Source organism: Populus alba, chromosome 15, assembly GCF_005239225.2.
Source record: "Populus alba chromosome 15, ASM523922v2, whole genome shotgun sequence".
In the NCBI taxonomy this organism is placed as follows: domain Eukaryota; kingdom Viridiplantae; phylum Streptophyta; class Magnoliopsida; order Malpighiales; family Salicaceae; genus Populus; species Populus alba.
In genome coordinates this window covers 12,058,470-12,122,298 of record NC_133298.1, presented here as the reverse complement: position 1 = coordinate 12,122,298, position 63,829 = coordinate 12,058,470, and the positions used below count along the sequence as shown (strand labels likewise).

The 63,829-nt window shown below is 31.8% G+C and overlaps 6 protein-coding genes across 11 annotated transcripts in view; 3 read left to right on the top strand and 3 right to left on the bottom strand.

The window, feature by feature from the left end:
• The window catches only part of LOC118033416 (replication protein A 70 kDa DNA-binding subunit B), a 3,511-nt gene extending 3,222 nt beyond the window's left edge, over positions 1-289 (bottom strand). The window contains exon 1 of the mRNA XM_035038401.2: positions 40-289. Within this exon, the coding sequence (XP_034894292.1) occupies positions 40-179 (140 nt within the window). The 5' untranslated portion in view covers positions 180-289. The remainder of the gene's footprint in view (positions 1-39) is intronic.
• A 3,775-nt stretch (positions 290-4,064) lies between these two features.
• LOC118033346 (uncharacterized) lies at positions 4,065-5,698 on the bottom strand. The gene is made up of 2 exons (XM_073404772.1): positions 4,642-5,698; positions 4,065-4,402 (listed from the first exon to the last, which is right to left on the bottom strand). The coding sequence occupies exons 1-2, from the start codon at positions 5,463-5,465 to the stop codon at positions 4,186-4,188; spliced, it is 1,041 nt and encodes a 346-aa protein (XP_073260873.1). The 5' UTR covers positions 5,466-5,698; the 3' UTR covers positions 4,065-4,185.
• Positions 5,699-9,644: 3,946 nt separating this feature from the next.
• LOC118033348 (mediator of RNA polymerase II transcription subunit 17) lies at positions 9,645-15,058 on the bottom strand. Of its 3 annotated transcripts, XR_004684845.2 has the most exons (10): positions 14,895-15,058; positions 14,499-14,742; positions 13,968-14,187; positions 13,233-13,346; positions 12,902-12,987; positions 12,323-12,707; positions 11,781-12,245; positions 11,374-11,694; positions 10,039-10,614; positions 9,645-9,892 (listed from the first exon to the last, which is right to left on the bottom strand). XR_004684845.2 is itself a non-coding variant. In XM_035038295.2 (9 exons), exons 2-9 carry the CDS (start codon positions 14,585-14,587, stop codon positions 10,291-10,293), a joined length of 2,004 nt encoding a protein of 667 aa, XP_034894186.1. In that variant the 5' UTR covers positions 14,588-14,742; positions 14,891-15,058; the 3' UTR covers positions 9,940-10,290. The 3 variants fall into 3 exon arrangements, 2 of the variants coding, with proteins under 2 accessions (XP_034894186.1, XP_034894185.1); XM_035038295.2 differs by lacking the exon at positions 9,645-9,892 and having other exon boundaries at positions 9,940-10,614; positions 14,891-15,058; XM_035038294.2 differs by lacking the exon at positions 9,645-9,892 and having other exon boundaries at positions 9,940-10,614.
• A 3,159-nt stretch (positions 15,059-18,217) lies between these two features.
• Positions 18,218-22,264, top strand: LOC118033387 (chaperone protein ClpB1). Of its 2 annotated transcripts, none has more exons than XM_035038346.2 (7): positions 18,218-18,415; positions 18,654-19,868; positions 20,035-20,216; positions 20,314-20,939; positions 21,027-21,306; positions 21,424-21,621; positions 21,706-22,264. In XM_035038346.2, the coding sequence occupies exons 2-7, from the start codon at positions 18,716-18,718 to the stop codon at positions 22,009-22,011; spliced, it is 2,745 nt and encodes a 914-aa protein (XP_034894237.1). In that variant the 5' UTR covers positions 18,218-18,415; positions 18,654-18,715; the 3' UTR covers positions 22,012-22,264. The 2 variants fall into 2 exon arrangements, with proteins under 2 accessions (XP_034894237.1, XP_034894236.1); XM_035038345.2 differs by having other exon boundaries at positions 18,219-18,415; positions 18,648-19,868.
• A 14,471-nt stretch (positions 22,265-36,735) lies between these two features.
• On the top strand, positions 36,736-40,765 carry LOC118033386 (chaperone protein ClpB1-like). Of its 3 annotated transcripts, none has more exons than XM_073404866.1 (7): positions 36,736-36,967; positions 37,235-38,408; positions 38,575-38,756; positions 38,852-39,477; positions 39,565-39,844; positions 39,962-40,159; positions 40,244-40,765. In XM_073404866.1, exons 2-7 carry the CDS (start codon positions 37,256-37,258, stop codon positions 40,547-40,549), a joined length of 2,745 nt encoding a protein of 914 aa, XP_073260967.1. In that variant the 5' UTR covers positions 36,736-36,967; positions 37,235-37,255; the 3' UTR covers positions 40,550-40,765. The 3 variants fall into 3 exon arrangements, with proteins under 3 accessions (XP_073260967.1, XP_073260968.1, XP_034894233.1); XM_073404867.1 differs by having other exon boundaries at positions 37,231-38,408; XM_035038342.2 differs by having other exon boundaries at positions 36,737-36,967; positions 37,194-38,408.
• A 16,428-nt stretch (positions 40,766-57,193) lies between these two features.
• LOC118033388 (RING-H2 finger protein ATL43) lies at positions 57,194-59,094 on the top strand. The gene has a single exon (XM_035038347.2). The coding sequence runs from the start codon at positions 57,683-57,685 to the stop codon at positions 58,985-58,987; it is 1,305 nt and encodes a 434-aa protein (XP_034894238.1). The 5' UTR covers positions 57,194-57,682; the 3' UTR covers positions 58,988-59,094.
• The last annotated feature ends 4,735 nt before the right edge of the window (positions 59,095-63,829 follow it).

Sequence of the window (63,829 nt, the reverse complement as noted above, 5' to 3'; positions counted from 1 at the left end):
AAGAAGAGGAAAGGAAATACAAAAAAAATAGATAGATACCCATAAGATTTGCCTTTAGGCTCAAGATTTGTGACTTGAAGGATGATTTCAGGAAGATGAGTAAATGAATCTGGTTTAGGAATTGAAAGCAGTTTTGATATTCCATCTGGGCTCACTGATTTTCCTATCGCTGCATTCATCTCTCTCTGTCTTGAAATAAAATAAAAGATTTTTTGTTTTGGGAGAATAGGGTAGGTGGAGATGGGGTTGGAGCTCTTGCTTTGTATTTTGTGAGCAAGACAAGGAGGGAGATTTTATTTTGTAAGCAAGAGAGGGAGGGAGATATTGGCGCCAGTTCAAAACTTGAAGGGTTTTTTAGCGCCTTGAAACTTATGAGCTCTTTTTTAGTTTTTACTTGGAAGGCGGGAGTTCATTTTTACGTTTTAACATCTGGATCGCGCCAAGAAGAGAGAAACCTCGATTTAGTTCTATATTTATATATTCAATCTCGTTTAAGTTTTCAATATTAATTCCATCTCAGATTTTAAAAAAAAATAAAAAGAGTTTCAACAAGTTTTTTTTTTATAATTTAACTTTTTAATAAAAAAAATTTAATTTTATTATTTAATTAATTAAATAAATAATTTTTTTATATCAATTAATATACTAATCTCATCAGTTTAATTTTTTATTTCTTGATTTCAACCTTTGACATATAATAAGTTAAAAATAAGGTTTTATAATTTTTTTTAATTTATTTTTTATAGATTTATTATGATTTCATGATCCAAGTGGTTTTAACATGTGAATACATATTGAATTAATTTTATTTTTTTAATATTTTTTTAATTTCATTTTTAATATTGTGTTGGTTGAAAATTAAGCTTCATGATGTTTTTTCAATTTGCTTATATGAGTTTATCCTTGGTCTCATGACTTGGATCCTAGACTTGCAAATTGATTCTATTCATTTTTTTAGTCCTTTTTAAATTAATATTTTTTAAACTGGGCTTTGTAATTTTATTTGTTTGTTTTTTATGAGTTTATCTTTATATTATAACTTGACTCGCAGGTTTAGTAGGTTAACTCAAGTTGACTCGGTTAATTTTTATATCATTTCTTTAATTGAATATATTTTTCAATCTTGCCCATCAACAACCCAGTCAATTTTTTTTTTTAGTTTTTTTTTTAATCTCATCCTTTGATACTAGAATGTTTGGGGATTATGCTTCACAATTTTTTCAATTTACTTTATGTGAAGTTATCCTAGTCCCATGAATGTACTTTTTTTTTTTCAATTTCAACATTTAACATTGAATTTGTTGAAAATGGAGCTTGGTATTTTTTTTTTTTTATGAAGTTATTCTGGTCTTTAGATCTAAGTTGATGATTTAACAAGTTTACAAGGGCTTACTTGTTTTTTTTTTTTTAATTGATTTTGTATCCCATCCCTCAATGTTAAGTTGGTTAGAAATTGAAATTTATATTTTTTTTTTATTTTACTTTTTATATGATTATCTTAATCTAATGATCTGGATTGTAGGTTTAATAGGTTAACCTGGGTATTTTTTTTTTCTAATTTGATATATATTTTTTTAATTTTATCATTTAATATTGATTTGATTAGGAATTAGGACTTCATAATTTATTTTTATTTATTTTCTATAAGATTATCAAGATCTCATGACTCAAGTCGCAAACTTGATAAGTTAACCTAAATCGATCCAATATGTTGTTATTTCAATATTTAAAAACATTATCATATAATACATTTTCATATCAATATTTTTTTAAAAAAAAATCATCTAATATCATCATATCTTGAGTTCATGATTATATATTTTTATTAGAGAATAAGTTAACACTGCATGAACATTCTTCATGTTAAAAAATTGACTTGACTCAACATGGGTCGATAATCTAGTTACAAAAAATCTAATTGAGGCGGTGAAATCATTATTTATTACCTTACAAAACATTGTATTTTTTCATTCCTTGAAGCTTTTTTTTTTTAATCTAGTCACCAAGCCTTTCATATCAATTTCATTACTACACATTTTGTTATTTCCGATTTTGGTCTAAGAATTTATTTTGATTTGTTTGCTGTGAGATTCCTGAGATGTAAGGAAAAAAAATTTCTTGATATTTAGTTGATGTTTAATTTTACAAAAACAAATTCGGTTGTATAGGGGCACAATTTAACATTGTGGCTAAAACAAAGGCCTTTTTTTTTTTTTTACTATTTAAAGACACATTTTCAATTTTTTTTACTTTCAAAAATCTTTTCCGGTCCTTTTGGTTTGAAAATTATACTTTTTGGTTCAAATCTTTATTTTGTTCATATATCAATCCCTGGGTTTGAGAAAGAACATATAAGTATTTAGAAAATGATAAAAAGTATTTAGAAAATGATAAAGAATGAGAAATTGTTCATTGACAAGATTCTATTAACAGAAAAGAGCTAACTTTTATGTCAAAGTGTTCCTCTTGATTAAAGGATTAATTTTTTTTTTAAGTATGATAAATCAAAGGGGTTAACATCTGATTTACTTTTATATTATTTTTAGAGATTGAATTTCATTTGGAATTTCATTTGAAATTTAATTATTGACACTCAAAATGGGTTCAAACATGAGATTCTATTAAAACCTCTAAATTGAATTCAATTAAGAGTGTTCTAAACATGTCATCAATTTATGTGTTTTTTTTAATCTTAAAGGTTACCTTTTCCTTTTGATAACAAATAATTTTGATTTTTATAAACACATCATTAAAATAAAGTTTATTTATATAAAACATAAAAGAGAAAAACTATAGATAAATTAGAATAATTTCTTTGAAATATTAAACATCTAAAAAAAATTTAAAAAATAATATTTTAAAAACATGAATAAAAAATTAAAAAAGTTAGAGAGAGTTTTAATTTAACTATGGAGATAAAAAAAATGCAAAAAAAAATCATGTAAAAAAGAAGGGTATCAATTAAAGATAAAAAAATAAAATTTAAAAAAAGTTAGGTACAATTAGTTCTCAATTGTTTTTTTTTTTTTTAAATAAAGACTAACTATTAGAGAGGTGGTCCGAAAACCAGGTGGAGTATTTTTTTAACTCAAAAATGCATTTTCAACCAATTTTCACACCAAACACCTAAAAAATAATGCAAATAAACTAAAAAACCAATGAAAAAACCCTAAAATGTTTTTTTTAAAAAAACACAAATCCAAACCAAAATTAGAGTACTTTCTCAAGCTTGATCTCTCTCTCTTTTTTTGGCAATATCAAGGGAAAAAAACACCTGAATGGAGCCCTTATCAAAAGAAATCCATTAACATTAATAGCAACCTTTTTTGTGGTAAAAATTAATGTCAATTGAAGATTTTATCTCTACCACCTAAATGAGTATCTTTATTTCTCAAACTAGAGATTGAAAAATAAAAAAATAAAATTTTATACCAAAACTAAAATTTAGAAAACCCAATGGACCAAAAATATATCAACCGGAAATTAAGTAAAAGGATCAAGAGAACTTTTTGCATCAATTTTGAAACCATGACCCATCTTTTCCATCCTTTTCACTTTGGTTTTCTATAATAATGGTATACTTCTTCTTGCAATTCTATTTTATCTCGAATCCAAAGCAAAAGTAAATGCCTACTCCTATTAGACAAGAATTCAAGCCTTCGTGTTTGGTCGGGCTCAATTTCCCTGGAAAGGAAAAAAAGAGGCACTCTTTGATCAACACAGAAGCCACATGTGAAGTGAACCTCAGGCATAATAGTGTGTGTGTTGTGTTGTGTAATAAATACAAAAGCTTTGGCTGTAGAGTTATTAGCGACGTGTTTGATTTTGCATCCAATGTATCTATCTCTTGATTAACATGAGATTTGTTAGAACAGTCTCTTGCCGGCCGGTCTTACTTGGAACCAATCTCCCAGCACTTCCTGCTGTATTTTATGATTAATATGGCAGTTAAAAACAACAAGAGGAGCAAGCAAATTGAAGGCCTTTTCATCGGAATCCCAACATAAGATTCTTAAGGTAACATCTCCAACCAAAGAAAAACTGAAACTGCAAAGGTAAAAACAAGAATAATTAAGAATTCTTCCGATGCATCCTGTAATGATTGACGCCAACAGCTAGCTAAACAGGATCTACCATTCTGCAACATCATTTCTCAAACCTAAGGCAACTGAAAACCACTGCCCATCAAGAACAGAATGAGCAACACGGAATACAGGAGAACCATCTACCCCGAACCTCGCTTGTATTCGCTTTCGGCACCGTCACTGGCTCTGACAGCGGTTGCGACTCTAGCCGTGCCCGAGGCGATTGAGCTGATCTAGGAGTCGGCGGCTGCGACCGGTGCCGTGATGATGGATAGTGCTTCTGAGATAGTGAATAACTCTTATCATCTCCTGTCAATCTTCACATAAACACAACAATCCCGTCATTTCTTATATATTCTACCCTGTTCATAATTCTGATGTACCCTTCTAATTAACTCCCTACATATTCATGAATGCTAATATTTTGGCTACAATCTCCTCAAGGACAAGACTTGAAGCTTCAAAACGATTTCTTAAGATGAGCAAAACATTCATGCATAATGCGCAGATTTCTTGGTGATTGTTTTATTCTAAAACTCATAATAATAGGGCTTACATTGGAAATGCAAAAGATTGGATGCTTTCTCCACTTGCATCTGAACGATGAGAAAGCCTAGCTGAATGAAGTGATCCTTTGGCAAGAGACCGCTCTTTATTGTCATCTCCTCCATCCTCTTTTACCACCCCCCTCATTGTTTCAGGAGCTTTTGATTCAGTTACACCAAGGTACTCGTCGACATTTGCATTCTTTGGTCCAACGTCCGTTGATTTATTGATTGGATGCTGATTACTTGAGAGATCAATCAACGGGTTAGGCAAGGTAGAATCACCGGGAAACCCTATCTCTCCAGATTTACCCACCGAGTTTTGGTCGTCTGTTATGAAGCTCATATTCCCTGTATAAATACTGAACAATGACCCATTGGAAGTAACACTCCATTCCATTTGAGCATTCGATTGAGTTCTAGCAAATACAGAAGATGGAATCCTATAAGAAGCAGAGGAGTTTGATTCAGCAGGTCGCTCCATCACCTGCGTTGGAGGAAACTGTGCTGTGGAACCATTGTCTGAGCTCAATGTAGGAGCATGATTGGGTTGTTGTTCTTGCCAGGGCATGGAGCTTATCGGAATGCCGCCGTCATGGTCATATCGAGTGTTTTTGCTATACTCAGGAACCCCAACATCACCTGTATAGGACTTGCTGATTTCATCTGTATCCAACTCAAAACGGTCTCCAGATGAAGAAGAACACGAGGAGGACGGGGAGTTTAACATTCTGCTATTGGTAAAATGATCATCTTCTCCGAGAGTAGTTGCAGGGCACGTCCTCAAACCATTACTAGTTTCACTCCCATGTTCCGATTTGTTATCTGGAAACATCTGTCTTGCTTCAGGTTCTGACGGTCCCGTCACAGGAGAATGGAGAGGATGAGTATTTCCACCTAATAGATTTATTGGGTGGTGGCAGATTAGAGAGAGCAAAAAAAAGGTGCTAAACAATCACGAGAATTCACAAAGCACTTACACAGGAAAGAAAGCAAATGCACAGCCAAAAGGTGCTAGAGAGGCTGGCAACCCAAAGAAAAGAAAAGAAACCCCAGGAAGCAAAATGAGCAGAGAGACCCACAGAGCAAAAAACAACAGAGAGAGAGAGAGAAGCGAGTGGACGGAAGGAGAGCAAAGACCGAGAGAGACAAAAAGAGGTGAAAGGATTTTTTGGTGCTGCATGGTTTTAGGCGCTTCTATCTCTTTCTTCTTCTTCTTTTTTTGAACAAAGAAACCGACTCTTTTTATGCGCTATATATATATATATATTCCAAGACTTATAATCATCCATCTTTTTTTTCGTAAGGTGCTCTGACATGAGAATTGGCTACTAATAATCCAAAAAAACCATTCTTTTTTTCTTTTATTTTATTATTAGTTTTTTTTTAGCAATGAGAATTGTGTCTGTTTGTGAAAACGCAAAAAAATAGATTTTCATAAATTCTATTCTAGAGCAAGACATGTGTTGGGTATGACCACACATAACGTGGGGCGACGTGGCTTGAACTTGAACTACAATACTTTGAACAAATATATTTATAGTAGACTATAGATGATTCTAGATTTTTAAATAATCACATCATTAATGTCCTCCATACATATACCTAGAATAAGACTCTTTAAATATAGACTTTGAAATTAATCTTAACACTTTCTTTTAGTTTTGAAAATCTCACACCTTTTAAAATTTAAATTGGGTTAAAGGATATTTTTTAATAACTGATGCACTTTTTTCATTTTTGTTGATGACAAAAAATAAAAATAAAAATAAAAACTTAATGTCTTCTTTTATTTTTTTATACAACCACCTTGTTGTTATTATTTTTTTGGATCTTCCATCTTCATTTTAAGAAGATTTTTCTTGCAACTGTCTTAGTCATTCTTTTAGCCAAACATCTCTGTTCAAGATTTTAGCTTTTTAAGTGACCATTATATTTTGAATTACTTTTTATTATGATGTCTTTTTCTTATCGTGGCTCATTTGCTATTTTTCATCTTTTTTTTAAGAAGAGTTATCGTTTTTTTTTTCACACGTGATTTTCTTTGTATCACACCTCATCTTATGCGAGGTCTTGTTAGCTTTTAGTTGCTTGTTTTTTTTTTTTTTTTATCACTCTTTTGATGCAAAATTATAATTCCCTTGTTGGGCTCTATTATCTCATATCTCTATTTTTTTTATTCTATGGATGCTACTTGGTCGTCCATTTAATCTTGAAACTTCTTCTTTACTAAACATACATGCTCAAATACCTTAAACACTCCACTAAATCAAACCCATGTTAGAAAACAATTAAAGGGAAAAAGGTGTGTAGAGAACATATCACATTCATTTCATATTACTCTCATAAGAAATAAAAGTCCCATTAACTTGGACTTGGATTACAACACTATCATGACTTGTACATTTATAATAGTTAATAGATAATTCTAGATATTTAGATAATCACGTCATTTAATATCATATGTACATGTAACTAGAATGAATAAATAAAATGATATTTTGAATGTAAAATTCAAAATTAATTTTAAAACTCTATTAAGAGCTAAGGTTGGAACTCGAACAACATGGCTCTCACAATCAATTTTTAAGGTTTTTCACTTAGCTAGGACTAAAGTTCTAAGAAAGTGATGAGGGAGCATCTATCAAGGACTATATTGGTCTTACCTCCAATAGAATCGAGTTGTCCTCCAAGTTGGCGAGTGAGCTTACCATTAAACTTTTATAGGAGCTTCCCTTTCTTTTTAGGGAGTGACATGGTATTTGTTGGTGATGAGTTTGTATTGGGTTTGAAATTGAGATTTGGTTTTGGTATATTTTAACATGTTACATATGTTTTTACAAGGATACAAATTTTCCACTTTTCTTAATGTATATTTTGTTTGCACTAAAAATAAATATTCATGTGTCAACAAGATAAGAATAATAATTGTTCATATTTAAATAGGAAAAGGAAAGACTGAAATTGACTATAAACAATAATTAATCAAGTTTGAAGAGTCTTAATTTACAAAGAAAGCTAGAAAATAGTCATAATTTTAATTCAATATAGAACAATAACTTTTGATAAAATGTTAGTTCGATCCAATAATCAAATCAAGATTTATATTTGTTAGAATATAATTATATACTAGAAGAAATAAGCCTTTAATTACCGAAACTAATTATCTGATAGATCAAGCCCCTCTTGTGTATGATTAAATTAATTAATTTTTTATCATCACTTGTTGAAGATGTTGCCTCTTAGAAATTTATCTTGTTCTAAATACTCTGAATAAGCCTATTAAATGCATTTTGATCTTCTTTGCCTTTGATCTTGTAATGAGTCCAATTAGGACTTGCAATTGATATTTTGATGTAGCCTTAATTGCAACATTCCCTCTCTTCTAAAAAAGATTCATCTATTACTCATCATTTACATCAAATAAAGAGATATCATAAACATTGAAAGTAACACTAACATCATACTCACATAGTAGATCCATTTTATATGAATTATCATTAAGTATTTTAAGGATTTAGAATGTTCCATCTCCTCTTAACATCAACTTAGATCTTATTTGTTGAGGAAATCTCTTTTTTCATATATATACTCAAACCCAATCATCTTATTAAAAAACAACCCTCTTTCACCTTTTATTAGCTTTGAATGCATATATATATATATATATATATATATATATATATAGCTTAATTTAAAGTCTTGCTCTAATACAAACTAATGCGAACCACGTGGATATAAAAATTCAGAAACCCATAGTCAAACCAACTATTCCCAGAAAAGCTAAGATCAAGTTTAGAATTAAGTTTGAAATAATAATAATTTATACTGGCACACTAAAACTATAAGTAACAGAACCTCCACCAAACAATTATAGAGAATCACGAATAAAAAGTCTAAAATACTCCATAAAACTTGTTAATTCTTGATGGGCTAAGCCATCTTTACGATTCTTGTGATTACTAGCAAATGAAAAGTTTAGATTATATTAGGACTTAATATGCCTCCTTATCTGATAAAGGTTTCCTTATATGATTAGAATTATATGTTTTGATGAAATTCAAACATTGTACCGATATAAATAGACAAGTCTCGAGTCACGGATTTAATGGGTTAACTTGGGTCAATCTAATTTTTTTATTTTATAAAAAAATAAAAATGACATCATTTTGAAAAGAAAAAAAAAGTCAAAACTAGGTTTTTTCCGGATATACTAGCTCACGGGTCAATCTAGATTTTTGACTAAGCCACATCGGGTCAATTCTTCTTATATTTTGTTGAAACCTGGCCCGACATAAGCCTCGAGTCATAGGTCAACCCATCATGTTGGGTTAGGTTATAAGAGTGCATCTAGTAGTTGGAAAAAAATAGTTAGCTGCACATATGCAATTTTATTTCATTTATTCAATTCAATTTATCTTTTCCTAGTAATTTATAGCTTTTATTTACTTGCTTTTTTGCTTTATGTACTTTCTTGTTTTCAGTTTCTTCTTCTTCTTTTTTATTTATTTATTCTTCTTTCTAGCATGGTGCTGCTTGGAATAAATACATATTTAAAGTTTGAAATATATACTTTGCTTGATTATCAGTATATATCTAATTGATGAATAAAGAGCCCTAAACTTTATAAAGAAACACGGGGGAACAATTATTTGGTTGTCTTCTTTTCAATAAAACCTTATCTAGACGTTAAATAAAACAATAACTTTCCTACAAAAAAACAAAAATGTCATGTTGAATTTCTCTACTCCTTTTCCGCCTTTCAAAATTCATTCCCTCCACTTCCAAAGCATTGTTGGCAGCTGAGTTTAAAGCGTGTTTGGAATGAAGTTTGATTATAGTTAATTTTTAAATTGTTTTTCAATAAAAAAATATATCAAAATAATATATTTTTAATTATTTTTAACATTAATATATTAAAATAATTTGAAAATACAAAAATATATATTAATTAAAAAAAATTTAATTTTTTTTAAAAACACTATTAAAACAAACAAGACATAATCTCACACAATGTGTTATCCAACCATGTGCCATTTCTCTTTCGGCCAAAAGAATAAAAAATACTGCAAGATTCAACAGATGCTGATTAGCCATTGAATTCGCTGCATGGAACTCTTATCAAGAGATTGCCAGAATTCAGCATCAATGCTCAGAGACCATTGGTGTCAATATGTCTCCTATTTCCCGCTCTCCACATGGATCTTCTTCTCCGTTGCAGTAATATTTGTGGGATTTCTCACTTGGGTAGCATGCTTGTTACTTTTGTCATTTGGAAAAATAGATAAATAAATACACAACACAAGAAAGAAATAGTAAGCAAAAATCTTTCCAGAAACTTGTAAGCTCAAATTATACAGGGACAAAGACACCTCTATAAGATAATTCTACGAAATCTAGCAACATACATGAATTGGACTTCGTGGCTGCTTGCAGGGAATCATGGAAGGTTATATTTTCACTCCGTCAGACCATGGAGATGACCATCTCTACCATTCAGATTTATCTATGTCACCAAAAACATGACCACCATGAAGCATGAACTTCGAAATGACCAGTTCATGGTTACGCGTCCAAAATTAGATTCCGCAGCGAAATTATGCACAATAGTGTGGTCTCTAAAGTCTCTTCAGTTAATCAGTCAAGAAAGACGTGCTTTCTCAATGGCTCCCACCACCGCACAAACTAACTAAATCCATCAGTGTTGAGTATAGCACATCCAACGGTAAATATCCCAAGAACTTCCTATATTCGGATGCACTGTCCGCAATGTTCATATGAAGTTTCTTCTCCTCTGCAAAACCGTCTTCCATTGTCAACCACCAGGAGATGCATCCTTGAGTATCTTCTGGGTCCACGTGTGCCACGAGGTTAAGAATCTCACCCTGCTCCAACTCAAAGGACAAACACAAAAAGTCACGGTTTGCTTTTATTCCCACTGCAAGCGCTTCCTCATGAAGCCAGCGAATAACCTGGCTTGCAACCTATCACAAACCCAGGACAAGAAATTAACAATTTGAGAATCAGTAAATCTGTGTATGTGTAACAATCAGTAAATCTGTGTATGTGTATCCTCATTGCCAGTCATTCTTCAGGAACAGAAAAATACATAAAGAGTGAAGGGCAACAGTACATGATGTATGAATTGCAAACAGAATCCGTTGTCAAAACAATGCTACATCTTCTAATGTCCATTTGCCTAGGGTTCTTCTATACAAATGCTTCTTCAAGTAACTGAGATGTATGAATTGCACCACATTTATTTTGATACAAGACAAGAAACAGGAAACCACAGAAATTAAAAATAAAAATAAAAATAAAAATAAGAACAAAAAAATGCCAAACATGATCTGACAGCAAAAATCATACAAAGATGACCTGATGTGTTCTTTTATAGGGAGAATTAATTGGGACCCGGACTCCTCTATGGTAATTTTTTATTCCAAGGTTGGAAATATGGCATTACAAGCTTAATAACCACCTTTTAAGACATGGACTAAAGTTATCAATAAAGTCTACTAATTGCCACCAGTGTTTCATTCCAGCTTCATAGTATCAGAAAAGCTGTAAAGAACTTCCACATCAACTGCCTTTTCTTATTATTCTAAAGTCTGAATCTTCTTTTACCTGGGGAAGCTCAGATCAATATAAATGCAGGGCAGAGTCTAGTTTGACTCCTACATTTATTCCTAACATCATAAAAGCAGGAGACACAATCAGAAATATTGGATGTGGCAACAAACCTGCTGCAGGATTATCACAGGAAGATCATCCAAGTTGCAGTCATATTTGTTGGTAGAACATATATCATCAGAACTGTCTTTAAATAGTCCGACAACATTAGGAGCTCCTTCTGCTTCAATGTTAATGCAATCATCATGTACCACAACCTTAGTCCAAAACTCTGATTTAACAACATTCTTCATGTTTTGGATGTCCGGCGTCCGGGTTTGAGAGCTTGCATGGAGAATGGATGGAGGAATCTTCATAAAGATTGTCCATGCAGATGACCGAGAATGCCAAGTGGGGTGAGATATCAAATGAAGATATGGCACTCTGCAAACCTATAGAAACCAAGGAGAAGTTCAACAATGCATCACTGCCAAAAAACTTTGGATTAATCCATGTCTAACAAGTAATCTGGACATACCACGTTTTCCAACTCCATAAGAACTTTGTTCGAAATTATTCTATGAGAGAGAGACAAACAGAAATGACTGAGAAGACCAGATCCATCGTTTGCTGGTTGACCAGGCATGCGAGTACCAGTGAAAGAAGGTCTACCCTTTGCTTCTACAAATACATACTCATGAAATATCTGTTTGAGATATATTTCATAAGTAATGCAGTTAGGAAATCTAGGCTTTTTAGTAAGACTGTTGTGCTTTTCTTCAGCTAACTTCACTCCGTCAAACGAGTCTAAAGGTACAACTGCAGATTCTAAGTTCTCCGGGCCTTCACTATCAATTGCTTGATCACCCTGATCAGATGGCACAACAGATATAAATATAGAAATGCCAGGACCTATGCACAATTGTAGATAATTTTCTTGTATTCCAGTAACATTGAGTCCAGATGATTGGTTAACTGCACCACGGTTCACCATATCAAACACCTAGAACCATAAGAACTGAAGGTTTATAAAACTGAAATGGATAAGCAACATCAGAAAGATTAAAAGAGAGAAGCTACCTGTTCATCAAAAATGGTTCGATGAACCTTACGAAGCAGTAAGTGTGTATCCTTCACACATTCGTTATCACTTAAAGATTCTTTCTCAGGTTTTTTAGATGGATTCTTGAGTGAGCCATGGGTTTTAATCTTATTGGATTTCTTTGGAACAATAGAATGCCCACTGAGAAAACCAAAAACAAGAGAATGACAGGATTTTGAAGGTAAATTTATGGCTAGCATGCCGTCTGAGTCATGATCAATGCGAATTGTGGACAGAGAAGATGGCTGGAATACTGCAACTGAATCATATAATGAATTATCAAAAAGATCAATCATGAAGCCTTCATTTCCAGGAGCAATTGCTGCCACACGCTGCCGTTTGACTTTCCAGTTCTGCTGTAATCTATCCAATATCAGAAGAAAGAGACAGAAAGAGATAATAAGCTCACATGGTACTACTCAAACACAGCCTCAGAATATAGTGTTTGCATGGAGAGAAGCAAAAGGAACTTCTTATACATCCACCAATTCTTTACAGTACAATAATTATAACCAAGTGATGAATTCAACATTTAGAGATTAACAAAGCAAACGCACCTGATTAAAGCACCATAAAATCTTGCTTCCCTGGCAACTTGCTGTTCCAAAGCTTTGGCGGACTGCTTAAAATATTTACCAAGATTCTTTCAAAGAAATAAATGGAACAAGTCAACAACTAAAAGATGTAATCAGAATGTCAGGGAATAAAAGACAGCTTTAAAGAAATCATTCAAAACAAAAAGTCATCATTGTTAGCAGCTCTAGAGACAAAACACTAGGCCTGATTTGTAAATCACATGGAATTGGAAGGAGAAGGTGCAATAAAGCTACTGCATACCATCTTCCTTCCATATTGCCCCAAAAGGGAAAGAAAAGAGGAAAAACATACCCGGTAGCACTGTAGCTTGGTTGCTGTTGATACAGCAAGGTCAGCCAGAATCTCATTGGGTAATGGCTTTGGCCTGGTCATCCCAGCTACTGTCACAGCATCATTAGCTTCAACCTATACATTATTCAAAAAAAAAAAAAAAAACACAGAGCAAACTAATTCATACACACATGTAAGGCATCAGCATGCTTTTCCAAAAAGCTTGAGAAGAGAGTATGTCAAACAAAAACAAACCAATACCAAGCAATGAAGATAGTCAAAACTCTTTATGCTTTTATAAGTAAAGTGCAAAATATTCAAAAAATTTCATGCTACGTTACAGGTTGATAACAAGCAGCACATTTTCAACTCTTCTGAAAAATAGCATCCACACGTACTCCAAATAAGAGTTTCAGTAGAGTTGTTAACATTTTTTATCCTAACTCCTAATAAGAAAAAAGTTCAATTTGTGTCCAATCAATTTCTTAGCTTTCCCAGACTTCCTGAACAACCCAAATTCTACTAGCACAAAATGCCAATCCAAAAGGCTCATATTTAGTCACAGAAATATACAAATCACGTTACACTGAGTTGATGGTTCATAATGCGGTCAGAAATATCTTCCTTGAAGTGCATATTCATCAAAAGAGAATGGCTAATAAACAGCAATTCAGGAACTTCTTACAAAAATCACAAAGTAAATAGAAAGAGGATACAGGAACAATGAGTTGCAGATGAAATGATGATGACTCTCACCGTATTGATAAGATCAATAATGACAGAGAGTTCTTGATGAGCTAAGCGCAAGTTCTCCACCATGTTTTGCCAAGGCCATGGTGTTGTTGTAGATGAGCTCTCTCTGGAGCTCTTCTTCTGCCTTTTCTTCTGTTTCTTCTCTTTGTCTTCTTTCTCCACCGCCCAAGCAAAATCTATTCGTCGAATTAGCGACACTTGCTTCTCATCATATCCAATATCACTGTAACCCCGGAAACAAACAATCGAAGAAACATTAATCATCGCTAAACCATAAAATCTATTTCTCACTAGTTCCCTATATCTTCCTGGAACCTAATTGACTACGGAGTAAATGAAGAGAACAACAGAGTTAACCTTTTCATAGAGGATTTCGAACTCCATGTTTGTTAATTGACGCTCAAGTTTAACAGCTCTTACTATGGTCAATGGAGTTAATCGGACCTAACTACTTTTCATTTACATACACAATCACAATACAGATAGCTAAGAAAACACAACTGGTAGGTATGAAGGCGATAAGAAATAGCATACGTAGGAAAACGTTCGAAGCCATTTTCTTCGATGGATTCCAAGCGCTTGACAGGTAGCTTATCGAGGGACATTTCCAACTTTCCATCCATTTTTCTCTCATGCAAGATTTTTCAGCAAAAAAATTACTATTTCCGGGAACACTAACAAGTGGCGCAACAGTAAAGGTGGTTGGAAATGAGTCTGCGTAAGAATATTTCTATCACACCTTCACAGAGACCAACCTTCCTTCCACTGGTGGAGGGAGCTACACAAGAGAGAGAGAGAGAGAGTTTAAGTGAATACGAGTAGCCATAGACATTTTGGCTGGGAAGAGAAGAAAACGTATAATATGTATTATTATAACGGAAATCATAAAAAGAAATTGAAAAAATGGAAGGGATGAACGAACATACCAACCTCTATCAATCTTTATTAGATTTCCAAGAAACAGTCGAGATCAATCTCAATTCGGACACACAGTTTCCAATTCACTTTGGAGCCATCTCCATCTTTTCTCTTCTTCTTCTGATTATTTAGGGCTTTGAATCGAAACAGAGAGAGAGATGTTAGAAAGTTTTGGAGCCCGAAGCCGCCGTGGCTTTTGTACTTCAAAACGAAAGCGTTTTTACTTTGGTTGACAACATGATGTCTGTGAATAATATGACAACATCTGATATCCTGTTTGTTTTCGTATTTCAAAAGTTTTTAAAAAAAATTAAAATTTTTTATTTTTTATTAAATTTAAATTAATATATTTTTAATATTTTTAAATTATTTTGATGTACTAATGTCAAAAATAATTTAAAAAAAATAAAAAAATAAATCATTAACATGTATTTTAACATAAAAAATTATTTTAAAAACAACCACAACCATACTAAACAAGTTTCACAACTATTGTATTATTTATGTGCAACTATGGTGTAATTAGAAGTTTGGTTGTGATTGTTTTTAAAAGTATTTTTTATTTTAAAAGGTATTAAAATAATATTTTTTTATTTTTTAAAATTATTTTTGATATCAACTCATTAAAATAATCAGAAAATACTAGAATAATATTAATTTGAAGTAAAAAAAAAATAAAAAAAATTTAAATTTTTTCAAAAGCATTTTTAAAATGCTAAGCGAGCGTTTGGAAACGCGGTTGTACCTGCATTTCTAAAAAAAATTTAATTTAATTTTGCTAAAAATTAATTATTTTTTGTATGTTTTGGATCGTTTTGATGTCTGATCTCAAAAATAATTTTTTAAAAATAAAAAAAAATATCATTTTGATATATTTCCTGCACGAAAAGTACTTTAAAAAAGGAATTATAACCACATTTTCAAACAAGCTATTAATAAATGGGTAAATTTTCTATGTAATTCCATTTGTTTAGAAATATTAGTTCCAATTGATTTTAGAAGAGTAAATTAATATTTAATCCATTAAATAATTAGTTAACCCTTCTTTTTAAGAATCTAACATTAAGTTCCTATATAGTCATATCTTATTGTAATTTAACTTGATATTTTTGTTAGTTTTTCATTACAAATAATTTTTTTTTCTTATAACATCCTTCATTCTATATCATCACATGCACTACATATAGTGGTGAAGTTATCTCTTGAAATTAAAAAAAAAAATTAATTATAAAATTATGACTATAGAGTTTAGAAGTTGTTATGTAACATTATAATTATTATGAAAATAAATAGTATGCGAGAATCTAGATAGAAAAATTAACTATATAAAAAAAAAGATATATTACCCTTAGTATATTATACATAAAATAAGTTGGATTGTTGATCGATTATTTTTTTAGATCATATTTCTATTCGTTAATCTTATTTCAATTTTTTAAAAAGAAATTTATTATTTATTATTTTAATTTAATATATATTATAAATTTGTTTAAGATGGTGAAATGTTAGAAAAGTAGCGTGGGGCACAATCTCTTAATCATGAAACTTGAAAGAGTATTTTGTTCTAGGTGAATCGAGGAAATTTTATTCTTTTACTTTTTTCTACTCACTTATTTAATTATTTATTCATACTTTTATTATTGTCTATAATATAAACTGCCGTGACTTTTTTTTTATCGTAGATCTTCTTCCTCTTTATCTTCTCATAATGTTTTTCAGAGAAAATGTTGAATCAAAGACATAAGATTGAAGTAGAGTAATATAGACGGGTTTTTAGAATTTATTTGAAAAGTATATTTTAGACCCTTAATTTTTTAATCCATTAGTTGATTGGTTATTTTAATTTTTTAAAAAATTAATTTTAATATCAAATTTTATTTTCATTATTTTTCAATATTTTTTAGGTATGAGGAGAGAGAAAGAGTCTTATTGGTTATAGTTTAAAGAGAAAAAATTATCGTTGCAATGATTTTAATCACTAAAATAATTGATTTTTGTATCAAACAGCTCCATATAATGAGAAAAGTTTTAATTGGATGTTTTTTGGACCTTGAAAGTGCATGAAAAAATTGATATGAGCTTAAAAAGATTTTTTTGGGTTGATTTTGGATTTTAAAGCAGTTTGTTTTGTTTTCTAAGGTTATGAATTTGTTTAACAATATTTATAGTGTTGTTTTAGGTTAAAAATGAGTTTCTAGAAGAAAACAATCAACAATTTTATTTTTCCAACCACCACAATAACCAAATTTTAAAGATTTCAGATGAAGTATCATATATATTTTGCCATTGGATGGAGCCGACAATACGTCGTCCTCCTCATTAATCTTAGAAAAAAAAAAGGAGTCAAGGATCACGTGATAGAGAACTTTTTTTGTGGGCCAGGTACTAAGCTTGGCTTACTAGGTCCATAGTGCCTGGCCTCATCTTTTATTTTTTTTGATAAATTACAACTTTTTATATGTATATTTAAAGATAATGTTTTAATTTATATTTTGATTAATATCTCTTCTATGTGCTTTTTTTAGACTTATTTAAACTTTTTAAAATAAAAATTATTTTTTTATTATATTGAGTGTGTTTTATTTTTTCATGAGGTTAATATGATTCGTTTATAATTTTTTTATATATATTTTATACAGATTAAATTTATATTTTAAATTAAAAACATATATATTTTTTACAATATTTTAACATGTATAGCATTGCATAATTTTTTTATTCAATAAATTTTATGTGTGTATTGATTTCTATTACAGATTAATTTCCATAAATAAATTCACTAAACACAATCGAGTAAATGACCTGTATTGCGATATTAAACCCTATTTGCTTTTTATTTTCAAAAAACACTTTTGAAAAAATTTGAAATTTTTTTATTTTTTTATTTACTTCAAATTAATATATTTTGGTGTTTTTGATTATTTTTATGCGCTGATATCAAAAATAATTTTTTTTAAAATAAAAATATTATTTTAATAAATTTTCGAGTAAAAAACACTTTTAAAAGCAACTGCAACCACATTTCCAACATCCATCTTTTAATTTTTTTTATTTACATAAATTATTAATTTATTTAATTAAATATGTTTTTACTTTATATTTTTAATTGTTTTAGAAAATAAACTGGTCAGAGTTTTTGTTTTTTTTAAAGATAAGCTTAAGACTAGTTAAAAGATAATTTATTTAATCCATCTTTCAATGTTTTGTTTTTTTTTTTTTTTTTTTTTTATAAGCTTCGACTAGTTTATTACTGTAGCGACAAGACAGGAGGGGAGAGGTGTGAGAGCATGCGAGCATATGTTTTTCCATACCTTTCTAGTAGTTTCCAGTGCCTCGTATCTACTGGTTTCCAGATGTCTCTCTCGTCTCTTCAAAACACACCTCAATCCATTCATTCTCGCTTCATTCCAAGCAGAAAAAAAAAAGGGAGTACCAAACTCAACTCGGAAACAGATTCAACAATCGAAGATTCAGCTCTAGTTTTAGGGCAAGGAGCTAGTTGAAAGAAGACATCCGTTTCGTTAATTGATCAGGTACGCTGGAATTAGAATTACACTTTCCTTCTCCTTAATCTCATTTTCTAGTTTTAGCGCTGTTCTGTTCTGTGCTTTCCGCATTCCGAACGGCGACAGCAACGCCTTTTTTTGTTTTTTTGTTTTCTTTTATTCTTATTGCAAGTATACGTGCTAGTGGCTAGTAGTTGTAATACAACTATATTGTATATTCTTGGAAAAATCTTACATGGCTGTCATGTTTATCTCTTAGGATCAGTTCCAAAACCGTTGTCGTTGGTTTCCTTCGCTTGAAGAAAGGACTTTGAAGTTAAAGAATCAATGGATCCTGGAAAGTTCACACACAAGACCAACGAGGCCCTTGCAACAGCTCACGAGTTGGCAGTGGGTGCTGGTCATGCCCAGATAACCCCATTACATCTTGCTGTGGCCCTTATTTCAGACCCTAGTGGAATCTTGAGACAAGCGGTTGCCAATGCCGGTGATGGTGAGAATACTGCCCAGGCAGCAGAAAGAGTTTTCAATCAAGTCCTCAAGAAACTCCCATCTCAGTCTCCACCTCCTGATGAAGTTCCGCCCAGCACTAGTCTTATTAAGGTGATAAGGCGTTCTCAAGCGTTACAAAAATCACGCGGGGACTCCTATTTAGCTGTTGATCAGATGATCTTAGGCCTTCTCGAGGACTCCCAAATAAGAGATTTGTTGAAAGAAGTCGGAGTTTCCGCTTCCACAGTGAAATCCGAGGTAGAGAAACTCCGAGGAAAGGAAGGGAAGAAGGTGGAGAATGCTTCTGGGGATACTAATTTTCAGGCATTGAAGACTTATGGGAGAGATCTTGTGGAAGGCGCGGGAAAGCTTGATCCTGTTATTGGAAGAGATGAGGAGATCAGGAGGGTTGTCAGGATTCTGTCACGGAGAACGAAGAACAACCCTGTCCTTATTGGAGAGCCAGGAGTTGGAAAAACCGCAGTTGTTGAAGGTTTGGCCCAAAGGATTGTGAGAGGGGATGTTCCAAGTAATCTTGCTGATGTCAGGCTCATTGCCTTGGATATGGGTGCCCTTGTTGCTGGCGCAAAATATAGAGGGGAATTTGAGGAGAGGTTAAAGGCCGTGTTGAAAGAAGTGGAGGAAGCTGAGGGGAAGGTGATTCTGTTTATTGATGAGATTCATCTTGTTCTAGGTGCTGGTCGAACAGAGGGGTCCATGGATGCCGCCAACCTTTTTAAGCCAATGCTTGCAAGAGGTCAGCTCAGGTGCATTGGTGCCACAACCCTGGAAGAGTACAGGAAATATGTGGAGAAAGATGCTGCGTTTGAGAGGAGGTTCCAACAAGTCTATGTGGCTGAGCCCAGTGTTCCAGACACAATAAGCATTCTTCGAGGATTGAAAGAGAAGTATGAGGGTCATCATGGTGTTCGGATTCAGGACAGAGCCCTTGTGGTTGCAGCTCAATTATCAAGTCGATATATTACAGGTACGTTTTAACAGTTCAATTCCACTTTCAGGTTTTAATATGCACCAGTAATTTTGGAATTGGTGATTTTTATTGAAGGGTAGTATATTTTCATGCATAATTGATTGATATTTTGGGATCATTCGGCGAGATAATAAATGCTGGTCTTTTCGGTTGATGTGTTTAGGTCGTCATCTGCCTGATAAGGCAATTGATTTAGTCGATGAAGCTTGTGCGAATGTCAGGGTCCAACTTGATAGTCAGCCTGAAGAAATTGATAGCCTTGAAAGGAAGAGAATGCAACTAGAAGTTGAACTTCATGCTCTTGAGAAGGAGAAGGATAAAGCTAGCAAAGCTCGACTGGCTGAAGTAAGAATCGCACCTTAAAAGAAGATCTGGAAATCAATTATGTGCTCTGCTTTATATCTCTCTCATGGTAAATCTGACAATATTGATGCTTTTTCAGGTTGTAAAAGAACTTGACGACTTGAGAGACAAGCTTCAGCCCTTGCTGATGAAATACAAAAAGGAGAAAGAAAGGATTGATGAGATCAGGCGGCTCAAGCAGAAGAGAGAGGAGATACATTTCTCCATACAAGAGGCTGAAAGAAGATACGATTTAGCCAGAGTTGCTGATTTGCGCTACGGGGCGCTGGAGGAAGTGGAAGCTGCCATAGCACGTCTTGAAGGATCAACAACTGACGAGAACTTGATGCTGACAGAAACTGTTGGACCAGACCACATTGCAGAAGTAGTGAGTCGGTGGACTGGCATTCCTGTCACAAGGCTTGGCCAGAATGAGAAGGAGAGGCTAATCGGGCTTGCAGACAGGTTGCATCATAGAGTGGTAGGACAGGACCAAGCGGTCAATGCTGTTGCAGAGGCTGTGCTGAGGTCAAGGGCTGGTTTAGGCAGGCCTCAACAGCCGACTGGCTCATTTCTATTCTTGGGTCCAACTGGTGTTGGCAAGACTGAGCTAGCCAAGGCTCTTGCTGAACAGCTCTTTGATGATGAAAACCAACTAGTGAGGATCGATATGTCAGAGTACATGGAGCAACACTCAGTAGCTCGACTTATTGGTGCTCCTCCTGGGTAAGTACTTACTTCTCATCTATTTCTTTTTCTCTATTCTGTAAGGTTGCATGGATAAAATATCTCACCCGTGTGTTTGTGTTTCAGGTATGTGGGACATGAGGAAGGTGGGCAGCTGACAGAGGCCGTGAGGCGGAGGCCTTATAGCGTCGTGCTGTTTGATGAAGTGGAGAAAGCTCACATTTCTGTCTTTAATACTCTTCTTCAAGTTCTTGATGATGGAAGGTTAACAGATGGTCAAGGCCGCACTGTAGATTTCAGAAACACAGTGATTATCATGACTTCCAACCTTGGAGCGGAGCACCTTCTGTCTGGACTGCTGGGCAAGTGTTCCATGCAAGTTGCTCGAGACAGAGTGATGCAAGAGGTAAGCTTAATGCTCTATAAATTCGGTCGTGCAGTCTTGATGGGTTTTGTCGTAGGCTTGTTGCTTGAAGAAAGTTGAGATATCAACTTGCTGTCATTTATTGATTTTTTCTGACAGGTGAGAAAGCAGTTCAGGCCTGAGTTACTAAACCGGCTTGATGAGATTGTGGTTTTTGATCCACTCTCTCATGACCAACTGAGAAAGGTTTCAAGGTTACAAATGAAGGACGTTGCCAGCCGCCTTGCTGAGAGGGGCATTGCTTTGGCAGTTACAGATGCTGCCCTGGATCATATTTTGGCAGAAAGCTATGATCCCGTGAGTGTTCTTACACCATATTCTGTCACTTGTTATGTACTCTGTTTTGATGAAGGAGCTCACGTCGTCTATCTCTTGTTTTAGGTCTATGGTGCACGACCCATAAGGAGATGGCTCGAGAGGAAGGTGGTAACAGAGCTATCGAGAATGCTCGTGAGAGAAGAGATTGATGAGAACTCTACTGTGTACATAGATGCAGGCCCAGAGGGACAGGACTTGGTTTATCGTGTGGAGAAGAATGGTGGGCTCGTTAATGCAACCACCGGGCAGAAGACTGATGTTTTGATTCAAATTCCCAATGCCCCAAGGGATGATGCTGCCCAGAAAGTGAAAAAGATGAGAATTCAGGAGATTGTTGACAACGACGACGACGAGGAGATGATTGAGTGAATTGCTCGTGTTTCAAGGGTTTGACATGTTAAATAACTTGTTTGCTTGAACATGGAGTTCAAGTTAGCTTGTAATCAAGAGTGCTACCTCCTTAATGTTTTCGAATGGTGGAATTGTCTTAATTTTCTGAAGCCTCTGCTTTAGAATTTAATCGTCACTTTTGTTACTTGGGAATTTGGTGTGTAGATATTTTTTCAAGATAAATGTATATTTTTAGATAAGCTTTTACTATGCTTACATTATGGTTTTTTTTTTTTTCATGTTTTTTTCAGTATGATAATTTCTTGATTGTGGATTAGCTTTTAATGCTTTACGAGATGTATTTGAAAGGCTGGTTAAAAGATCAAGATGGTAGCATTGTCATTATTGGACTTGATGGTCCCTACAATTACAAGATTTGAGTGCCATTATTTTTATTCTTTTGGATTGATTATTCTTTTCCCTTTTGTGCTGGCATGCATGCTGAAGAGTTGATTTCACTTGTCTTTTTTTAGTATTTTAATTTAAAAAATGGCCCCGTTATTATTTTTTTAAACCCAGAATTCAGAGAAAAAAAAAAGTTATTCTTTTACTTATCTACAATATTATTTAGAATAGATCATCTAGATTAATCCTGTTACTAAAGTCATTGTCCTAGTAACTATTATAAATTTTTTTTAAATATAAAAAAATACTAGAATGTTAAAGATATCTAAAAAAATTATGTTCTCAGTTCAATTTGATCAACTCATGGTTATTTTGAGATTTTTAACCCTTTCATTTATCATTATGAGTTTTCATTATAACTTGATTTTAATCCTTGTCTTGATAACTTTTTTTTTTTTCTAAAAAAATGTAAAAATATAAAAAATTCAAAGAAAAATGTGTTCCGAACATTTTGACTTCTCGAACATTTCACTATTTTTAACATTTTTATTTATTATTTTCGAGTTAATGATTGTAAAAGTTGGGATATTATAAAGATAAAAAAAAACAATCCTTTTCTTTTTGATGTCTGACAAATATGAAAAACTCTTCCCTTCATCCCCTCATGTTATTTTATCTCGACTAAATAAGTCATAAAAACACTTGTTGACTTTCAAGTTTTTGCCTACAAAATGAGTGAAAAAGGATACATTTCAGTCTGAGTTTTTGCTACCAACATCACATAAAATTCCAAGACTAAACCCTTGTACTTCTTGTTGTGTTTTTGGGCTTGTAAACTTGGTACAAACATGTGAAAAGAAAAAAAAATCCTTATATTTTTTTTTGCACATCATGCTAAGAAATGTGACCTTATAGTCTATGTTTTTTGAAAAAACAATCCATAAAATCATAGTCTTTTCATTCTATTTTACAATTGCAAGATCAAGCCAAAATAACACCATTTTTGCTCTTCATTTAAGTTGGAAAAAAAAACCCCCTAAAGGCCCCTTTCATGCTACAAATTTTATACATTTTTCCATGCCAAATGTACTATCTTTACACAATGTTTATTATAGCAAAACATGCTCCTCACACCTTCGATTAAAAAGAAAAATACAACAAAAAATACACTACACAAAACATCTAAAAACCCCGACCATCACAATCATTTTACAGATGCAACAAAACAACCCTTTTATCCTATTTTATAGTTATCAAACCAAGCAATAAAAAACCTTGCTTATAACCGGATGCGATAAAATCCCAAAAAACTCCTTTCAAAGCCATGAACCATGATGCAAAGATGTGACAAAAAAGCTTGGCTCATATTGTTGTATGAAGAGAGATGGACATACGAGATTTTTATGGAGGAATCAAAGACCAACATTGAGTATTGAAGGAGTCTCTAGATATTTCCTCGAGGACTATAAAAAAAGAGTAAATAGTGGGAAAAGAAGGAGAAAAAGAAAAAAAGAAGCAAGCTGAACTAGTTAGAAACGAGAGGGGAGATGCTAAAATAGAAACACAAAGAAAACAATAAGTAAAAACAAAATAAAAAGAAAAAGGAAAATAGGATATACATTAAATGAGAGTAAATAAATATCAATTAAAAGAGAGGGGATTAGAAAAAGCTGAAAAAAATGAAAAGACATCAATATACATAAATTATAGAGATTCAACATAAGAAACCTTGTAAAGGTTGTTAAGAAGACCTGCAAAAAAAGAAGAAGGAAACAATAATAGATATACATTACAACAATAGAAACATTCTTGCCAGGTTTTAGAGTAGCAATTTTTCACCCTCACGACAGAAACAATAACAATACTTTTATAATAGCGACAAAATCTTCATCCTGGTATGAGTTCACATCCTCTTTGAGATAAATATCTTTATTTATGTCTCTCTTGAATGCTACATGTTTGAATGCACAACAATTTTAAATATTAGGAGTTAAGAATAACAAAGAATGAAACTTCTTTTTGGAGTATATGGTGTCAAACATGTGGTCTAAATATGAAGGTAAAGTTTTTTCTCTCTGTTTTTTTATAAGATCAACACTCGAGTGTGAGAAATCTTTTAGATTTTGTGTCATCACATGGTTTTTGATGTGCTTTGGATCTTGGTCTTGTTTTATAAGAAGAGTAATAGCTTTTGAAGTCACAACTTATGCCTAGTTTGGTTGTATATGACAAGAGTGTCACTTTTCTTTTAGCTCATATACATAATTCATATAATAAGTAAATAATATATGGATTTTAATTTTAATTTTGTATTTTTAAATTAAGCTAATCACATGTTTATTGAACTTAAACCCTCTATTGATTTGTTATTATCCTATCTTCCTTACATTTATATACTCATATTAGAAATAAAAAATAAATCAATGATTTTTTGTTATGTTGATGATGTTTTGATTAACTTTTTCAATTGGTTAGGTTGACATGTCTTCTAGTTTTACATATCAACGTGGATGTAATATTTGATTTTTAAACTTAAGTGATATCAGAAATGCATCGATGAGTTTTCCTCAAGATTTAATCAAGTTTTGTTTATGCTTTTAATAAAGATAGTTTTATGAGTCAACACCTATATATTTTACCTTTCATCATCGCCATCCAACAATTCTAATTATACATCTTTTTAAATTCATTTCATATCACCATTAAATATAACTAACAATTAATAAGCAAAACCATGAATTTAAGTTACTAACTTGATACTTGAGATAAATTTAAGCACATCTCCAAATGTAAATATTAAGATACAATTCATGAAATTTAAAAGAGTTATACATACCATCTCAAAACATACTACTTAACATGTCTTTTTTTTACAACCATTACCTAGAACTATTAATAGATAACCTATCAGGTCCTGTTACTCTTGTCTGAACTGAGAAGAACCTAAAGACATAATATTTACATCATAGAAAGAATATTATGCAATGTTGGTTGAAACACAACAACAAGAGAGATATGCTTTTTCTTTCAAATCATCATGCATTAATTTAACACAATTAAACATACACATATGATATCCATAATTCTCTCAATTTCCACCATTGTTGCGGTTCTTAGTATCTTTTTTATATTAATTTTTATTTCAATTCCTGGCATAATTTTTCATATGTTGCTATCTATTCTAAGTTTCTAACCCAATTGATCTAAATAATATTCAATTTGCATTTCCCTCAAATTTCCTCAAGAATCCGAATTCAAAATTCAAGAATTTTAGTATCAATTCTATTTGTCTTCATTTAAACTTGTAGATTTAGGTTTAAAACTCACTTGACAATAAAATGAACTTTGAATGCTAACCAGTAAAAAATATTTCCACCCCTCTTCCTTCTCCCTCCCTCCCTCTCTCTCTCTCCCCAGGACTCTATTTCTCTCACTTGTGTTTCTTTTGATTCTTGTGATTAATAGGTTGAACCACTCATCTCTCTATTATTTTAGCTTTAAACCTTGAATTCTCACAAGTTTTTGGTGTAAAAATTACAAGGAAGCAAGAAGTTCTCCATTTTCTTTTCTTTTTAGTAGAATTTGTAGTTTAAGAAATGTGATCTTATAGTTTATGTTTTATTGAAAAAACAATCCATAAAATCATAGCCCTTTCATTCTATTTGACAACTACAAGATCAAGCCAAAACAACACCATTTTGTTCTTCATTTAAGCTAGAAAAAAAAACCCCACTAAAGGCCCCATTTCATGCTATAAATTTTATACATTTTGCCATACCAAATGTACTATCTTTACTATTGCAAAACACACTCCTTACACCTTTGATTGAAGACAAAACAACAACAAAATATACACCACGCAAAACATGTAAAAACCCTAACCATCACAATTATTTTACAGATGCAACAACACAACCCTTTTATCCTATTTTATAGCCATCAAACCAAGCAATAAAAAACCCTGCTTATAACCAGATGCGATAAAATCTTAGAAAACTCCTTTCAAAGCCATGAACCACGATGCAAAGATGTTACAAAAAAGCTTGGCTTATATTGTTGTATAAAGAGAGATGGACATATGAGATTCTTATGGAGGAATCAAAGACCAACACTGAGTATTAAAGGAGTCTCTAGGTATTTTCTTGATGACTATAAAAAAAGAGTAAATAGTGGGAAAAGAAAGAGAAAAAGAATAAAGAAACAAGCTAAAACAGTTAGAAAAGAGAGGGGAGAGGCTAAAATAAAAACACAAAAAACAATAAGAAAAAACAAAATGAAAAGAAAAGGAAAAATAGGATATACATGAAATTAGGGTAGATAGATATCAATTAAGACAGAGGGGATTAAAAAAAATCTAATATAAAAAAAGAAAAAAAATGAGAAGACATCAGTATATGTTCTTCTCATTACAGAAGTTATGGAGATTCAACATAAAAAAGCTTGCAAGGGCTGTCAAGAAGGCCTGCAAAAAAAGAAAGGAAACAATAATGGATATACATTACAACAATAGAGACATTCTTGCCAGGTTTTAGAGTAGCAATTTTTCATCCTCATGACATAAACAAAAACAATACTTTCACAACAGGAACAACAACTTCATCCAGGTATGAGTTCATATCCTCTTTGAGATAAATATCTTTGTTTATGTCTCTCTTAGATGCTACATGTTTGAATGCACCTCAATTTTAAATATTAGATGTTAAGAATAACAAAGAATGAAACTTTTCTTTAAAGCATATGGTGTCAAACATGTGGTCTAAACATGAAGGTAAAGTTCTCTCTCTATTTTTTTTAATAAGTTCAAAACTCGAGTGTGAGAAGTCTTTTAGATTTTGTGTCATCACATGGTTTTTTTAATGTGCTTTGAATCTTTGTCTTGTTTTATAAGAAGAGTAATAGCTTTTGAAGTCACAACTTATGCCTAGTTCGGTCATATATGACTAGGGGTGAGCATTTTCGGTTCGGTCCGGTTTTTACCAAAAAACTAACCAAACTGATTTATTTATTCATTTTGAAATCAAAACCAAAACCAAACCAAAATCGGTTTAAACTGACCAGTTTTGATGCGGTTCGGTTAGGTTAATTGAAAGGAAAAACCAGAAAAAATCGATTTCATCTTGGCCAAGCATATCGAGCAGGTTTTCTGAATCAAGAAGCCAGAAAGAACAAGAGTCAAATGAAAATTTGAAAAAAATAATTCTCACAACATCCATTACAGTAATTGCAACATGAGCATATTATGGAAAATCAACAACCTTGTAAATAAATATAGAAAATGAATACATAATAGATCTACAGAAATCAGAAAAAAAAAGTAATCAGGGACAAAAATTAAGAGATAAAGATTGGAGAGAGGGGGGCTCTAAAGCTGTTGTTTAGTTAATCCATGAACTTAATCGACTATACTTAAACAAAAGGATAAAAAGATTGAGAGATGAAAGATAATGATGGTTCGTTCACCAGATCTACTTTGGGGGAGGAGGGGGGTTGTGTTTAAAGCTTCAAGGAAAGGTTGAGAGAGATGAAAGATGAAGATGTTGAGTGGGGGTTGTGAGAAAGGTTGAGAGATGAGAGATGAAGATGGGAGGCTATGATGGGGGGCTGTGAGAAAGGTTAAGGGAAAAGAGATGAAGATGGGAGGGGGGGTGTGCTAAGAGATGAAGATTGAGAAACAAGGGCAAGAAAGGTTGAGAGTGAAGATGGGGGCGGGGGCGGGGGCTGTGTTGAGAGGTGAAGATTGTGAAACATGGGTGGTGGCTAGGGTTTAGAAAGGAGAAGGGGAAAGCTGAAAAGTAGGTATTTATAGTACTATTGATTTTTTTTATTTGAACCAGTTTGGTTTGGTTTGGTTTATTCGGTTTCAGCCTTTTAAAACCAAAACCGAATAGAATCGGCTTGTTTTTTAATTTTTATAATCGATTTAATCGGTTTTTTTTTATGATTTGGTTTTTTCAGTTATTTTTTTTTTCTGGTTTTCTCGGTTTAATCAGTTTTTTGGTTTTTTTGCTCACTCCTATATATGACAAGAGTGTCACTTTTCTTTTAGTTCATGTACATAATTCATACAACAAGTAAAAAGGATGTGGATTTTAATTTTAATTTTGTATTTCTAAATTAAGCTAATCACATGTTTAATGAACTTAAACCCTCTGCTGATTTGTTATTGTCCTATCTTCCTTACATTTATATATGCATATTATAAATGAAAAATAAATCAATGATTTTTTGTTATGTTGATGATATTTTGATTAATTTTTTTTTAATTGGTTAGGTCGACATGTCTTCTAGTTTTACAAATCAACGTGGATGTAATATTTTATTTTTAAACTCAAGTGAGATCAGAAATGGATCGACGAGTTTTCCTTAAGATTTAATCAAATTTTGTTTACGCTTTTAAAAAAGATAGTTTGATGAGTCTCCTAGTTTTAGGGATCAACGTGGACCTTACACTTAGTTTCTAAACTTAGAGTGTGTTTGGTATTGTGGTAGCTTTTGTGGTTGTGGTTTTAAAAAAGTTGTTTTTATAAAAAGTACTTTTAGTTGAGGTTGATTTGGTTAAAACTATGGTTGAAATTGAGGTTGAAGAAAAAGTAGTTTAATGTGTTTGGTTATACATGCTTTTCAAATTAAGGTTATAAAATTGAAATTGCGATCAAATTTATGCGATTTTTTTTTTCTAATTTATATAGTGTTATTAAACGATACTAAACAATAATTTTTAAGTAAACATAATTTAAAAAAAAATAATTTTTTTTAGGTTGGACACGGTTCAATAAACATTGTTCACATAAATAGCGGGGGTACATTCACATGAATAATAACCCTCCAGTGCCGGGTGAATCCACTTGGCAATATGCAGATGATTGCCAAGGAAATATTCTTACTTGAGCTGAGAAGGAAGGAAGTAAATAAGAAATTGGGTTGGCCCTTTTTCCTTTCCCTTGGCAGCAGCGGGCAAAAGTGAATTGAAAAACAACAATTTTCTGCTTCACAAAACCGGCGATGTAAACTTAATTTTTAGTGGGACCCATCTTTAAAATTTACGTTTCAAATGGTTACTAAACGATTATTTTTTGTGGTTGGAACGAAACTCAGTTCCAACCACAATACCAAACGGTCTCTTAAAGATATGTTGATGAGTTTTCATCAAGTTTTGTTTTTAAAGATTTTAACAGTTAAGTTAACGAGTCTCATAGTTTTAAGGACCTACACAAGCCTAACCCTGTGTTTTTTTTAACTTAAAATGAGCTCAAAATTATGTCAACAAGTTTTCATCAAGAATTTTACAAGTTTTGTTTAAGCTTTTTGAATGGTTAGGTCATTGAGTTTGCAAGTTTTAGGGTCCAACCTAGACTTAACACATGATTTAAACTTAAAGTGCATTTAAAATTACGTTGAAGAATTTTTGACGAGTTTTTGATAAGTTATTATCAAGTTTCATTTAATCCTTTTCAAATGGTTAAGTCAACAAGTCTTCTAATTTTGAAGACTGATGTAGGTTTAGTGAGATGTATTTCTTTACTAAAAATATAAAAATTAAATAAAACAATTGTTAAGTTGCGAGACTCTTGATTTAGGGTCTGACGCTAACTCAAACAAATGTCAATCAATAATAAATTAATCACAAATAAGCTTAGACATAAGTTGGACAATAAATGGCATGCATAAAACAACTTTATGAGAAAAAAACATAATGAAGATAACCTTTCTCCATAAATGATGTTGTAAGGGGGATGCTTATCTTCTTTTAAACATTATTAACTCTATACTTAAAATTTTGGAACCAGTGCATATTTTAGGATTCTTAACTTTCCTAAAACATAGGTGGAGACTCCATTTTCCATATTTTCCTTTACATTTAAAGGTCTAAATTATATCGGGTAGCGACAACATGACAACTCTATTATGGACCCTAGGGTTATGCCTATATGCCAGTGTTTTTTTTTTTCACTTCCTTTTTTGTCATTTATTTTTTAGCATTTATTTTATTTATATTGTCCAATGTTATTTAACTTTGTTGGATTGAATGTGCATACACATTATTTTTTAAGTTTTCACGCACTACAAAAACCAATAAAAGCTTTGGACGTGAGCTCGTATTTTTTAAGATTAGTTAGGAAGACTTAAGTAGTGAGTATGACTTATATCCAATCATGCTCATTTGTACTTTTACTAAGATTGGAACTCACTTTATACATGAAAAAAACATAAGGTTAAGAGGTTGGGTTACTCTATTAGTAATTTAGATAATTTAGAAACCTAAAAAATCTTTAGTGATAGACGAGTTGAGCCAAAACTTTTATAAGATATACATTTGACAAGACATAAATCATATCAAAACATCTCATTTTTATAGTGCTTATGTTAACGTTGCTATTTGTCTACCGATCCTTACAAGTGTGAGATGTTGAGACTTGTTATAACACCTCCATTATTATATATTCAAGTTTCAAACTAATTTCTTTATAGATCAAATGATTACTGTAATTTTTCTTTTTCTTCTTAATAACCATTTCTAGTTTATTCTCATTTTTGAATATTGTCTCTTATTTTTACCAGAATTTCGGCAGAGTTTTCCTATAAATCAAAATAATCCTAATCTTTATATTCTTGAAAATAAGCAAACAATGACAACATATGAACTTGATCCAATCATCTTGGATCTCAATTTGACATCAACACCTATAATTTTCACCTTTCATCATTGCCATTCAACAATTCCAATTATGCATTTTTTTAAATTCATTTCATATCACCATTAAATATAATTAACAATTAATATGCAAAACCATGAATTTAAGTTACTAACTTAATACTTGAGATAAATTTAAGTGCATCTCCAAATGTAAATATTAAGATACAATTTATGAAATTTAAGAAAGTTATACATACTATCTCAAAATATACTACTTAACATGCTTTTTATTACAACCATTACCTAGAACTATTAATAAATAACCTATCAGGCCCTACTATTCCTTTCTTGAGTGAGAAGAACCTGAAAATATAATATTTACATAATAAAAAGAATATTATGAAATGTTTGCCGAAACACACACAACAAGAGTGATATGCCTTTTCTTTCAAATCATCATTAATAAATCATCATGCATTAATTTAACACAATTAAACATACACATATGAAAATCCACAATTCTCTCAATTTCCACCATTGTTGCTGGTTCTTAGTATCTTTTTTATATTAAGTTTTATTTCAATTCCTGGCATAATTTTTCATATGTTGCCATCTACTATAAGTTTCTAACCCAATTGATCTAAATAACATTCAATTTGCATTTCTCTCAAATTTTCTCAAGAACCCTAATTTAATATTCAAGAATTTTAGTATTAATTCTATTTGTCTTCATTTAAGCTTGTATATTTAAATTTAAAACTCCTTAACTGACAATAAAATGAACTTTGAATGCTAACCAATAAAAAATGTTTCCATTCCTCTTCCTTCTCCCTCTAATTTATAATGCCTCTCTCTATGACTTTGTTTCTATCACTTGAGTTTCTTTTGATTCTTGTGGTTGATAGGTTGAACCACTCATCTCCTTATTATTTTAGCTTTGAACCTTGAATTCTCCCAAGTTTTTGGTGTAAAAATTGCAAGAAAGCAAGAAACTCTCCATTTTCTTTTCGTTTCAGTGGAATCAGTTGTTTAAGGAGAGGAAGGAGCTGAAATTTCAATTTTATCCATTTATTTATGAAAATGTCATTAATAAGTCTATATTTTAATTTTTTGTATGACTGTTGACATTATTGTATGATATTTATGAATTTTTATTGCCCTAAAATTCTAACATAAGATATAATATTTTGTCAGGCAACTCCCCGTAAAATTTTAACTTGATATGACTGTTGGATTAAGAGTTATTCAATAGTATAAAAGTAGTCGGTAGGTGATTTTACATAAAAATCTGAATTTTCTTGTGTCATACTTGCATGGATCGAATAAGTTATGCTACTAAATCCTTGAGACCACTTCATTATTCCAAAATATAGTTATTTTACCTTTTTATCATTTAGTTTATTTATAGTCTTATTATCGTTTCACGGTAATGTTATCGATTTTCAATCGAGATTTGCACCAATATTTTTTTTTTAAACTTGGGGGTTTACATTTTCTCCTCTGAATAAAAATTTCATCCCTAAATTTTTTTTAATACCTGAGTTCAAGAATAGTTTTGGGTACTTTTTTCTCATTTAATATTCCATCTTCCAAATTTTTTTTTTTTTTTTTAAGAGTTTCTTTATAATACTTTTGACTATTGAAATTTTCTTGTTTCCAAGTTCCTTTTCACCATGATCCAAAATCCTTATTGGTTTTATTTACAAAGTCAAGTCTTCTTTTATTTCTAAAGGATCTTGAATTAAAACTCTGGCATGATCTTATGGTTTTACCTTAGTCTTTTGCAATAAAGATACATGGAACACATCTTCTATCTTTACCAAATTTTAGGGGAGTGTTAGCTTGTGGGCAATTGGTTTTATCCTTGTTTTGATCTCAAAAGGCCCAATATACCTTGGAGTCAGCTTTCTTTTCAATCCAAATTACATAATGTTCTTCTAAGGCACAACCTTGAGGACCTGTTTTATAATAACAAGTCTTATGATATAAATATCATTAATTTATGGTAAATGTTCATTTTAAATATATGCATATCTCACAATTCAAAAGATTGATTGATGTGAATAACTATTGAAAGTGAAAGGACAAAAAAAGGGCTAAGCTTAGAAAATAGATGCTGGTTCAATTCAAACTGGAACATCATTAAGTCATTGGGTCATATCTAGAGCTGTATGTCTTGGATTCCAGCCTAATTTATATGGATAGAAAGCTAAGACATAGACCTAAAACATTCATGAAGAGTCTAAGACTCAACTTTGCCATTATGGAGTCCAAATATTATCTTCACAATAGAATATCAAATCTGTCCTGTAGCCTAGACACTGTTCAGTGTTCAATCCATATCTTGGGTTCTTAAGTCTAAATGAACTCATTCTTCTTTAGATGGAAAGCTAATACAGATTCCTACAACTTTCATAAAGACCACTTTGTCAAATTCTGATTGTGGAAATATCATTTCATCTAGAAAACAAATCCATACTTAAACCACCAAGTCATTAGTTGGCCACTAATTCAATAGTTAATTACCAAATGAATAGTTTTTTTGGCCTATAAAAGGAGGCATTTGCCATTCATTTAGGCATCTTGATTTTTAGATCAAGATCATTTTCTTGCTTTCTCTCTTTGTAATGTTCAAGTTTTCTTTCAAGTTATATTGATTTCTTGTTCATGCCTTTCATTTTCTTTACTATATTTAATTAACTATATTCTTATCTTATTTATTTCGTTGATGTGTTCTTAATGAACACACCAAACTTTATTAGATTTCCAAGAAACAATCAAAATTAATCTCAATTTGGACACACAGTTTTCGATTCACTTTGGAGCCATCTCCATCTTTTCTCTTTGTTTTCTTCTGATTATTTAGGGCTTTGAATTGAGAGAGAGAGAGAGAGAGAGAGAGAGAGAGAGAGATGTTGGAAAGTTTTGGAGCTCGAAGACGCCGTGGCTTTTGCACTCCAAAACGAAAGCATTTTTACTTTGGTTGACAACATGGTGTTTGTGAATATTATGAAAACATCCAAAGAAGCCAGAAGAGGTTTAATGTGAACCATTGTATTATTTAAGTGCAACTATGATGTATTTTGAGTGTGGTTGTGATTGTTTTTTAAAGTGTTTTTTTTGTTTGAAAAGATATTAAAATAATATATTTTTTTGTTTTTTTAAAATTATTTTTAATTTTAGCGCATTAAAATAATTAGGAAACACAAAAAAAAATAATATTAATTTGAAATAAATTAAAAAAATACAAAAAATTCAATTTTTTTAAAAGCGATTATGAAATGCTAAAACTAATGGTTAGATTTTCTAAGTAATTCTATTTGTTCAGAAAATATTAGTTCCAATTGATTTTAGAAGAGTAAATTAATATTTAATCCATGAAATAATTAGTTAACCAATCTTTTTAAGAATCTAACATTAAGTTCCTATATAAATAATATCTGATTGTAATTTAACTTGATATTTTTGTTGGTTTTTCATTACAAGTATTTTTTTTTCTTATAACATCCTTCATTTTTATATCATCACATGCACTACATAGAGTGGTGAAGTTATCTCCTAAAATTAAAAAGAAAATTTTAGATTTAATTATAGAATTATAATTATAAAGTTTAAAAAGCTTGCTACGTAAATTATGATTATTATGAAAATAAATGGTTTGCAGGAATCCGGCATGGAGATTAACTATGTAAGAAAAAAACATATCACTCTCAGTACATCATACCTAAGTTGATCCAAGTTGATCGATTATTTTTCTAGATCATATTTCTATCGTTGATCTTATTTCAATTTTTTCTAATTAAATTTATTATTTATTATTTTAATTTAATATATATTATAAATTTGTTTAAGATAGTGAAATGTTAGAAAAGGAGCGTGGGGCACAATTTCTTAATCAAGAAATTTGAAAAGTATTTTGTTCTAGGTTAATTGAGGAGATTCTATTATTTGATTTTTTTCTACCACCGATTTAATTATTTATTCATTCTTTTAATATTGTCTATAATATAAACTACATGACTTTTTTTTATTGTAGATCTTCCTCCTCTTTACCTTCTCATAATTAACTTTTGATTGTAATATTGTTTTTAATTTTATATATAATTGAATCTTTTTAGCACTTAATAGTATTTTTTTTTTAGAGAAAATGTTGGCTCAAAGGCATAAAAATTGAAGTAAAAAAGTCGAGTAATATAGATGGTTTTTTAGAATTTATTTGAAAAGTATATTTTAGACCCTTAATCTTTTTAATCCATTAGTTTATCGGTGATTTTAATTTTTAAAAAAATTAATTTAATATCAAATTTTATTTTCATTATTTTTTAGTATTTTTTAGGTATGAGGAGAAAGAAAGAGTCTTATTGGATTTTGGTTTAAAGAGAAAAATTATCGTTGTAATGATTTTAATCACTAAAATAATTGATTTTTGTATTAAACAGTTCCATATAATGAGAAAAGTTTTAATTGGATGTTTTTTGGACCTTGAAAGTGCATGAAAAAAGTGGTATGAGCTTAAGAAGATTTTTTGGGTTGATTTTGGGTTTTAAAGCAGTTTGTTTCATTTTTTAAGATTATGACTTTGTTTAACAAGGTTTATAGAATGTTATTTTAGGTTAAAAATATGTTGAAAACGAGTTTTTAAAAAAATAACCAACAATTCTATTTTTCCAGCCACTATAATAACCAAAATTTGAAGATTTCAGATGAAGCATCATATATTTTTTTGTTAAAGAATGGAGCCGACAATGCGTCGCCCTCCCCATTAATTTTAGAAAAAAAAAAGGAGTCAAGGAATCACGTGAGAGAAAAATTTTCTTTGTGAGCCAGGTGCTAAGCTTGGCTTACTAGGCCCAGAGTGCCCGGCCTTATCTTTTTTTTTTTTTTTTTTTTTTTTAAATAAATTACAACTTTTTATATTTATATTTTTAAAAAAAATGTTTTAATTTATATTTTGATTAATTCTTTTTCTACGTGCTTTTTTAGACTTTTTAAAATAAAATTATTTTTTTATTTTATACTAAGCGTGTATAATTTTTTATGAGGTTAGTGTGATTCGTCTATAATTTTTTTTTATATATAGATTAACTTTATATTGAAAATTAAAAACATATATATTTTTTTATAATATTTTTAATATGCACAACATTGCATAATTTTTTTATTTAATAAATTTTATGTGTGTCTTGATTTATATTAGAGATCAATTTCATGAATAAATTCACTAAACATAATCAAGTAAATGACCGGTATCAAATTACTATATTGCGATATTAAACCCTATTTATTTTTATGTTTTAAAAATATTTTTGAAAAATTTTAAAATTTTTTTATTTTTTTATTTACTTAAAATAAATATATTTTGGTGTTTTTAATTATTTTTATGCGTTGACATCAAAAATAACTTTTAAAAAATAAAAAATATTATTTTAATAGTTTTTTAAATGAAAAATATTTTGATAAACAATTACAACTACATTTTAAAATAAAATATAAATATATTGGCCACCATCTGTCTTTTAATTTTTTATTTTTTTTATTTACATAAATTATTAATTTTTTTTTAATTAAATACATTTTTACTTTATATTTTTAATTGTTTTAGAAAAGAACCAGGTCAGAGTTTTTTTTTTTTTTTTTTTTTTTTTTTTAAAGATAAGTTTACGACTAGTTATTACTGCTAGGGACAAGACGGGAGGGGAGAGGTGTGAGAGCATGCGAGCATATGTTTTTCCATACCTATCTAGTAGTTTCTAGTGCCTCGTATCTACTGGTTCCAGATGTCTCTCTTCTCTTCAAAACACACCTCAATCCCATCGTTTTCGCTTCATTCTAAGCAGCAAAAAAAAGAGAGGGCCAAACTCAACTCGGAAACAGATTCAACAATCGAAGATCCAGCTCTAGTTTTAGGGCAAGGAGCTAGTTGAAAGAAAGACATCCGTTTCGTTAACTGATCAGGTACGCAGAAATTAGAATTACACTTTCCATCTCCTTAATCTCGTTTTCTAGTTTTAGCGCTTTTCTGTTCTGTGCTTTTCGCATTCCGAACGGCGACAGCAACGCTTTTTTATTTTCTTTTATTCTTATTGCAAGTATACCTGCTAGTGGCTAGTAGTTGTAATACAACTATATTGTATTCTTGGAAAAATCTTACATGGCTGTCGTGTTTATCTCTCATGATCAGTTCCAAAACCGTTGTCGTTGGTTTCCTTCGCTTGAAGAAAGGACTTTGAAGTTAAAGAATCAATGGATCCTGGAAAGTTCACACACAAGACCAACGAGGCCCTTGCAACAGCTCACGAATTGACAGTGGGTGCTGGTCATGCCCAGATAACCCCATTACATCTTGCTGTGGCCCTTATTTCAGACCCTAGTGGAATCTTGAGACAAGCGGTTGCCAATGCCGGTGATGGTGAGAATACTGCGCAGGCAGCAGAAAGAGTTTTCAATAAAGTCCTGAAGAAACTCCCTTCTCAGTCTCCACCTCCTGATGAAGTTCCGCCCAGCACTAGTCTTATTAAGGTGATAAGGCGTTCTCAAGCGTTACAAAAATCACGCGGGGACTCCTATTTGGCTGTTGATCAGATGATCTTAGGCCTTCTCGAGGACTCCCAAATAAGAGATTTGTTGAAAGAAGTCGGAGTTTCCGCTTCCACAGTGAAATCCGAGGTAGAGAAACTCCGAGGAAAGGAAGGGAAGAAGGTGGAGAATGCTTCTGGGGATACTAATTTTCAGGCATTGAAGACTTATGGGAGAGATCTTGTGGAAGATGCGGGAAAGCTTGATCCTGTTATTGGAAGAGATGAGGAGATCAGGAGGGTTGTCAGGATTCTGTCACGGAGAACTAAGAACAACCCTGTCCTTATTGGAGAGCCAGGAGTTGGAAAAACCGCAGTTGCTGAAGGTTTGGCCCTAAGGATTGTGAGAGGGGATGTTCCAAGTAATCTTGCTGATGTCAGGCTCATTGCCTTGGATATGGGTGCCCTTGTTGCTGGCGCAAAATATAGAGGGGAATTTGAGGAGAGGTTAAAGGCCGTGTTGAAAGAAGTGGAGGAAGCTGAGGGCAAGGTGATTCTGTTTATTGATGAAATTCATCTTGTTCTAGGTGCGGGTCGAACAGAGGGGTCCATGGATGCCGCCAACCTTTTTAAGCCAATGCTTGCAAGAGGTCAGCTCAGGTGCATTGGTGCCACAACCCTGGAAGAGTACAGGAAGTATGTGGAGAAAGATGCTGCGTTTGAGAGGAGGTTCCAACAAGTCTATGTGGCTGAGCCCAGTGTTCCAGACACAATAAGCATTCTTCGAGGATTGAAAGAGAAGTATGAGGGTCATCATGGTGTTCGAATTCAGGACAGAGCCCTTGTGGTTGCAGCTCAATTATCAAGTCGATATATTACAGGTACGTTTTAACAGTTCAATTCCACTTCCAGGTTTTAATATGCACCAGTAATTTTGGAATTGGTGATTTTTATTGAAGGGTAGTATATTTTCATGCATAATTGATTGATATATTGGAATCATTTGGCGGGATAATAAATGCTGGTCTTTTCGGTTGATGTGTTTAGGTCGTCATCTGCCTGATAAGGCAATTGATTTAGTCGATGAAGCTTGCGCGAATGTGAGAGTCCAACTTGATAGTCAGCCTGAAGAAATTGATAGCCTTGAAAGGAAGAGAATGCAACTAGAAGTTGAACTTCATGCTCTTGAGAAGGAGAAGGATAAAGCTAGCAAAGCTCGACTGGCTGAAGTAAGAATCGCACCTTAAAAGAAGATCTGGAAATCAATTATGTACTGCTTTATATCTCTCTCGTGGTAAATCTGACAATATTGATACTTTTCCAGGTTGTAAAAGAACTTGACGACTTGAGAGACAAGCTTCAGCCCTTGTTGATGAAATACAAAAAGGAGAAAGAAAGGATTGATGAGATCAGGCGGCTCAAGCAGAAGAGAGAGGAGATACATTTCTCCATACAAGAGGCTGAAAGAAGATATGATTTGGCCAGAGTTGCTGATTTGCGCTACGGGGCGCTGGAGGAAGTGGAAGCTGCCATAGCACGTCTTGAAGGATCAACCACTGACGAGAACTTGATGCTGACAGAAACTGTCGGACCAGAACACATTGCAGAAGTAGTGAGTCGGTGGACTGGCATTCCTGTCACAAGGCTTGGCCAGAATGAGAAGGAGAGGCTAATCGGGCTTCCAGACAGGTTGCATCATAGAGTGGTAGGACAGGACCAAGCGGTCAATGCTGTTGCAGAGGCTGTGCTGAGGTCAAGGGCTGGTTTAGGCAGGCCTCAACAGCCGACTGGCTCATTTCTATTCTTGGGTCCAACTGGTGTTGGCAAGACTGAGCTAGCCAAGGCTCTTGCTGAACAGCTCTTTGATGATGAAAACCAACTAGTGAGGATCGATATGTCAGAGTACATGGAGCAACACTCAGTAGCTCGACTTATTGGTGCTCCTCCTGGGTAAGTACTTACTTCTCATCTATTTCTTTTTCTCTATTCTGTAAGGTTGCATGGCTAAAATATCTCACCCGTGTGTTTGTGTTTCAGGTATGTGGGACACGAGGAAGGTGGGCAGCTGACAGAGGCCGTGAGGCGGAGGCCTTATAGCGTCGTGCTGTTTGATGAAGTGGAGAAAGCTCACATTTCTGTCTTTAATACTCTTCTTCAAGTTCTTGATGATGGAAGGTTAACAGATGGTCAAGGCCGCACTGTAGATTTCAGAAACACAGTGATTATCATGACTTCCAACCTTGGAGCGGAGCACCTTCTGTCTGGACTGCTGGGCAAGTGTTCCATGCAAGTTGCTCGAGACAGAGTGATGCAAGAGGTAAGCTTAATGCTCTATAAATTCGGTCGTGCAGTCTTGATGGGTTTTGTCGTAGGCTTGTGGCTTGAAGAAAGTTGAGATATCAACTTGCTGTCATTTGTTGATTTTTTCTGACAGGTGAGAAAGCAGTTCAGGCCTGAGTTACTAAACCGGCTTGATGAGATAGTGGTTTTTGATCCACTCTCTCATGACCAACTGAGAAAGGTTTCAAGGTTACAAATGAAGGACGTTGCCAGCCGCCTTGCTGAGAGGGGCATTGCTTTGGCAGTTACAGATGCTGCCCTGGATCATATTTTGGCAGAAAGCTATGATCCCGTGAGTGTTCTTACACCATATTCTGTCACTTGTTATGTACTCTGTTTTGATGAAGGAGCTCACGTCGTCTATCTCTTGTTTTAGGTCTATGGTGCACGACCCATAAGGAGATGGCTCGAGAGGAAGGTGGTCACAGAGCTATCGAGAATGCTCGTGAGAGAAGAGATTGATGAGAACTCTACTGTGTACATAGATGCAGGCCCAGAGGGACAGGACTTGGTTTATCGTGTGGAGAAGAATGGTGGGCTCGTTAATGCAACCACTGGGCAGAAGACTGATGTTTTGATTCAAATTCCCAATGCCCCAAGGGATGATGCTGCCCAGAAAGTGAAAAAGATGAGAATTCAGGAGATTGTTGACAACGACGACGACGACGAGATGATTGAGTGAATTGCTCGTGTTTCAAGGGTTTGACATGTTAAATAACTTGTTTGCTCGAACATGGAGTTCAAGTTAGCATGTAATCAAGAGTGCTACCTCCGTAATGTTTCGAATGGTGGAATGTCTTAATTTTCTGAAGCCTCTGCTTAAGAATTTAAACATCGCTTTTGTTACTTGGTAATTCGGTGTGTAGATATTTTTTCAAGATAAATGTTTTTTTTTAAATAAGCTTTTACTATGCTTACAATATGTATTATTTTTTTCAATTCTTTTTCAGTATGATAATTTCTTGATTGTAGATTAGCTTTAATATTCTTTATGAGATGTATTTGAAAGGCTCAAGATGTCATCATTCCATACAGGATTGAGAGAGAGCCATCATTTTCATCGTTTTGGATTTGATTATTCTTTCCCCCCTTTGTGTTGGCGTGCATGTTCAAGAGTTGATCTCACTTTTTTAATTTAAAACTGGCTCCTATTTTTTTTTTTAAAACCCAGGATACAGAAGAAAAATGCTATTCTTTTCACCTATCCACCCACCACTAGGCAGCCACCTAGACAACAAAAATGGCATAATTTGGAATAGATCATCTAGATTAAGCTTGTATTAACCTTGTATTAATAATACATATTATTATACTTTCACTTAAAGTCTTTTTCAGTATGATAATTTCTTGATTGTGGATTTGCTTTAATATTCTTTATGAGTTGTATTTGAAAGGCTGATTAAAAGATCAAGATGCCAGCATTGTCATTATTAGACAAGATTTGAGTACATTTTTCATCCTTTTTGGATTGATTATTCGTTTCCCTTTGAGCTGGCACGCATGTTTAAGAGTTGATCTTACTTATCTTTTCTTAAAGCATATTTAATGGGAGATGCTATAAATAGATAAAATAACATTTTAAATAGTATAAATATGTGTATTCCAATAAAAAAAACCATTTGAAAAGCTAATTTTATCAGAGTGAAATAAGTTAGTGTTTTTTTTTTTAATGATTTTGATTTTATTTTTTTATTCCACATGGCTATATTTAATTGATTTATTATTTTGTTAGACCCATTTTGTTAATTTTAATTTTTTTGAGAGATATACAGGAATAAAAAAAAAAATGCATTTTAGCATTTCATTTGACTTTCCCATTGGAGTATGAAAAACAAGTAAAGAAAAATCAAAATTTTTTATTTTTTTTTTGGTTATCCATTTAGCAATTCCATTGGAGATGCTTTTAGTATTTTAATTTAAAAATGGCTTCATTATTATTTTTTAAACCTAGAATTCAAGAAAAAAAAAGCTATTCTTTCACCTATCCATCACCTATAGGCAACCACTTAAAACAACAAATATGATATCATTTAGAATAGATCATCTAGATTAATCCTATTCTCTAAACACGAGATAATCTTTAAAGTCACCTTTAAAACAACTAGTTTTTGTCCTTCTAGTAACTCCATTTTGATCCCATTTTTTTAAATTTTTTTTAAATATAAAAAAATGCAAGAATATGAAAGATATCTAAGAAAAATGTGTTCTCAACTCAATTTGGTCAACTCATGGCTATTTTATGATTTTTAACCCTTTTATTTATCATTTTAATGAGTTTTCATTATAACTCGATTTTGATGCTTGTCTTGATAATTTTTTTTTATAAAAAAAATACAAAAATATAAAAAGTTCAAAGAAAAATATGTTTCGGACACATTTTGACTTCTCGAGCATTTCACTATTTTTAACATTTTTGTTTATTATTTTCAAGTTAATGAGTTTGCAAAAGTTGATTTCTTTTTTTTAGAGTTTCTTTATAATACTTTTGACTATTAAAATTTTCTTGTTTCCAAGTTCTTTTTCGCCATGATCCAAAATTCATAGACGTTAGAGTTAGGAGTATCGTATTTTTTTGAAGAAATTTTGTTTCATACCTGAGTTGAAGAATAGTTTTGCGAGCAAGACCACATGGTAGCTGAAATTATACAAATAACATATGTAGTAAAGGAAAGAGTTGAATTCAAGCTCAAATATACTCAAATCTAGATCAATGGGTTGGTTAGATGAAATAAATGTTTTAAAAATAGTATTAGCAGTAAACAATGTTGGTCACATTGTTGGATAACCATTTGAGGGAGTTAGTTAACTCGATCATGCAAACTCTAATAGATGAGAGAGAGGCTGTAAGAAGGGAATCATAACATTAGGCTTCTGAAATCATATGTTATCACATGCAAGATGAAGATACTAATAATAATGTCATAAGATTAAAAGGCATAGGTCAACATGTTGTAGAGGGCCGATCCAATCTAAAAGAGAGAATCATGTGTTAATTTGGTTAGATTTGAGATGACATGAACAAACTCGTAGCATATCTAGGTTTAAAAGTGTGGAAATAATTAGCAAAGTAACTTTATTTAGGACATTGATTTTCATAAAAAGTTTGCATTGTATTACATAAGCTTTGTAAATTGTTGTTTTGAATTAATAGAAAATATGTTTCATCCCACTTTTACACATCTAATGACTTGCTTCAAAATTGATGCTTGATTTATGTTTTCATACATTTATATGAGAGAAATATTCATTGAGGATTTAGTTTTTTTCCTTGGTGAAAATCCCTTTAATTGATAAAAATTCTTATGGGTTTGGTGTACTCACTAATATTTTTTCAAGAAAATTCAACTGAGTCCATCCTCACATTCCTGATATAATAAAAAATCAAACAATAATAAGCATGCATACTCAATCCAGTTCTTTGCATTTCATTTATATTTTTTATGCATATACATATCACCATATCTAGGAATAAATATAGGTTATCCTATGAAAGTTTAGCTTCCTTTTATAAGCCACATCAATAGATTCAATCAAAGACAAATGGAGAACGAAGAAATATCACATTTAGACTAAAACAACTAAATGAAGATAAAGGGTCTGAAAGTTGAGGTTATTAGGCTTACTAGCCTGCTTTAACGAGCATTGCAAGCTATATCATTTAGGGAAGGGACTTCTAACCGGGTGCAAACTTAGACAACAATGCCATTGCTTTTTAATGCTCCGCCAATGTTGTAAAAGCTATTCATTTCTGTACCACCAAACTAGGAGGCACCAAGCGCTTCTTCTGAATCCTAATGTATAACATATTTCCCATTTGTAAGCTTCTCACAAGCACCATAGGACTAGACTACCCTAATTATTTACCTCACTATTGAAGAAAACCATAAGATCAAGTAAATTGAAGTCCTTGATTCTAAAAAGTTTATGCAATAAAAGAATCACTTTGAGCTATTAAAAGCATATACCTTTATGATTCAATAAAGATAGTTGAGATGTGTGATATGATCAAAACTAAACTAAATGATCCATTAGGACTTCCAGATAGGGCAATTACAAGATCAATAGCAAAGAAACTCAAAAATGCATTCAATAAGCTTATTAATAATATTTGAGCCAAGGTGAATTTTAAGGAGGCTACATATTTAATCAGTGATGGCCAAATATTATTCAACTTAATCTAAGTATAAAAGGGGCTTAATGCATCTACTTCATAGGCTAATTAATCTTATAGTTAAAGGCTTTTTTTTTTTCCCTAATGCATAATTTTACGCTAATAAATATAATTTTTTAGCCAACCATTAGATCAGACTAAAAGTTTACCAAAAGATTCCAGAGACTTTGTTTTATATTGGATTAAAATTTAAAGTGAATCAAACATCAATAAGGCCTTGCGATAACGATGCATGAATTGTATTAGGTTCTTAGTGAATTTAGGATTCTTTTAACTATTTTATTTAGAGCTCTTTTGTTATTTTTCTATTATTACTTAGAATGTTTTTATCTTAGTATAAGTAGAGTTATTTAGCTAGTAATTAGATTTTTTTAAGATAGACTTTTATTTTAAAATAATTTATTGTTTGATTATGAGTGGATTCTTTTGATTTAATTCTTAATGGAATTACTTTGACTTATCAAAGAATTGACCATGCTTCATGGTATCTTCTATACTTATCATTCATGTCTTATTATAGGTGTTGGTGGTGGTTTGGTTACTTATAGTCTTAGTGCCTCGGTATCGGTTATTGTTATGTCAGGCTCAATTCCAAACTTGATTTTAGCTTTCTTGGAAAAAGTCAATTTGACTATGGGTTTCTAGATTTTTATATCCATAGAGTTTGTATTAACTTGATATCAAAGTAAGGCTCTAAATCAGGTTATATTCCTTTTATCTTTAAATTTTTATATACTTAGTTGTTGTCGAGTTCTTTATTCTTTAAAAACTAGTTGCAGCATCAAGTTAAAAAAAATTATTTGTGATCTTGATTGAATAAAATCATATAAAAAAAGGCAAAGAAAATCATAAAAAAAAATATATTTTTAGTTTTGGCCACCATATATATAAAAAATGAAGGTGCTATTGTAATTTTAAGTTGATTAAATCTTATTTCATTAATTTCTTATTTTGCAGTATTTTTTTTATAATCGTAGTATCGTTCATATTTCAAACAAATTCATATTGATATTTGTGATTTCATATTTGTAGTTTTGTATCGATAGTTTTTAGTTTTTATTACTTCTAAAGTCCTTATGTTATTTGATTGTGCTATTAAGATATTAATCTTTGATTTGTTGTGATCTATTTCCTTAAAGAATTGAAAATCTTGAGAATTGAGTAGTAAAAAAGAAGGTGAGCATATTAAAGTTAAAATTCAAAATTTTATGTGAAACACGAAAGGTGTGATATCAACTGAGAGTGTGCTACTAATTTAATTTCTAACTCTTGATGATGTCAACTAAAAGTGAGTATCAGTTTTCAAAAGATAGGAATAATCTTGAATGAGGATATTTAGCCATGCAATAACAATTAAAGTTGATGAATACATGGTTTGTTGTAGGAATGAATGGAATGATTGGTTTGAGAACTGAATTGGCTAGTCTTTGAAATGGGCCAAACTATGAAGGTTTGGAAGGATGAAGATTTACGAGACGAGCTAATTCATATTCAAAAGAAACTAAAACTAAATTTACAGATGAGATGGCTAAGGATTTTAACGATAACCATGGTGGTAGGTTTTGGAAACATAAAAAAAAAAGGCCTAGGAGAGTTCGGTAACTTGACAAATGTATCCATAGGAGACTAGATAGGGAGGAGGAATTTCAGGATTATTTGGATAGCCTTAAGATAAAAATTTTAGCTTTTCAAGGCAAAAATAATTCAGAAGATTATTTAAAGTGGAAAAAAAATGAAGTTTGATTTTTTTACCGTCACCATTACTCTAAGATGAATAAAGTAAAACTTGTTGTTATTAAGTTTATTGACTATGCTATTATTTAGTGATCACTAAAAACCTTAATTGGTCTTAAAGTTTGGATAAGGAGATTGATTGTGAATAGAAATGACGTATCACCTCTAGTACACCTTACCTAAGGTAAACTGTATTATTTGTTTGTTTGATATAAACTAAGGTATTTGTTATATTTTGTAACCGTTGATTTATCTAGAGTTTGAAAATTATTTCTCGGTAAGGAGGTCCTTATCTTACTAGGTTAAAACCTAATCGTTCTAATATTAAAACATACAAATAAAAGAAAGTGTTTTTTTATTTAATATTAGAAATATATTTTACATATAAGTTCATAATATCATATATTAAAAGAAAACATCATAAATTTTTGGTGTTTTTGAAATGTAGACCGAGTTCTTCTGACTTTAATAAACTGGTTATTAAATCTAAAAACACATGCAAAAATATCAACAAAAATATATTTTTTTGAATTTTTAAAGATGTTAAATCATGCCTTGTGTGTGTATTATTTATGAAAATATGATTTTTAGTTTTATTTTTGATAGACTTGGTCATATACATACGAAACATACTTTTATATTTTTGAAATAAAAAAATATTTTTTTAAATCTTTGATTTTATTTGAAATTCCAGAGACAAGTATTTTTAATATTAGATCTGTATTTTATAGTATAAATCTATAACATGATATTAAGTGAAATTATTGGGAAAAACTTGTGAGGGACTCAAGAATAATTTTGAAATGGTCTAGGATTTTTTTAGAAAATTTGAAAATTATTGGGGGTATGTTTGAAAAAACAAAAAAATCAATAAAAAAAAATTGTCAAAAAATTTATTAGGACGGGTTTGCGAATATGCCCTAGAGAACAAAAAAATCATTTTTTCTTCTTTGTAAAATCGTGCTCAACCAAACACAGCATTAGACATTAAAAGCTTAGCCCGACGCTGAGTTTCCTAGCCTGACCCAAGTCTGGCATCGCACAACTTATAACAAAAAGAGACATGGCCTCATCCACAGACAACAACCCACTTTTTGAAAAAACCATTTCAAAAGCCTAACCCATGAACATAACTAAATACGCTCCTCTCTTTTTGAAAGATCAAAACAACATTATTTCATGAACTTGTGTATAGCCTCTGCCCAGAAACCATATACACGTTAAGCTAAGATTTAAATGGCAGGGAACTATATTCATGTAAAAGCTAACTTGCAAGCATGTTCTGGCACCACCTAAGACAGGTACAAAAACACACCATCATGAGGAAACACTGTAGAACTGCATGCATTTATTATTCCAGGGGACAAAGCTTCATGAAACCAAATAAAACAAAAGAAAGCTGCAACGTTCTAGACTAAAATCCATGGGTAATATACTAGCATATTTCTCTATTATATAAAGGGAGATACCCATTTCAAAACAAATCCATGCTTCTATAAAAGAACCTTTGCTTTTGTTTTTACTGTTGGAAGTTCCAAGATCCCTCCCCCTTTGAAGATCCTATTTATTGGAGCTGATGGAGATGTATATCATCCTTCTTACTCAGCTCCTAACCCTCTTTAATTCCCTTGGAATGATCCCAGTCATTGATGCCAAGCCAACAACCTGATACTCTCAAACCATGCGCTATCAAAAACTAGCTGAGTTAGTGGTACCACTCGACAGGAATCATGCTGATAGGTAGTAAGATGCCAGAGCTTCCAGAGGAGTCCCTTTTGTCTTACTTGAAAGTTGAAACGTGAGAGAGCATTAAATGCTCTACCAAAAAAAAAAAAAAAAAAAAAACCCAGCCAGCTCCCTCACGGGATAAATGGAGAAGAAAATGAACAATGGTGACAAAACGGCACCATTTTGTTCATTTTATGAAGAGGTCCTTGATCTTCCAATTTTGTTAAATTCAGCCGATTTAGGCTGATTTCTCAAGATTTCTTTCGATTAAGTTTCTGGTTATTTCAATTTGGACCCTTGATTTTTGATGTTTTTTTTTTTTTTTAATTTAGCCCTTCAATTCTATCCTCAAATAATTTTCAAACTTCCAATTTCTTCAAATTTACCCTTGAATTTTTTAATCAATTTTAGTCCCTAAATGTGCACTCCTTTTTCATTTTGATCATTGGTTTTAGGATTCTTCAATTTACCCCTTAATTATCCTTCAAACTTCAAATTTCTTGCATTTGAATCCCTAATTGCACCAATTTGGCCTTTCAAATTTTCAATTATGTCCCTAATCTTCCAATCTCTGTAAATTTATCTGAATTTGACCTTCAAACTTGATTTTCTTTAATTGAGTCCTTGATGATTGAATCCTCCCAACCCATTACAAGTTTAATTAAAACCTTTAACTTAATTAATTCTTTTAATTTTGGTCAAATTGACTTTCAAACTTAATTTTTCTTCAATTAAGTCTTTAAATAAGTCAATTAAACATGTTAGAAGTTTAATTACATCCTTAGACGTAATTAATTCTTTTAATTTTGGTCAAGTTTGGATTTGACCCTCAATTTTTTTCATTTCTTCATCCCATCTTGTCAAAATATCTCAATCTAGCTATTCTTCTAGTATTTTGGTCTTTTGCAGCTCGAAGGCTTATCTTTTTGTGTCTCAAAAATATTTTTGGATTATAAATTTGTTTTATAAAAAATATATATTTTATTTTTTACAAAAAATAAAAAAAATAAAATATATATTTTTTTATAAAACAAATTTGAGAGATCCAAATTTAGGTTATAATAGAAAGCATGAGTAGATGAAATTTAAAAATGATAAATCCAAAGAGGATAAGATGTCATCACTTAAGGACTATAATGATATTGAGTATTCAGTTGATGGAGAGGTTGTGATGATTTAAATATCACTTAATATTCAAATTAAGGAGAATAATGTAAACTAAAAAAGAGATAATATATTTCATAGTAGATGTCATATAAATAATAAGGTATATTATATATTGATAGTGAGAGTTGTGTTAATGTTACTATTACTATAATTGTTAGAAAATTGAATCCGAACACCATTAAACATGAAAAACCTTATAAGCTTTAATGGTTGAATGATTGAGGAGAAGTAAGAGTTATTAAGTAGGTTTTTTTGTTTTTGTTTTTTTTTGTTGGAAAATATAAGGATGAGGTTTTGTGATATTTTGCACTATAAGATTTCACAGTTTTACCGATGAATATAATCCGTCGGTGTAAGATTTAGACTCCATCGGCATCCCCTTTCATCGTAATTCCACATTCCATCACCAATGTTGTTGGTAAAAAAAAATATTGTCGATGGTTTTACAAATAGAAAATGCACGCAAAAAAAAAATTCCTGCCAGAAATATACTAATGGATTTATTCCATCGGTGATAGTGGCATGTCCAGTAAATATTTTCAACTCTCTATAAAATGTCGACATAATATATCCATCGGTGACAATGTTGGCAATTGTGGCATTTCCAATAAATAATTTTCAACTTTCTATAAAATGCAGACGGAATATATCTGTCGGTGATTGTAACATTTCCAGAAAATATTTTTCAATTCTTTATAAAATGCCGATGGATACATTCTGTCTGTAAATCCCTCGGTGGGTATTTTTTATTTTTTTAAAAAAACAATTATTTAAAATAAATAATATAAAATTATATAAATTAATAGTAAAAAAACCAATTATGCAAATAAAATTTTATTAAACATAAAAAATAAAAAAAATATAGTTAAATAATATTCATTACAAATTGAACGTGTTTCCAAAAAAAAATTAAATTAGCACAATGGCGGAGTTGGAGGAGGAGGCGGCTGGTTGTTCCAGAACCATATGGCCAAAAAGGGGGCGCACATGTATCACCACTATGTGATGTCAAATTCATGACCATTTGGCGAGGTTGTTTATAATTCGCCGATAGTTGCTCGCATTTCTCGGTTAGATGAGCTGTGTGTTGTTGCAAGCCCACGAACTATTTAGATTGGGTGCTCAATACTGATTGGGAGCTCCCAACGGTTGAGACACTACGGGCCACCCGCAAGTTCTTTTCCATAGTGTTGGAGAGCCCGTATACCTGAATTTTATCGGATTCATCTGACGATTTTACCTCCATCCATAAATCCGGATCTAAATCCAAATGGGTCGAAGGATCGTCCCCATATCTTTCCCTCAACCGGCTATTATACGTCTCCTAAAAATAAAAAAAAAAATCATCATATTCAATTCAATAAAAATAATACTTACAAAATAAAAGGGTTGAATGAACATACCACAAAGTGTTGACTACATTCCATCACTAACTCTGTCGATTAAAAAAAAGTATTGCTGATGGTTTTAGAAATGGAAAATGCACGCAAAAAAAATTCCCACTGGAAATATACTGACAAATTTATTTCGTCGGTGATAGTGGCATGTCCAGTAAATATTTTTTAACTCTCTGTAAAATGCCGATAGAATATATCCATCAGTGACAATGTCGGTAATTGTGGCTTTTCCAATAAATAATTTTCAACTTTATATAAAATACCAATGGAATATGTCCGTCGGTGTAGACGTCGTTGATTGTGATATTTCAAGTAAATATTTTTCAACTCTCTATAAAATGTCGACGGATACATTCTGTCTGTAAATCCCTCGGTGGGTATTTTTAAATTTGTTTTCTAAAAAATTATTTAGAATAAATAATATAAAAATTATATAAATTAATAGTAAAAAAAACCAATTATGCAAATAAATTTTTTTTCAAACATAAAAAAATAAAAAAATATAGTTAAATAATATTCATTACAAATTAAACGTGTTTCCAAAAAAAAATTAAATTAGCACAATGACTGAGCTGGAGGAGGAGGAGGAGGAGGTTGGTTGTTCTAGAACCATACAGCTAAAAAGGGGCGTACATGTATCACCACTCTGTGATGTCAAATTCATGACCGTTTGGCGAGGTTGTTCATAATTCGCTGATAGTTGCTCGTATTTCTCGGTAAGACGAGTTATGTGTTGTTGCAAGCCCACGAACTCCTTAGATTGAGTGCTCAATACTGATTAGGAGCTCCCAACGGTTGTGACACTATGGGTCGCTTGCAAGTTCTTGGCCATAGTGTAGGAGATCCCGTACACCTAATTTTTATCGAATCCACTGGATGTTCCTACCTCCATCCACAAATCCGGATCTAAATTCGGATGGGTTGAAGGATCGTCCCTATATCTCTCCCTCAACCAGCTGTTATACTTCTCCTGAAAATAAAAAAATAATAATCATAATCATATTCAATTCAATAAAAATAATACTTATAAAATAAAAAGGTTGAACAAACATACCATAAAGTGTTGAGTGTGGTTGTCACAAGAGCTATTGCACCCCCTTTTGATGGTTTTGACTCCGCACAGACGTCTCTACAAACAGCTTTTTTGGGCTCGGCTCACGTCTAAGAGACGTAACCTATAAAAAAAATAATTAATTAAGTAACACTAAATCATTTAATGACATATTTTATTTAAATTAATCTTACTATCCATTTCACATGTGTAGCAAACAGAACAGAGCCGTCGATGTGCGTTGTCAAGGAACCATGAATTTACTGGTTCTGGTTGCCAGTACCGGACTGTGAGCGTCGTGTGAACCGCTCAAACATCACGTGCTCAATATATTATGGCCAAATATTTTTCGGGATGTGTAGCGGTTTGAAATCCCTCTAAACAGCCATGTCATTCCAGCTTTGGAGACCTTTATCTCTCGTGTTTTTTTGGTATTTTCTTGTGCTTCAAACCAAAAATCATGCAACCTAATTTCATAGTGACAAATTAGATTTCAAAACATATTTTTTTATATAAAAAATATCGTATTGTTTTCAATGTTACATATTTGCTGCATGATTTTTCCACACCTTTATCACAAAATTGTCATGCGTATTGTCCTAATCGAATTTGTGTTGTGTATAAGTATAGGCACCTAATTCCTAGAATTGATGATATGTTATATAAACTGCATGGATCTTGTGTGTTTTCTAAAATTTATTTCAAAATTGCATATCATCAAATAAGAATAAAAAAGGACAATGGATAGAAAACTACTTTTAAAACTAAATATGGTTTTTATGAGTGGTTAAGTTATGCCTTTTGAACTTACTAATACACCTAGTACATTCATGTGATTAATGAACCATGTTTTGGGCAATTTTATAACTTTAGTGTGGTTTATTTTGATAATTGTATAATTTATAACAAGAATTTAGAGGAGCATGTTAAACATTTAAGAAATGTATTGGTTATTTTGCGAAAAAAAAAGGTTTATACTAAAAAAAATGACTTTGGCATGGAGAAAATTGTATTTCTTGGATATGTTGTTAATGAGAAATTTATTCAAAATGGATGAAGAAAATGTTAGGGGTTATTCAAGCATGACCTACACTTAAGTCAATCACTGAGGTAAAAAGTTTTCATAGACTAGTTTTTATAGAGATTTGTTAAGGATATCAGTACTTTAGTCGCACCTTTAATTGAGATTGTTGAAAAGTCACTAGGATTTAAATGAGATAAAGAAAAAAAAAGCATACATTTAACTTTTTGAAAGAGAAATTGATTTTGGCCCCATTATTATCATTACTTGATTTTGAGAAAAAAAATTTAAGATTGAGTGTGATGCCTTAAGAATAGGTAGTAGAGTTGTTTTAATGTAAGAAAAAAAAAGGTCCACAACTTATTTTAGCAAAACACTTAATGGTGAGACATTTAATTATTCTACTTATGATAAAGAGCTTTACACTTTGGCAAGAACTTTGAAAATTTGACAACATTCCTTGAAGCCTAAGAAGTTTATGATTCATACTGTCATAAGTCATTTAAACATCTTAAGAGCTAATAAAGTTGAATTATTGGCATGCAAATTGGGTAGAGTTCATTGAAATGTTCTCATACATGATTAAGTATAAGCAAGGTAAGGAAAACATAGTGGCTGATACACTATCATAAATGTATGTACTTTTTTCAACTTTAAATAATAAATTATTAAAATTTATGTATGTGAAAGATTTATATATTTAGGATGTTGATTTCTACCAAGTATATGTTGCATGTGAACATTTGGCATTTGATACGTTTTATAGGGTTATTAGATATTTATTAAAGAAAAGAGATTATGCATGTTCAATTATTCTATATGTGAATTGCTAGTTTATGAAGCTCATGGGGGTAAATTAACAGGGACACTTTGGGGCTCTTAAGACTTTATTCATTTTGCATGAGCACTTTTATTGACCTAAGATGAAAAGAGATGTGCAAAGTCTAAATTTTTACCTTATGGTTTATACACTCTTTTGCTAATGCCTAAGAAATCTCAAGTTGATATATTTATGAATTTTATTTTAGGTTTGCCTAGGTTAAAAAGGGGTAGGGATTCTATTTTTATGGTTGTTGATATGTTTTCTAAGATGACACATTTCATATCTTGTCATAAAATTGATGATACAACTAATATAATGAACTTATTCTTTACGGAATTAGTTCAGCTTCATGAGGTTTCTAGAAGCATTATTTATGATCATAATGTTAAGTTTCTTGGCTACTTTTGAAAGGTTTTATAGTGTAAGTTAGGAACAAAATTGTTATTTTTTAATACTTGTTATCCATAAATAGATGGTCAAACTATAGTTAATAGGACTCTAACTACATTAATAAGAACTATCATTCAAAACAATTTAAGGAATTGAGAAGATTATTTGTCGTTTATTGAATTTGCATATAATAGAAGTGTGCATTCTACTGCTAATTATTCTTCTTTTGAAATTATTTATGGCTTTAATCCTTTAACTCCTTTAGATCTAATTCCTTTACTTGTGGATGCAAGGGTTAGTCTTGATGTCAATAGAAAGACATAGGTAATAAAGGCTCTTTATGAAAGTGTACGACAATAAATAAATAAATAAAATGAGCAATGTGCATTCAAAGCTAATAAAGGTACAAAAGGGGTTATCTTTGAATCATGTGATTAGGTTTAGATGCATATACACAAGGAGAGGTTTCCTTAACTTATAAAGACTAATTTGATACCGAGAAGAGATAGTCCATTCCAAAACCTTGAAAAAATTAATGACAATGCCTACAAAATAAATTTACCAAGTGGGTATGGTGTTATTACTACTTTCAATGTTTATGATTTTTCTTTGTTTAATATAGGTAATGATTCAAGGTTAATCATTTTCAGAAGAGAGGGGACGATACAATCTAACCTACACTAAATAATCCATTATAAGTTCTAGATGGGTCAATTACAAGACTAAGAGCAAAGAAGTTCAAATATGTATTCAATAGGTTTATTCAAAGTATTTGAGCCAAGATGAATTTCATGAAGGTTACATATTTAACATGTGATGATCAAAATTTATTCAATTTAATATATGTATAAAAAGGGTCTGATCCATGTACTTTATGGGCTAATTAATTTTGACATTTAGAGATCTATTTTTTCTAATGCATAATTTTACTCTAACAATCATATTTTTTTATCCAACGATTAGATTGGGCTAAAAGTTTACCAGAAGATTCCAGAGGTCTTGTTTTATATTGGGTTAAAATCTCAAGTCAATTAGACATTAAGAAGTTCTTTTGATAAGGTTTTAAAGCTAATATTTGAGAATTGTATTAGTTTCCTAGCTAATTTATAATTCGTTTCCTATTTTATTTAGAACTCTTTTGTTATTTTTTCAACATTGTTTAGAATAATTTTTACCTAGTATAAATATGATTATTTATCTTGTAATTAGTTTTTTTTAAGGACATACTTTGATTTTAGAATAATTTAGTATGTGATTATGGGATAATTCTCTTAATTTGATTCTTCATTAAACTATTTTGACTTATTAAAGAATTGACAAAGCTTCATGAAATCTTCTATAAAAAAAAAATTTCATGTCTTTTTATAGGTGTTAGGTGGATGTTTGATTACTTTATAGTCTTGGTAGCATGATATAGGTTATCATTATTTCAAGCTCAGTTTCAAACTTGGTTATAACTTCTTCTTTTTAAAAGAGTTGATTTGATAATGATTTTCTAGATCTTTATATCAATGAGGTTTGCATCAATATGTATCACGCGTAACATTATAATACTTAAAAAGTTCAAGGTGCTGAAGTTTATCTAGTACAATGGCATATAATATCCCATGACATAACTATAAGTTTACTATAACAAAATGGTCGAGATAGTCTATGATGAGAAGGTTTCGATCCACTTCTTCTATGAGAGCTTATGCAGTGTAGCGTTGAGTTAGAACATGTATTTAGATAATACTAAGATCTTTAAGTGGAAGGATTTGATATATACTTTCATAAAATAATATAAGTTCAGCATAGACGCGGAGCTAGGCCATTTCAACTTAGAAACATGAAAAAAGACCCACGGAACCCATTAAAGAGCACTCCTAAAGGTAGCATAAAGTGGTTGCACATATATATCCACCTCTAATTGAAAAGGAAATGATTACTCTCTTCTCAAATGCATTTTTAAAACTCTAATTAAAAATGCTTTTAATGTGCTCACATACACATCTTGGATTGTTTACTAGTTGATGCATCATATATGCATTCGACCAATATGATGGCAAGGGCATATGTGTTGGGTTTCTCAGAATATATAAACATAACAAAAATGATGATTTAAATTTTTTCAAGAGTCTAAAGGATCCTGTAGAAAATTTAAGGTTGTTTAGGGTTTGGGCAAATACTATCCAAAGATCATATATTTTTTCCAAGGTTTGATAAATTTTTTCAAAGCTGGGTTATCGTACATCATAAATCATCCAAGTGTTTAGACTCTAATAGTAATCCATACGAACCACTAGTTAGAATCTCTTAAAACCCCTTTAAGAGAGGGATCATTATGCTTTGAGTGTTAGCCTTTTCATTTCTATACTCTGTCTATCTATATAAGTGGAGTGTGTACAATACCTTTTATATAAAAAATATAAGCACAACAATTTATTTATAGGAAAAACCTAATAACTAAAACCGGTAAAATATCAATTTACCCTAAATAATATGATATCTATTTATTTCATAATAGTTTAAGAAATTTATTTAGTTAAGACCTCACTTGATTTTTCTAAGTCTAAAATTATAATCCATTGTATTAATTACATTATAATTTTCAATCTCTAAAATTTATTTATAATCAAGTCATTGATTAATCTTAGTTTAATTTATGACCAATGACTTTTAATGCGAGTGACTTGTTAGGTTTCTAATATGTTGGTCTAAATACAAATCACAATCCTAAACAAAATAGGATTAAATAATTTAATTTATTATCAATTCAGTAATTGATTTATCTATATTTAAAGATCAAGTGCACCGTCTAGCAATATATGATCTTTTAAATACTATGAAAGTTATATGTGGTTCGATTTAACCTTTTAGTACCTTGTTTCTTAGTGTAATTATTATCTCTTTATAAAAAAAAGTTCTTATTTAGATATTATAGCATGAAATATATTTTCTCTGTCAAATCATATTTGTTATCTATAATATTGTCATTGATCTTTTAAATAATATTTGAAACTCTTTTTAAATCGTATTACTATATGTAAGGTTTTCACAATCAATACTATTTGAGAATCTGTGAAATATTTTTTCTAATTCACATAAGATGGTGAATTCTCTTTTAATCACTCAAATACCTTTATATATTTAATGTTATACTTAGTATTTGTCTGTTTGTTACTCTTGATTATCACAATATATAGTTAGAATTAAAACATATCATTCTCTTTACAAGATATCTTGGTGATATTAAGTATAAAAATCACTTACACAACTCTTGTATGAACCTTTTTATAAATACAAATGATCTATTTATATAGCATCCTCATGCGGGTCAATTCATTATATATATTATCTAACAAATATCTATCTATTAGTTTTAGGTATTATTACAAATGATCTATTTATATAGCATCCTCATGCGGGTCAATTCATTATATATATTATCTAACAAATATCTATCTATTAATTTTAGGTATTATTCATATCTTAACTTATGTAGCTTATTATTAGGGTGGTGTGCACATTGTCCAAGACTTATCACTTAGAGATAAGATTTATATATGAATCTAAATATCCACATTTAAGTTGTGAAAAGATTAATAACACACCCAAATATATATGATTAGGTGTTTTGGTGTGTATGTGTGTGCACAAGACTGAAATGGATTGAAGTTGAATTTCATTTATCTAATTTTCCCATAAAAGATATTATTTATTTTTAAATTTTAATTGTGATTCAATTGTTACGAAGCAACGAAAAAAAAGAATATCTAAAACAAAAGAGGGGGTAAAAGTTGAAACCATATAGTATAACTATGTTAATTTCAAGACATGAGCCCGGCATTCACACTTTCAGGTGGGATGAGGGAACCGTGTTTCATGATCTGTCGAGGTGAAGCATCGAACATGCGTCACGTGTTTGGCTCCTGTCTTTTAAGACCCATGTTTCGGAGATTTGAGGTTGAAATCTCTTTCCAACCAGCAAGCTAGCTGCCTCTCTCCTGCGTGTTCACTTGTTTCATCTCTCTCTCTCTCTCTCTCTAAGAACTCTCCCTTTTAACTCTTTTTAGAGACGATAGGCCGTTACAAACTACAAATTAAGTTCAAGCTATTCGGTTGTTGATATGGTTCATTTGTTATTTCTGATGGGTCTGTCTCCATCTCTGAAGGTAATTTAAGAGAAGGGAGCTGTGAGTATTTTAACGATATCTCAACCAGGTGAGTTAGAAGCCTTTGCCTCGTCTTCTTTGTGTTCTTATCTAAGCCCATTCCACAGAATCTCGCCGGAAAACAAACCTCCTTTTCCGGCCCAAGAGTCTCAAGCTTCCCACCATCTCCAGGAGGACACATGGGCGCTTTCAACAAAGCGTCATCAATCTTGTTCATTTTTCTTGCTTCGGTTTTCTCTAATTGTTTTAGACCCTTATTTGCAGACATTATTGGAGACATTATCACACCATTAAACCCACCTACACCTCCTCCGCCCCTTTCACAGTCAAATATTAGTAGACCAAATGAGACACCATTCAGGACAAGCATAGCCATAATCGTAGCCGTTTTAACCACCATATTTTCCGTTACCTTTCTCTTACTGCTCTATGCCAAACACTGCAAGCGTGGAAATGGTAACGCTATCAGCGTTGCGGGTTACGACATTAACGATCCGAATGTAAGAGCAGCAAGAAAACACTCAGGGATCGACCGAGCGGTAATCGAGTCGCTACCAATATTTCGGTTCAGCTCACTTAGAGGGCAAAAGGAGGGACTAGAATGCGCTGTTTGCTTAACAAGATTCGAGCCTACAGAAGTTTTAAAATTACTTCCCAAATGCAAACATGCATTCCATGTCGAATGCGTGGATACTTGGCTTGACGCTCATTCAACATGCCCTCTTTGTCGCTACCGAGTGGATCCAGAGGATGTTCTGTTGATTGGAAACGATGTTAACAATATCAATTACAACAATGCAGAACAAGATCCTGAATTCTTGGACATTGAAAGCGGAAAACAAGGAGACGGTTCCACCGCCGCGTCTCCAGGATTCCGGCGAATTTCAGGCAGGCATTCTTCGGCTGGTGAGAGGGTGAGTAGTTGGTTCCAGCACAAGTTAGGAGTTGTTCCTGCTGCGACGTCGTTTAGAAGGTCCCTGGACAGTTCGAGTTCGAGAAAGAAGAATATCGAGTCTGCGTCCGTGACCGTTGGATGTTTTGATCGCGGCGGCCATAGAAAGGATGGGCTTCTCTTGACCATCGACGATAAAACAAGATTAGAGCATAGGATAATCGTCTCAGGTGGGTTCCACCAGAGATGGAGCGACGTACAGCCGTCAGATCTACTTTATCTACGGTCAGAAATGATATTAAGTGACAGCCGTAGATTGTCGACAACGTCGGCCTCGGCATCAGTGAATCTGCAGCTGGACTTGGTAGGGGATGGGAGGCACCGGAATGGGACTGGTGGCAGTGGCAGAAGTGTAATAAACACAAGAAGCATGTCCGAATGCACGGGTTTGAACAGGTTTGCGAGCCGAAGCAGTAATAACAACAATCAAGAGGGACAGGTAGCTGGGGTTATTTCGAGATGGTTGGCTTGGATTTCTTCTCTCTCACAGCCAGCAGTACGGTCAGACCGTACTGCCACTTCAGCTTCTTAGCATTGTTTTGTTTTATACACGATGGGATAAGAATAATAATAATAATACTGCAATTAATTATTAGGAGGAGCATGGAAACAAACACCGTAGATTTTCGTTTTTTTTTTTTTTCTTTTTAAAAAAAACTAGTGGAGTGGTGGCAGCAACACAACAGGAAATTATTGTTAGCGAGGGAGCGGGGCAAGCAGGTTTTTGTCTTGCTTTTACCTTTTTTTTTAAGTTATAATAATTTTTATGATTTTTTTTTTATAACTTAGTACTCCTAATTTTGAAAATCATGAGTTAATTCATTGATTGTAATTGGTGCACTATCATAATAGTAATAAATATAATCGAATATTAAAAATAATAAATATATTTTTTACAAATAAAACCAATATTATTTGAATATATTATTATTTTTTTGAAAGGAAAGATAGCAAATAAACTCCAGTAAAGTTTAATAATTGAATATAAATAGAATCGGGAAATAGGAGCACATGGATGGAAGAAGAATGTCCAGGTACAGCTGTTATACGGTTCCCTGAAAGCATTACAGTATTTTGTCTGTTTGCTGGAGGCTTTTTGGAGGATACAAACGGCGGGTATTGGAAGTTGATTCTTCAGTAGCCACTCTCCGGAAGCCTTCTACACTGTCCAATAGAGTATTAGTAATTTGTACATATTAGAAGACAAAAGCTCCCAAGCACTTGAAAAGCTCTATTAATTTATATTAAAACTTAAAGCATGTTCTTTATTATCACTTTGAATTCTCTAACTTAATTGTAAATTACTTAAGTGACCATATGTTTATTTTGAAAGGAATACTTAGCATTAAGTTAATTCTCTTGTTTTGCATGTTTATTGTTTTTTTTTTTTTTAATATCACAATGATTTGGCCAATGAGATATTCAAATCAAGCTTATTATGGGTAAACCAAAGGTATAGACATGTTGGGAATCATGTAAGAACCAATAATCTAATATTCATTTACTTTAATTTTTAACAAAATCAACATGATTTGGCCAAAAATAGATTTCGACTATGAAACCAAACAATATGATTTAAAAGCATTAAAACATGTTATTGATGTGAATTAACTATATATTATTGACTAATCAAGTCCATGGAATAGTTCTGGACAAATAAATGGACCAAAATTATTCCAAATCATGTAGTTAAAGCAATGTTCTTCGTATACGAAGAACATTGCCCAACCAAAAACCCAACAACATACCTATAATACAACCATTGTCAAGCCTTCAAAACTGATTTTTTTTACCCAACAGGTCACACTAACATACACAAATATATTTAAATGAGAAGCACTAACAAAAAAAATATCAAAACACCAAAATCAAGCTTGAGGTATCAAATCTAATTCAACAACTTAACACAACTTAAATGTTCATGTAATATGGATTCAAAATTGGCTTTTTGAACCCATTTTGTGCAAGAACATGCATAGTAAAGCCAATGTAAACACCCTTGCATTAACATGCATATGCTAAGTCAAAACACAAACTAAAACAACATTATATATATATATATATATATATATAAACTTAAAACAACAATAAATATGTTTCAAAACATATTATTGACTAATCAAGTTCAGGGAATAGTTCTGGGCAAAGAAATGGACCAAAATTATTTCAAATCATATAGTCAATGCAATATTCTTCGCAAGAAAGTGAAGAACATTGCCTAATCAAAAACTCAGCAACATGCCCAGAATACAACCACTGTCAAGCCTTCAAAACTGACATTTTTTTGCTTATAAAACATGTTTTTTTTTTTAATCTCAACAGGTCACACTAACATACAAAAATATATTGGAATAAAAAACAGTAACAAAAAAAAACATCAAAACACCAAAATAAAGCTTGGGGTATCAAATCTAAATACAACTTAACACAACTTAAATGTTCATGCAATATGGATTCAAAATTGGCCTTTTGAACCCATTTTGTGCAAGAACATGCATAGTAAAGTCAAGGTAAACACCTTTGCATTAACATGCATAAGCTAGGTCAAAACACAAACTAAAACAATATTATATATATAAACTTAAAAACAACAATAAATATGTTTCAAAACATTAAAAAAAACTTTAGAAATAACAACACTAAATGAAAATCACAACATCAAAGAAGTGAATACAACATCATTTATTAAACATTTCAAAACTCTTTGCTATGCTTGTAAACATAAATATAAAACAAAATAAAAAAACCAACTAAAACAAACCATTAGGGGTTGATTTTAGATTAGAAAGGTACCTAGGATAGTTACTCCTATGTTCTTTTTTTTTTTCTCACTCATTTTCCTTTGATTGTAAGGGGTATTTATAGAATTTTTGGGATGATTTTAAATTTATTCTTAACCCTTGATCTTAAGGGAAGGATTTTGAACCCTTAATAAGAACACATAAGAAGCTTTTGAGTGTGAACACACAGGAAAAAAACTAGTTTTTTTACACAATTGGATTTCACCCCTGAATGACTGAGTTGCCCACTTTCAAGGCTTTGTCGGGTTAATTATGACGTCATCGTCACTTGCGACTACTTGGAGTTGGTAGAGCGGGTGCACACCATTCATTTGAATCCAATATGACTCAATTTGAAAGTTTGTAGCTCTACATTTATTCGTATGAAATTGCCAACTCAACCAGCCAAAACTGTTAGAGCTATTTGGGTTGCCTACTTTCGAGGCTTCTTCGAAGTAATTCTGATGTCATTGTAGCCTATGACCACCTAAAATTGGTAGATGGGATGCACACCTTTCATTTGAATCCACTCTTGCTCAATTAGAAGGTTTGTAGCTCTACATTCATTCGTTTAAAGTTACAAACCTAATTAGTCAAAATTGTAAAAAACAGAGGCCAAGGTGATCGAATGATGTGTCACTCATCTTCTCTTCTTCAAGTTTGAACGACACATTGTTTGTGTGAGATTAGAGTTTTTAATTTAGGATATGAAAATTGTAATCGAGTCCTTATTCTTTCAATTTTTTTAATTGCACCCTTAATTGTCTTTATAATTTTAATTTCTTGCAATTTCATTAACAATAAACTTAATTGCTAGTCTTTAAGTTGACCGTCTTTTTCATTTTAGTCCTTAGTTCTGAATTTATGTATTTTAGCCCTCAATTGACCAAACAACTTCCAATTTCTTCGATCCAACCCATGATCAGCCCCTACATTCTTGCATCTTTTCCAATTTGGTCCTCGGTTTTGGATTTCTTCAATCAAGTTCTTAATTCTCCATCAAACTTTTATATTTATGCAATTAAGCTCTTGATTTGATCAAATTAATCTTAAAAATTTCAATTCGACCCTTAAATTTTAACTTCTTCCAATTAAAACCTAAATTGACTTAAAAAAATAAAATTTTCTTGCAATTAAGCTCTTTATAAATTCAATTAAACCTAGAAAAATTCCAATTGAACCCTTAAACATCTACTTTTGAATTTATCTTCTCAAATTGAATTTTCTTTGCCAATAAAGCTTTTCTTAAGCATTCTGGTATATACTGTTGAATTTTTCAATGTTGCATATTTGATCCTCCTTAACCAATTTTCAGCAATTCCTTAGGTGTTCTGGTATATTTTTCTTACTGATATATACATATTTTTTATTTTCTTCTTTTTTTGTATTTTCTTTTTTCTTTTTGCTTATATGGGGGGCCTAAAAAATAGTAACAATATATACCCTCTTTTTACAATACTTATGGGGCAAAGACTTATTAAGTGCTTTACATAGTACATGTTTGTAAAGACAAATAAATTATTCTTCAAAACTAAACTTCTTAAAGCTTTTAGTTTGATTGATTTAAAACCTTGTTTATAGCTCTTCCAACCTAATTTTTATCCACAAACCTTCCAAATATTCAACATCACAACAATAAGATTTATCAAAAATCAAGTTTGCTTTCCATAATTTCTAAACTAACAACTTGATCTATATTAACAAAGTTTGTAATCTTGTCTTAACTTCTTCTCTCCACTTCAACTCACCCTTACTCATCTAACTTTTAAAACAATGCAAGTTTTATCAATTAATTATGTCAACTTTTTCATCTTCCCAAAATCTCTTTAACTTAGAATTTAGCTAACTTTGACATCAAACACTCCATCTATTACATCTTACCAAATTCATTACTTAATAATGTTAATTTTCTTTACACGAACATGTATTACACCCATTAGATCTATAAGTTATCATATCCATACTCTAATAAATTTCATTTCATACTTTCCAAAACATTCACATAACATACAATTCATGCTTCCTATCTTAACTTTCACCTCAAATATAATAACATAACCTTCCACATCAAAAGACATGTACACAAAATCACATCTAATACAGAAATTCTCATATCTACTAATTATGAACCACTTGTCATTAGGAAAACCCATTAGTTTATTTCAATTTTTTTCTCTCTCAAAGTTTCTATTTAAACAACTATATTACATAATCCAACTTATTTTCCACACAAATAGCATTTCTTCAACCATAATTCAACAAACCCTAACCCCTCTTTCAAAACCATAATCAAAATCAATTACCCTTTCAAACTCAAATTGATGATAATTTCCATGGTCCAAACCTTTCCCTTCCTTTTTTCTTCTTTAATCTTTCAATTTCTCTCTCTATCCAAATCTCTCTCTCTCTCTCTCTCTAAAAAAGAAGAAGAAGCTAGACTTTTGTAGCTAGTTACAATTTTCCCCTTACTTATTGTCCACGTGCTGTTTTTGGCCACTAGTAATTTTGTATCACTTTTTTGAACTCTGATTGACCTGGAATTTTAACCCATGGTAGACCAACATTTCAGGAGACTTCATGTAAAGTTCTAGCTT

What these genes read in the sequence shown, in the direction of transcription:
- LOC118033346 (XM_073404772.1), bottom strand. Translation starts at nt 5,465, where the DNA reads ATGTTTCCAGATAACAAATCGGAACATGGGAGTGAAACTAGTAATGGT. An exon ending in CAATCTTTTGCATTTCCAAT is followed by an intron (nt 4,403 to 4,641) that starts GTAAGCCCTATT and finishes GTTTATGTGAAG; the next exon opens with ATTGACAGGAGATGATAAGA.
- LOC118033348 (XM_035038295.2), bottom strand. Translation starts at nt 14,587, where the DNA reads ATGGATGGAAAGTTGGAAATGTCCCTCGATAAGCTACCTGTCAAGCGC. An exon ending in TTTTATGGTGCTTTAATCAG is followed by an intron (nt 12,708 to 12,901) that starts GTGCGTTTGCTT and finishes GATATTGGATAG; the next exon opens with ATTACAGCAGAACTGGAAAG. An exon ending in CTGTGATAATCCTGCAGCAG is followed by an intron (nt 10,615 to 11,373) that starts GTTTGTTGCCAC and finishes GGTTTGTGATAG; the next exon opens with GTTGCAAGCCAGGTTATTCG.
- LOC118033387 (XM_035038346.2), top strand. Translation starts at nt 18,716, where the DNA reads ATGGATCCTGGAAAGTTCACACACAAGACCAACGAGGCCCTTGCAACA. An exon ending in ATCAAGTCGATATATTACAG is followed by an intron (nt 19,869 to 20,034) that starts GTACGTTTTAAC and finishes TGATGTGTTTAG; the next exon opens with GTCGTCATCTGCCTGATAAG. An exon ending in GAGACAGAGTGATGCAAGAG is followed by an intron (nt 21,307 to 21,423) that starts GTAAGCTTAATG and finishes TTTTTCTGACAG; the next exon opens with GTGAGAAAGCAGTTCAGGCC.
- LOC118033386 (XM_073404866.1), top strand. Translation starts at nt 37,256, where the DNA reads ATGGATCCTGGAAAGTTCACACACAAGACCAACGAGGCCCTTGCAACA. An exon ending in CTTATTGGTGCTCCTCCTGG is followed by an intron (nt 39,478 to 39,564) that starts GTAAGTACTTAC and finishes TTTGTGTTTCAG; the next exon opens with GTATGTGGGACACGAGGAAG. An exon ending in TGGCAGAAAGCTATGATCCC is followed by an intron (nt 40,160 to 40,243) that starts GTGAGTGTTCTT and finishes CTCTTGTTTTAG; the next exon opens with GTCTATGGTGCACGACCCAT.
- LOC118033388 (XM_035038347.2), top strand. Translation starts at nt 57,683, where the DNA reads ATGGGCGCTTTCAACAAAGCGTCATCAATCTTGTTCATTTTTCTTGCT.